Source organism: Phoxinus phoxinus (genome assembly GCF_949152265.1).
Source record: "Phoxinus phoxinus genome assembly, chromosome: 19".
NCBI classification, from domain to species: domain Eukaryota; kingdom Metazoa; phylum Chordata; class Actinopteri; order Cypriniformes; family Leuciscidae; genus Phoxinus; species Phoxinus phoxinus.
Window position 1 is genome coordinate 16,079,375 of NC_136894.1, and position 72,089 is coordinate 16,151,463.

Consider the following 72,089-nt stretch of genomic DNA (forward strand, 5'->3'; position numbering starts at 1 on the left):
TGATCTTAACATTTTTTGACGACCGCTTATAAATCATACAGGGCAATATCACACAAGTAATCTACTTTAAATTTTACATAATTAAGAGAAACAAAATAAACTGGTCAAAAATGGTAGCTACAATGCTAAGTACGGATTGCCAAAGTATTATGAATATAGAGTGTAATTGGAATGTTCTTGGTTGTCTTATAACCTTAGGAGATCATACTGACAATTTTGTGAGGTAATTTGATGGTAATACAATTACGAGCATGCAACATCATATTGTTGAAATTGTCAATTTATAAGTGATTAAATTATCAAAAATGTCCAAATCAATTACGTAACTGGAACATTGTGTGGGCCCTGTGCTGAATCAGCACTCATGGAAGGCCCCCAGCCAATCAGATTCAAAACTTACTGTTGTATACATTTGTATTTATTATTTATACTGTTGTATATTGTAATCTACATCCTCATAGGAAAGGGGATTATATTTAAAGTAAGTAAGTAGCCTAAATAAATAATGCCATATAGCTACGTTGTTATTGTTAATATTTCACATCAAATAAGTTGTAAAAGAATGGAGGCTCATTATGGCATCATTTTACTATGAGCAGTTTCACCCTCTAGTTCTCCGCTTATTCACCCATGCTGGGGTTATTATATAAGTAATCAAGTGTCAGGAATCCGAATAGGCTACAGCATAGCAGGTTGACGTAGCAAAGCTCTCCCTCCGACTCACTCACTCCCCTCACATAAAAAAGCACAAGTTTGAGCCTTCTAGCAGATCCCTTCAGAGAGAGCTCATCTCACACCTGTAGACGGAAGCTGAACAGAGGGAAAGCTTTCATTCTTAAGCCACTGTTACTCAGCCTTGATGGACTTTCGTTTTTATTAATCGCGTGGTGATTCTTGCAGAAACCGAGCTTATTTTATAGTTCTAGATTTCCCCCCCCCGCTCTGATATCGAGAAGTTCAAATCGTCTAGCGCAACTTTCCATCCCCTCAGTGAGCGTGCAGCGACACTGAAGCGATGGAGCCGTCCGTCATCCCCGGTGGCGACATGTCCGACCTTTACTCCATTAACCCGTTTAATGTTACTTTTCCGGACGACGTTATGGGTTTCGTTCCTGACGGAAGGAACTACACCGAGCCTAACCCGGTAAAGAGCCCCGCGGGAATCATCATCGCAATTTCCATCACTGCTCTATATTCCGTTATCTGCGTGGTGGGACTCCTGGGAAACATCCTAGTGATGTACGGGGTGGTAAGGTAAGCAAGGCTAAACATAAATACTTTTTTATCTATCTATCTATCTATCTATCTATCTATCTATCTATCTATCTATCTATCTATCTATCTATCTATCTATCTATCTATCTATCTATCTATCTATCTATCTATCTATCTATCTATCTATCTATCTATCTATCTATCTATCTATCTATCTATCTATCTATCTGTACGTTTAATCCTGATAGTTTGTTTAATATAATGGAAGATTGCATACACACACTGACTTTGCACATAAAAAAACACTGCTATGAAACCAAGCACTGTGCACATTTACAGAGATTAAGCCACTGTGAAAACTTGCCCCTAGTCTCTATTTTACATTGTGAGTTGGACTGAGCATATTACATTAATATGCAAATCAGATAGCCTAAAGCATATTGTCAAAATGAATAATTAGAGCAAATTCCTAACCATTTTCAAAATCACATATAGTGAAACCATGATGCAGTCATGCGATACTTATTTTGTTTCATGTCATAAAACGGTAGCAATTTTAGGTATTTTCCAGAGAGGATGAACTGGTGTTAACTGGTTGTATGCAGAATTCTGGTTATGGATAATTATACTATGGTCTTCTAATTTATGAGTTTTCATGTCTTCAGAGAGGATACACTCAGTGTGTGCTCAGGGTCCTGATGAACCCATCAGTAAAGGAGAGCTAAGATAGGAAATTAACTAATTTTGGGATCATCTGATGGAAATACCATTATGAGGCAACCGTGGATATCTCAAGAGACAGCTCATCTCATATTTTGTGCACCCTTTTCCATTTAATTCCAGAGTGTGGCATTTAGATGTGATGAATATCACTATGTGAGGTAATATGCTCCATGTGAGTGGGGTCGAAGAGGTGGTGCTCAAATGACATTTCTAACTGCACCCTTTTTAAAATAAAGATATATCAAACATCGCTGTGGGCCATGATTCACAATTTTTTTTATTGGTTCTCATTCTATTACAAAAAGCACAGTTTTTTTGTGTGCAAGGCATAATATCTTTTAATTTATCAGCTTTTAGTTGACAACCACAGCGAGAGTCTTCCAAGTCGCTGGGTTGTCTGGAAAATGACATTGTGTAAAAAGGAACTGCACCAGCTGTGCATTTTCAAAATGACAGTAATTGGTCTGTTCTCTTGGTACTGAGGTGCTTCTACACAGACAGCTTTAATCAACATACTAATTGAGTGCTAACTCTACCCTGAGTATAGAGCTTAGCTTTAACACAAGGTTCTTTCACTTTGGAAAATTAGAAAATTATAAGTTGCACACTGATAAAGATATATAAGGAGTGCAGGGAAAACAGAAGCAATGTTTTTTTGTGTGTGGTTTACATTAGATTAACCCCGTAACCTATGTATCGATCGATATTAAGATCAAAGCTATTAAAACAAATATATATGGAAAGCCATGTTTTGTACTATAGTCAAATCATTGTTTATCTTCATCAAGACAAATGAATGTGCAAAAATGAATAAATTTTAACAAAATTTGTAGCAAACAAAATACACACTTATAATTTGATTGTGAATTGAAATATTGAATTGATACCTTTATTTTATTTTATTCTAAGGTCAGATATGTAAGTTGAATTAGACCTAAATTATATGTACTTTAATATACAGTCAAACAAAAGACTTCTCAGTGGTCTGTTCTAGCTCAACGTCATAAATCAATGCCTCGGGAGGCAGAAATTGTTATAAAAATAGAATTGTTTATCTAGCAGTAAGTATTCTACAAATACTCTATATATAAGTTGAAGTACAAACATCAAAAATATTTTGAATCAAGGCAATTTCACTAATGTCACTGTTGTTATCACAGATATTTAATGATAGTGACCCCCAAATGAGGTCATCCAGACTAGGAATGCCCCCTTTTAAAAGGCCTGTTTTATGTGTTGTTCTCCGCATATAGCAAGCTCATCTCCTCTTGTCTGCATCACCTTTAGTCCACAGCAACATACTTTACACATTATCAAGCTGCTCTAATACATGTTTTTTTTCTACTTTGAGCACAAATAAGTCATCTGTAGAGTGATATGTAGAGCAGTCTCTTTGACCTCAGATGTAACTCTGAACAGCCGCTTCTGCACACACTATGCAACATTCGCCAACAACACTCACAGCACTACTTGGTGAATACTATAACACATCATACAATTTTTGTATTAATTGTATTATAAATAAAATACATGAAACAGTTAAATCATTGCCCATAATGGCTTTTTTAAAAGCATTAAACATAATATATTAATATGTTGAACAATGAGACATGGTAATTGTATTCTTATGTGTTAGGAGTACGCAGGAGAATAAACCACACATTAAATCATACACGAGAACCCAACAAGTGAACTGAACATACAGGGAGTATAAATACCAGGCAAATATAATGACAGACAGGTGAAAATAATACGTAACCATAGGAACAAACAAAGATATCAGTAATCAAGGAAACCAAAACTAAACCGACCGTTGAAACGGGAATTAAAGGAAACAAAACAGAAGATCAAAATAATAGACACACACACACACACACACACACACACACACACACACACACACACACACACACATACACACACACACAAGGGTGTTTTGCTACCCTTGTGAGGACATTCCATAGGCGTAATGGTTTTTATACTGTACAAACTGTATCTTTTATCCCCTTACACTGCCCCTATCCCTAAACCTACCCATCACAGGAGACATTCTGCATTTTTACATTTTCAAAAAAATATAATTTAGTATGTTTATTAACCCATTCCCCTCATGGGGACCGCTGGCTGGTCCCCACAATGGAGGTGATTTCAGGTTTTACTATCCTTGTGGGGACATTTGGTTCCCACAATGTAATATAAACAAAAGCACACACACACACACACACACACACACACACACATACCTTGTAACATTTCTTGTTTGTGGAACTAGATATGTGGACACACACACACACACACACACACACACACACACACACACACACACACACACACACACACACACACACACACACACACACACATACCTTGTAACATTTCTTGTTTGTGGAACTAGATATGTGGATTTTTTTTCCCCATTCCAATTCTGTAAATTTCTCTTCCTCTGATTCAATGTCAACACCTTCTGCGGTGTAGCAACTTCAGTTTACAAGAGCCTTAAATTATTCTCAACCCTGCTTCAAAATGTTTCAAGATTCGAAGCCTCTCCTCTCATACAAGCAGTGCCTCACTGTAAAAAAAAAGAATGAAAAAGAAGAAATAAATAAATCATTGAGCAGTAGTGGCCACTAGCAACTATGAGTGGACGAAATGTGCTGAAATTGCAGCTGTAAAAATTCAATCTTCTAGGAATTATTTTATGAGCAAAGCTGAACACAGGAAATGATAGATTGTGGGGGTACGAAGAGATAAACAAAATGTCCGTATTTTGTAATGAAGGGGAAAATATTGGAGTACAAGCAGGTTATACCCTAATATAGTCTGTCATCAGAAGATGGTGGGCGTCAGTGCTATAAGGCTGATAATGATGTTGGGTCACACAATTGAGTTGAAGCTCAAGGCACTTGTCAGTGGTCTGCCTGACTGTCTTTTCATCACCTGTCACTGAGAGCTCTGCAAATGAGGAGCGCTGCGTCTGATTATTGAGCTGAAGAAAGCCTGTATATCATTTTAAAACAACATCAACATCATTCTGTCCAGCATGTGAGTCTGTCTGGTAAAAGTACATCATCACTACACAGGTTATAGGTTGGAATATACGGTGGTATGGTGGGTGGCTTTGTGATGGAAAGAGTCTCGACTGTAATTGGTGTTCATTTTATATATGTCTGAAATTACCTTGTGTTGTTGTTCTCCCATAGTGGTGACCATTAACTACATATACATCCACAACATATTTATGCTGTCTGTTTTTTTGTTTGTTTGTTTTTTTTCAAATACCATTTTCTGAAACGAGGAGAAACACTTTTATTATTATTATTTTGCTAGAAACATAATGGGTAATTTTTTTTTTAAAGGAATAGGAATGAAAATTCTGTTATTATTTAGTCTCCCTGATGTTGTTCCAAACCCAACCCAGGCTCATTGAAAAACATGCCTGTGGTGAGATTTATGCAAAAACACATTGCAAGTGCTATTCTGTACCAGGTTTAATCAAGCAAGTTTAATACATCAGAAAAGTAAAATGGAGCTGGTTATGTGATTCAGACATCAAGATGTGTTAGTTTGCAAGTCATGCATTTTAGTAAAGGTGTTTTGAGGCCATAATAGTATTATGCAAGGAACAGCGTGAAAATAAGTCTTCATTAATTGATAATCTGCTCCTGTAATCATAATGTTAATTTCATCTGAAAACAGCAGTGAATTGAATGTATAGATATGTTTTTGGAGTTTTGCATGTAGTAGAGGCACATTTTTCCTATGTTGTCCAAACCTGTATGCCGCTTTTTTATTCAGTGAACGTTTTTGAAGAATGTACACAATTCTCTTCATAATCTTACCTTGCTCAAATTCACTTCATTATTCACATCATGTACATTCTTAAGAATGTGTTCCTCAAAAAATCAATCAATCAATCAATCAATCAATCAATCAATCAATAATTTACAACTAAAAAATGCTAATTTGGAACAACCTGGACTGAGGTGAGAAAATCACATATTCGTAAGAGCCAAAATATTGTACCTCTGTAAGAACAAAGTATATATTTAGAGATGTTATTTTTGTTGGTTAGATATTTTATAGAAATAATCCTATGAATTGAGGCAAATATAAAGACTGTAGATACATGCATGTTTACATACAGTTGAGAGATACATAATGTCTTCATTTCACATCTTTGTGCATGTGCGTGCTTTGGTCTGACTCACAGAAGCACTCTCGCAGCATGTTTCCCTCTTTAGTGCAGTTTGTGTGAGTTCCAGTCCAGCCAACCAGGCAGACGGTCCAAACATAACATCCTGCCCATGACGTCAAAATCATCCACACTAGCAGTGTATTTGAAATATTGTTCTCTGTTGCTCACCATACTATTTGTTAGTGGCATAATGTAGCACAATCATGCAACATATTTAAAGAGATAAGCATATGGTGATGTGTCATTAACCACAAAATGTTTTTTTGTGAGTCATAATGAGCGTAATGAAAGGGCTGCATGAGTTATACTTCGGATTTCAAAAAACAAAAGCACTAAACTCATACATGTCTCTTTGACAAATACCAGCAGATGCTGTCAGTGTGCCTTTTGTAGAGATACACCAGTGTACAGTGTTTTTTCAGCACTTCCAAAATGTACTCCCAATTACAAGTCAGTTTGCCTGTAATATACTGAGAATCTTATGAACAAATTTGCAAATAATTAAAAATATAAAAAAAAATATTGGGAATTTATTTTAGCAAATTAATGGTCCTGTTATTTGAGTAATTTTGAATAATTTCCAGGCAATTCAAACAGCTTGACTTATCAAGGCTTAATATAATGCTTCAATACTGTGTTGTACTGTACTGCACTGATGCTTATAACTGATTTATCTGCTTTTTAGTTGCACATTATTCAAAATCAAGCACAGCAGATGACCATGAGCCAGTGCCCTTGTATTTGAGAGCCAATAGACATGTTATATTTTACAGTGCGCATACCAGAATGAATTGGGTTCATTTTGTAAGCAGAAAATAAATTGTTTGGAACCGATGAACTCAAAATGAACAAATAACAGTGTACTGAATGATCATTAACTTAACATACAACTAACTGTAATGTTACTGTTTATATAAACTCAAATATTCAGTAAATGCTAATAACTGTCACAATAATTAATTCCCAAAAATTACATCAATGAAATCATCAAATGAATAAGGTGCTGGTTGTTCAAGGCAAAGGCATTGCTGTGGTTGAGGAAGAGTAACATTTATTTTGTTAATTATCCCCTCTAGTCCTTCCCTTGATTCCCTCCATGAAAGAAAATCTTGTCCTATTAAAAAAAGATAATCCGGTTTAATAATGCTGCTTGTGACAATTTCTGAATGTGCAAATGGTGAAATTTGAGTGTGATGGTGATGATTATCAGTGCATAATTATTGATTATGGCTTCTGAAGACCTGGGCCCGTATCCCTAAAGATTCTGAGAATCCTCTCAGAGAGCTCCTAACTTAACCTAAAAATTCCTTGCCAGGAGTTTTAGCTTAGAAGTGATTCCAGAACATTTTCAGTGAACTCTGAGCAAGGAATGGATGGAAAATCCTATCTTAGTGAGGAGGTGTGGTTGACCCCGTTGCTAGGTATGAGTCATCATTTCAAAAGCCGTGATTGGTTGATCCAACTCAGTGTGGTCTTAACGAGGGTAACACGGCTCAGCTTTTATCAATGTCTGTGATTGCTGGCTGGTCTATTTATGAAGGCTTGTTAACAAATATCCTACAAACACAGAAAATGGAGAAAAAAAGGAGGACATCTCTCCTGCCTCCTCGTTTGGCCATTTTGTGCAGCTGCTTAGGGGAACTCCTAAGCCACTAAAAGTCCTCTTCCCTGCTCTTAGCAGATCTCGCCTTAGGAGCCCTTTTAAGTGCTAGGAATCTTGAGGAATAGCTTTTATATTAACTGGGATTTTCATGTCACTTTTAGGGGAAATTCTAAGAAAACGTCATGACTCTGAGAATTTTCTTAGAATTTGGCCGCTAGGAGCCACTTTTTGCACAAAAATTCTTTAGGGATACGGGCCCTGGAATATAGTGGACAAAAGGATTGTGTGGTACTTTTCTCTTCTTCTCGCTGCTCTGATATTCAGTAAACTCCTTTATTGTCCCTGGGCAAACAAATTAAACATTAAATAATTACTGCAATTGATAATTAATTGATGGCAGAATTTCCATTATTTGTAAGATTTTGTGCTTTAACCTCTGGAAAAGTGATGGAATCATCTAAATCCAGACATTTGTTACAAAAGTGTTTTTTGTGGTGCAGAACAAAAGTCACTGGAATGATGTTTCCTGATGTTGAGTGTGTTGCACATTTACATCTTGTTATTTGTCCCTTCTGGTGATACACCTGGAGGAAAATCTCTTGGCATCTTTGATTCATCCCAGTCAGCCATGTTGTCACGTACTGCTCTGGGACATGAAGGTTGAGGATCCAAATGCAGTTTGTTTTGAAATGGTAATCCGAAGAGTTCTTACTGAATCCTCGTCCAACACACAATGGGTTGTGGGCAATATTAGCCGTTAGAGGTCGCATCGATCAGCACTTTGGATTCTGACCGGAAATAGTAGACCATCCGGGTATCTTTGGAACACTCATTTCAACATACTACGATTTGGGATGTACTAATTAGGACTACTATTTACTAATTAATAGGAATACTATTTAGGACGGATAGTATGCGAATTGGGACGAACCAAGCCTCTTTTGAGTAGAGGAAAGTCAAGTAGATTATTTTTATATTCAATATGGAACTTTGTTTTATTTATTTTTTACAAATAATCTACACATTGCTGTATTATTTAGATTAATGTACTGTTATTTTTTTAAACAATGTAAACATAAATAGGCCATGCATGGAAGAGTTTTGCAAAGTAATTGACATTCCTTATTTTCTTATTTGAAAGATGTGCTCATTGAATGCATTGCAAATCAAAGAAGTGATTTAATGATCCACAATTTAGTCCTTCAGACTCTCTGAACAGAACAATAGTATGATACATCTAAAAGGCATCCTGGTTCAGTCAGGACTTGAACTGGGGACCTACTTTCTATGATGCAGTTCTACCTTTAAACCCATGCAAAATGTTGTTATGAGCATTGAGCAATGTACAAATACAAATGAATACATACTTTTCTCTCTCCATCTGCTAAACACAAATAGGCTGTTTATATGCTCTCTGGATTTGTTCTGGTCCTCTTTGATAATAAGACATGAGCCTGTGTTTGTGCAGTAATTAACTCTATGCTGACGGATATGTTCACAGGAGAGTCAAGCCGACAAACTTCACGTTGAGCTAATTCTGAAAAAAAAAAATACTTTATATTATTCATCTTCAAAAATGTAGCATGAACACAGACATCAGGAGTCATTTTCATTTTTTGACACTGCCTGCTAAAATACAAGCTGAATTGTTCGCCAAAGGATGCTAATCTAAAAACGTGGAAGTCCATGATTATTAATGCACAATATTATTGATTCAGAAAATAAGCACTGATGTAAAATTGTAAGCCAATTTATTTGATATCTTGAGAATAGTCATAATAAGCAATCAATACAAGAAATCAAAATAAAAAGGATGGGAAATTCACAGAAAAATAATTTTGCAAGGAAAAACTCTTTTCGAGGTAACTTGCACTGCGTGGATGACAACAATTTGGGGAACGCCTTTGTCGTGCAAGTGCCTGAAGCACATGTGCAGCTAGTGTGAGAAGAGAGAAGAGCGTGCAGTATTAGGAGTTTTAGCTCCGCTCCAGTTGACTCTCTTCTTTCACCAAACTTCAAGTTTTTTGGTGGCAATCTCGTTTTGCCAAGGCAGCGTGTAGATTATGGTTGCGATATGCAGTATATCTATTATTTATGGGCAGTCCAGTGGCTTTACTCGTGGGGTTCACAAATTGAGCTAGGGATAGTTTAAGATGGCTTTAGTCCTCTCTCAGCTCTCAACCCCTAACTCCAGCACTTGTTTTCGGGATCTGGTGGACACCCCAAGCATCGATGCAGGCGACTTGATTGACTCGCCAGCCTTTTTCCCGCAATATGAGGAGCAGTAGCGTTTTTTGGCACTGGCGAACCGGGGTGGCATTTTTTCATGTCACATGGGGGGCGGCACGAGCAGTTAAAAAATAAAATAATAATCCTCTCCCTGAGAGTAAGGGAACGAGTATTGCATAGCTATACGCAGTGAGGAAACTCCTTTTCTCGAGAAATACTGAAGCAAAAAAATTAAAACGCACTGTAGCTGCACAGCAAACACTACAGATCTAGCCCTCCGCGCTACCAAGGCTACTGCGCAGGCTATCGGCAGAGGGATGGCTAACATTGTCATGCTCGAGTGCCACCTGTGTCTGAACCTCACAGACATCAAGGAAGCGAACAGAACGTCGTTCCTTGATTCCCCGATCTCTAGCACCGGTCTCTTCGGCCCGGCTGTGAAGGGGTTCTTCGAAAGGTTCACCGAAGTCTTCGCAAGCCATGAAGCACTTCCTGCCCAGACACTCCAGTTCTGCCTCAAGCCACCACAAGAGCGCGACCGTCTTCTCGACCAGCGAAACCGGCACCTCAGGTTCCTCAGCCCGCCCTGTGGCTGATACCCACCATCGCTCAAGGTCGGCTAAGCACTACCCATCGCCTCAGCGCCAAGCTCCCCTATCCCGCATCACGCTGGACTCCAAGCAACCGAAGCCCTCCTAGCCAGCGGAGGGAAAAGAGAGGATACTAGTCTCGCTCTAGCTGGACCGCCCTCGAAAAGAGCACATCTAGGTATCGCAGCTCCTTGTTTAGCTCAGGCGGCTGTAAACCTTCATACTGTAGTCAATGGGTCCGTTGCATTGCACACGCCCCTACAAACAAATGCTGTTCACAGTGAACCCAATAAAGCACAAAAAGAGTACGTTTCAAACACACAACACATGGTTAATCAATCTTCCTTTGCTAGGTGGTTCTCCCCCAGTTGTCACTTTATCTCTATGTCACACAAAAGAGAAAATGTGAACAAAACACAACACAAGGGTATTAGGTCCCCCTATGTTAGGTGGCCCAGCCCCAATGTATATTCAAGAGGACAGAGGTCGACCTCTTCGCCTCGGAAGTCAACACTCACTGCGTAACGTTCTTTTCGAAGAACAAGGACGCGCCGGCCCATGCCTGGCAAGAGACATTGTCTGTATGCTTTCCCGCCAGTCTCTATGATCCCTTGCAGAAGCGAACGGTATGATCTGGCACCCTTGCCCCGACTTATGGGCCCTCCATGTGTGGCCCCTCAACGGGTATCCTGGGACCTCCCAGAAAAGGTCTTGAATACAATTACGGAGGCTAGAGCACCGTCTACCAGACGCCTCTACGCTCTGAAGTGGTCAGTATTCACTGGCTGGTGTGCAGCCAGAGACCTCGAGCCCCTGTCATGCAAAGTGCCTTGGGTACTCTCATTCCTGCAAGAGCTGTTGGATGCGGGTCGCTCCCCTTCCACGCTCAAAGTGTACAGTGCTATGCATAAGTTTAGACACCCATGCTAAAGTTGACTAAAAAGAGGAATAAAAAATCATCTTTTGGAAATTTAACTTAATGCCTTAATTTAAAAAAATAGGAAAAATCCAACCTTTAAGGACACCAATTTTCTTTGTGAATGAATAATGTATCGTAAATAAATACATTTTCTTCCTTAAAATACAGGGTGCATAAGTTTGGACAACCCTATGTTAAATTCCCATAGAGGCAGGCAGATTTTTATTTTTAAAGGCCAGTTACTTCATGGATCCAGGATACTCTGCATCCTGATAAAGTTCCCTTGGCCTTTGGAATTAAAATAGCCCCACATCATCACATATCCTTCACCATACCTGGAGATTGGCATGGTTTTATTTCAGTTAGCCTAACAGCTGGTTTGATTTGCATTGAGAGATGATCTTATGGAAAGTACTCCATGCCAATCTCCAGGTATGGTGAAGGATATGTGATGATGTGGGGCTATTTTAATTCCAAAGGCCAAGGGAACTTTATCAGGATGCATAGTATCCTGGATTCATGAAGTAACTGGCCTTTAAAAATAAAAATCTGCCTGCCTCTATGGGAATTTAACATAGGGTTGTCCAAACTTATGCACCCTGTATTTTAAGGAAGAAAATTTATTTATTTACGATACATTATTCATTCACAAAGAAAATTGTTGTCCTTAAAGGTTGGATTTTTCCTATTTTTTTAAATTAAGGCATTAAGTTCAATTTCCAAAGGATGATTTTTTATTCCTCTTTTTAGTCAACTTTAGCATGGGTGTCTAAACTTATGCATAGCACTGTATGTGGCTGGCCAGTCTCTAGGAAAAAAACGACCTTATCGTTCGTTTCCTCAAAGGCAGAGGCGGACAAAGTACACAGCTTAATTACTTGAGTAAAAGTACAGATACCCCTTGCTAAATTTTACTCAAGTACAAGTAAAAGTACTACAGTCAGATGTCTACTTTCTAAATATTGCATTACGACTGCCACAGTGCTTACATTTATGTACAGAAACGTCCTACATGGAGTTATTAAAAATGTTAATGTTAATACCTTGGAGAATGTAAAAGGAATTGAAAGTAAAATCAAGTCATTTTCATCTTTTTACCATCTTGCTTTATTTAACATTTCTCACTTGCCCACAAGGCAATAGCACAATGGCAACACTCTGACAAACCTCTGTTAGAGTTGTAATGGATTTTTTGCACCCACATTTGAACCTAACTGTGTTAAACACACCGCATACTCAAGAACATCAAAGCAAATGCTCAGCTTACAATAATGTGTAATATCAGAAAAGAAAATTCAGCTAACAATTGTGTGTACATGTGAGTTTCTCTGTTTTTTCATCTATCAAATCAACAAACCTAAACCAGCAAAGAAGGCAATATAGCAATGTTCCGACAGACCTCTGAACCACAACCTGAAAGGTGATTGCTGATAGGCTGTCCCAATCAGTGGTGCCTGCACAATCCAGTCACGTTTGAGGAAACAACAAATTGAGGGTTTCCGAGATTTTTTTTATTATTATTTTTTTTTTATAGAAGAAGTAACGGGGTCTTCATGGTTATATCATGAGTAAAGTCATGAGTACTCCCCAAAAATGATACACGAGTAAAGTACAGATCCCTCAAAATTGTACTTAAGTACTGTACTCAAGTAAATGTACTCCGTTACTGTCCGGCTCTGATCAAAGGTGCCAGGAGAATAAAGGTGCCCATATGTGTCTGCTGTGCAGCTACACTGCATTTTAAATGATTTGCTTCAGTATTTCTCAAGGAAAGGAGTTTCCCCACTGCGTATAGCTACGCAATACGAAGTGACCGTTCTCGAAAGGGAACCATGGTTACATGCGTAACCTGATATGTTAGCGTTTAGTTAGCGTTTATTTAACACTTGATTCACAAAATGAAATATGCAAATGAGTTATCTGCTCAGTCATGCCCAATAAATAAGTGCTGAACACAAATTGCATGTGCAATTCACCATCTGGCAGGTTGTACAGAATGCCAAGTAAAAGATGCACAGTAGCAGACTACCTGACATACTTAACTGTCCAATGTTGTTGTACTGTACAACAAAAGCAGATTATATGCCCAGTTATAACACTTCACCATTATTTCATGAAAATGAATTGCTGCCATTATCATTTACATTTACATTTAGTCATTTAGCAGACGCTTTTATCCAAAGCGACTTACAACTGAGGACTACGGCAAGCAAGTCATCGTGAAGAGGCAAAAATAACGCAAGAAGTGCTCAGAATACAAAGTTCTGACATTGCTCAGAGTAGCATAAGCCAAAAACAAGGGAAGGAGGGTTTTTATTTTTATTTTTTTTATGTCAAGTGCTCACGGAAGAGATGAGTTTTCAGTTGTCTTTTGAATGTGGTCAGGGATTCTGCATTCCGGACGAGGGTAGGGAGGTCATTCCACCAGCAAGGAACCGTGAATGAGAATGTTCTGAAGAGTGATTTTGTAGCTCTCTGTGATGGTACCACGAGTCGTCGCTCATTGACCGATCACAGGCTTCTGGTAGGGATATAGACTCGTAGGAGCGAGTGAAAGTAGGAGGGAGCTGAGCCTGTGGTCGATCTGTAAGCAAGCGTCAATGCCTTGAACTTGATGCGAGCAGCGAGTGGTAGCCAATGCAGAGAGATGAACAGAGGAGTGACGTGGGCCCTTTTGGGCTCGTTGAAGACAAGACGGGCTGCAGCATTCTGGATCATTTGTAGAGGTTTTGTTGCACATGATGGAAGACCGGCCAGAAGAGCATTGCAGTAATCCAGCCTAGAGATAACCAAGGCCTGGGCGAGAAGTTGTGTTGCCTGCTCAGTTAGGAAGGGCCTGATCTTCCTGATGTTGTGCAGTGCAAACCTGCATGATCGAGCTGTCTTTGTGATGTGGTCTGTGAGGGTCAGATGCTCATCAAATGTTACTCCAAGGTTTCTGACCGACCTTGATGGGGTGATTAAAGTTGAATCTAGCTGGATAGTGAAGCCGTGCTGTAGAGACGATTTGGCAGGGAGGACGAGAAGCTCATTCTTTGCCAGGTTGAGCTGCAGGTGATGTTCCTTCATCCATGCCGAGATGTCCGCCAGGCAGCTTGAGATACGTGCAGCTACTGTGGGATCATCAGGTTGAAATGAGAGGTAGAGCTGGGTGTCATCAGCATAGCAGTTGTAAGAGAAGCCATGTGCCTGTATGATGGGTCCCAGTGATGTGGTGTAAATGGAGAAGAGGAGAGGTCCAAGAACTGAACCCTGAGGAACCCCTTTAGTCAGTTGATATGCTTTGGATAACTTGCCACTCCATGCGACCCTGAAGGACCTACCTGTGAGATAGGACTCAAACCAGTGGAGAGGAGTTCCTGTGATGCCCAGTGATGAGAGGGTGGACAGGAGGATCTGATGATTCACAGTGTCGAAGGCAGCAGACAGATCCAGGAGAATGAGAACTGATGATTTGGAGGCAGCTTTTGCGATCCGCAGGGCTTCTGTGACTGACAGCAATGCAGTCTCGGTTGAATGCCCTTTCTTGAAGCCAGATTGGTTTACATCTAGTTGGTTGGTCAGAGAGAGGAAAGATGATACTTGGTTGAAGGCAGCTCGTTCAAGTGTTTTCGCAATGAATGGTAGGAGAGAGACAGGTCTGTAATTCTCTGAGAGTGATGTGTTTAATGTGGGTTTCTTAAGCAGTGGAGTTACCCGAGCCTGCTTGAATGCTGTAGGAAAAGTGCCAGTGTGGAGCGATGAGTTGATGATGTGTGTGAGTGCTGGTAGAATTGTGAGAGAGATGGCTTGTAGAAGGTGTGAGGGGATGGGATCTAGAGGGCAGGTGGTAGGGTGACTGGAGAGGAGAAGTTTAGATATTTCTTCCTCGGTTAGTGGAGAGAAGGAGGAGAGAAGGTGTTTGGGAGTGGGAGGGGTTGGACTGGGTTCCTGTGTGTGTGGAGCTGAGAACTGATTGCTGATAGTTGTTGTTTTGTTGGTGAAGAAGTTAGCAAAATCATCAGCAGTTAAAGAGGAGGTGGGTGGTGGTGGAGGTGGACAGAGGAGAGAGTTGAATGTCTTGAAAAGAGTTCGTGTGTTAGCGGAGCTGTTGATCTTGTTGTGAAAATAAGACGATTTTGCAGCATGAACATCAGCAGAAAAGGAAGAGAGCAGAGATTGATACATACTAAGGTCAGTTGTGTCTTTTGATTTGCGCCATTTCCTCTCAGTTGCCCTGAGTTTAGTCCGGTGTTCACAAAGAACCTCGGATAACCAGGGGTTAGAGGGAGTAGTGCGTGCTGGCCTGGAGGAGATAGGGCAGATATTGTCTAAAGAAGAAGTTAAAGTGGAGCATAAAGTATCTGTTGCGGTATGAACATCCAGAGATGAGAATTGTGAGTGTGAGGGAAGAGAAGATGACACAGCAGAGGAGAGATGGGAGGGAGAGAGTGAGCGCAGGTTCCATCTGAAAGTAACTGGTAGGGGGGTTGGTGGAGCATGGGTAGTGAGTTGTAGATTGAAAGTGATGAGGAAATGATCAGAAACGTGGAGAGGTTTCACCAAAGTGTTGTCTGTGATGCAGTTGCGTGTGTAAACCAGGTCTAGTTGGTTGCCTGATTTGTGAGTACCTGAGGTGATGAGCCGTTTGAGATCGAATGAGGCTAGGAGAGAGATGAAGTCTGTTGCATTCGGCTTCTCTAGATGAATGTTGAAATCACCAAAGACGACAAGTGGGGTGCAATCCTCAGGGAAAGAAGACACCAGCACATCCAGCTCCTCTACAAAGCTTCCTAGTTGACCTGGGGGGCGATATATGACTACAATATGGATCTTAATGGGAGTTGTAAGTGTAATAGCATGATATTCAAACGAGTAGTTATTGCAGAGAGAGGAGAGGGTTGAGTATTTCCATTTGTTAGAAATGAGAAGACCTGTGCCCCCACCCCTCCCAGACTGGCGAGGAGTGTGAGAGAAAGAGAAGTTGTTAGAGAGAGCAGCAGGGGTTGCTGAGTCTTCTGGACGAATCCAGGTCTCAGTTAAGCCTAAAATATTAAGAGTAGAATGAGATGCAAAGGCTGGAATGAAGTCAGCTTTGTTGACTGCTGACTGACAGTTCCATAGACCCATAGAAATAGAGAGGTGTGTGAGAGGATGAGAGAATGGGACGCAGATTAGCAGTATTGCGCTGCCTTCTGTGCGTGATGAGAGAGCGTCGTCGAGAGACAACAGGAATGTATTGAAAACACATAATTAGTAGGGAAATACTATACCAGTGTGAAAGGAAGAGGGAGAATAGGATACTTAAGTGCCTTGTCTGTGTCCTTGCTCGGTGGAGTCGCGCAGGTAGAGTCGATGGTCTTTACCCGAGTCGGTCTTCACACGAGGAGAGCTGCACGCTTCCGCGACAGCGCGCACACTACAGAAATATAGTGCTTTCAAACGCCTGAGTGAGGACAGCTGCTAGTCCAAGCAATTAACACAGCCAAAGCAAATAATCCGAAAATGGGAGAAAATCGAAACTGCCTCTATGGACAGCTACACTTAAGTGCTATAAAATTTAAACTGCAATAGCCTACTTCTCAGACGCGGCTGTTATATAAAGTAGTCACGCATCTAATTAAAATACAGATTTGTTTGAAGGAAAAAATGTACAAGTAACCACAGAATCGAAAATAGCCCTACTTTCTGGAAAATAATACACTAAACAACAAGAGAACTGAATATTAAGAAAAAACCATTTGCGCGCTCTCGTTCTTCACGCAGACTGATGCTTGTCCTGCCTTGTTCTGATTCTCCTCGCCTTTATATCTGTTCTACAGTTGCTGCTAGTCCAAGCAATTAACACAGCCAAAGCAAATAATCCGAAAATGGGAGAAAATCGAAACTGCCTCTATGGACAGCTACACTTAAGTGCTATAAAATTTAAACTGCAATAGCCTACTTCTCAGACGCGGCTGTTATATAAAGTAGTCACGCATCTAATTAAAATACAGATTTGTTTGAAGGAAAAAATGTACAAGTAACCACAGAATCGAAAATAGCCCTACTTTCTGGAAAATAATACACTAAACAACAAGAGAACTGAATATTAAGAAAAAAACACTTGCGCGCTCTCGTTCTTCACGCAGACTGACGCTTGTCCTACAAAATATTATCACTACAAAATATACAAAAACCTTTATTTAAAATAACATGCCAATTACAACATGCGGTAATACTTTACTTTAAGTAATTTATGTATAAGGCATTATAAAGGTGTCCAATGTACTTTATAATTCATTATCCCCCGGTTATAATTCATTATCCCCCCTGCATTATAATATTTGCAGATTCCTTGTTGCATCTGAAATAATGTATTATAACTGTGGATACAACAATTCATTCATAACAAGTATGCTGACAAAAGCATAATAGCAACATCAACTATAGTATTGACATTAATATAATGTCCACTCATAACAGAAAACATGATTTTTGTAATGTCACACGCATGCATGAATTATCGCACAGTAAACAGTACAACATTTTTATATCCTAGAAACCTAATGTTTAGCACATTAAACCTATCCTGAGCAGAAACTAACACTTAATGTCACTTCATAAACTATCCAAAACAGAACAATGAAATATTGTCCAAACATTCATATTACTTTAAAATATATTATTGTTACGGATGTGTGCAGGCAGGCAGACAAAGACAGAGAAGATTAAGGCTCCTACACAAAGTTTACTTCATATAATTCCAATTGGTAGCGATCCGAACAGGCAAGAGGGTTATATACACACTGATTACAACGTTGACTGGACAAGGAACTCAGGATACAACTAAAATAATATACTAAAGATAACAAGCTGATAAACTGACACAGTTTAGCATGTTTTCTGTCAGAAATTATATCCTCGGCTAGATCAAGTTAGCCTGGTCCTACCAGCAAAATTCACAACCTGTTTGTTTACTTTATTTTACAAAAGCACATTGTTTTGTTTTGATTGTGTTAACATAAATAAAAGTAAACCCTTTAAAGTTTCAAGTGATGTATTGATTTTATCTGTACGATACTAAATGGTGGAGTAGATTTTGCTGTTATGTAAAAAAAAAAAGGCTACATTATATACAGTACAGTATAAAACACAACTCACACAGAAGTCATTTTCAAACCAAGCAGCTTTCTGTTGGTCAACGCTGCAAATCCGTGAACAACTTCAACACCTTGCAAAATCCGTGTGGGGAAATTTTTCATCTTCACTCAAAATTCCAAATTGCATGGATTCCTATTGAAAAGACAACAGTATGTGACCACACCTTGTTTTTTTTTATTTTTCTTTGCACTGTCACATCACACGATAAAGTTCTGCAGCTTTTCAGTGAATCCTCCTCAGACTGTGTCCTCAGAACACTAGGTCATCCAAATCTCCTCATCCCATGTTTCATCCTTCGTGTTTAGACGAACTGCTCACCTCAGCTGAATGTCGTAGATGTCAAGAGATCGAATGCTTTCTCGACCGTGGATTAACATCCTTGGCTGCTGGGTTGGCACAAAGTGAGGACAATTTCAGCTGTTGCTGGGGATTTAAAGTGATGGTTAACAAGAGAAAACCGAACAGAGCACATGCAGTTCAGCTTTATTGACTTTGAAAGAATAAAGGTGTACGTAATAAAAACAATTATTAAAGGGGTCGAGAACTGGATTTTTTTATTACAGTTTTTCTCAGTCGCTTTGGTGCATTTCTCACATCACTATTTACATTTGTACAACAGTTAGTTCAACCTCCACAACATTTAGTCATTTGTGCACATCATAGTAGCAGTTTCTCATTCCTTCGAACAAATTGCAAATGCTTTTGGACATGCATCAATTGCTTTCCTACAACTCTCTGCTGTTTTATAACATTATCATTTGCTTATGTCATGTCAGTCAAAATTAACTATACTTGTGAATGCTGAATAGTCATTCCATATAAAACTAATAGTCCTCCTTTCATTGCTTGAGTCATTACATACAAAAATGTTGAACTAGTTGTCAAAATCTGTCAAGCAAATTGTACACATTTTTTTAAATCATTTTTGAAAATGTCTCCTAAATTGAACAATTTATCTTAGGTGAATCTCAACTTTCACTGATGCGAAGGGGTGTGTGAAGCATTTGCAACCAATGATAAGCCACTTCTCTACAATCACTGTCAGAGCTGAATCCCATAAACCCCCACTTTACAAGCATATATGAACCAAGCAGGACATAGTGTGTACCATTTCTACAATACTGTGACACAGAAATGGAAGGCCAGCCTCGTGGAAGAGGGGTGAGGGTGAGGGTGCGGGTGAGAGTGCAGCACGGGGACGGGGAAGGGGAAGGGGAAGGGGAAGAAGAGGCCAAGTACATAGGCGGATCCCTGATGAAATCAGGGGTACAATTGTGGATCAATTGTGGTACAAATGTTGTCAATCACGGCCTCACAACGGCTGAGGCTGGTCGAAGGGTGCAGCCAAATGTTGGGAGAACCACTGTAAATTCAATTATTCAAACATTTCGTGGGGAGAACAGGTGTGTATAAATGGCATATCCCCAGTCTTGCTCCATACAACACACAACATCTGCTGACTTTGTTAGACACTCTTTACAGGGACATAATCCCTGAGAATGAGAGGGGTCTAACTGGAGACCATCTGAGCAAAGCATGTTGTTGTTTTGGATTGCATTGCAAGAGATGATATTCGCTGTGATGTAGATGAAATTATGTGGCCAGACAGAGAGGAACGTCTGGATGTGCATGAATGATTACAGTACTATGTATGTTGTATGTTCAGTTCCAATATGTACTGCAATATTGTTTCCAGTTGTGCACAGCTCTACCCAAAGGGAGTTTATGTTTGTTGTAAATAAGGGTGTATATTTTGCACAATTATATGAACAAATTAGAATTGCAAAGAGCATATGCAGTAAAAATGTGAAACTTTCAGTATCTTGTAGTTACCTCACTAAATACAGTCATGTGTAACTTTACTGTATTTTTCAAATGGCTGTGCAAATAGTATATAGTGCTGTCTTGAGCATTTTCAGGTAGTGTCACCAATATCTGACTTTTTTGCATTGGAAAACATTTACAAAGTAAACTGTCATAATGAAAACATGACAAAGCCATTTGACTATCTTGTTCATAAGCAGTGGTGTCAAGACTTTTCATCTTGATGACACTGACACTTTCATTGAAATGAATACTTGCTTTTGAGGAATGAGCGATCCATTTTGAGCAAGTGACACGCTTTTGCAGGTTATCAACTAGGTTTTGCAGTTTGTACTAATTGTTTTGAGAACTGCATTAACTGTTGTGCAAATGTAAATAGTGATGTGAGAAATGCACCAAAGCGACTGAGAAAAACTGTATTTTATAATGTTGCCTGGGGTTCCCTTATAATGTTAGTATGATTTTTACATCGAAAATCGTCATAATTTAGAAATAAAAGGCATTTTTTCCAAGCCTGATTTTAGCCTCTGATTTGAACACTCTGGGCCCTATTTTAACGATCTGAAACGCAAGTGTCAAAGCGCAAAGCGCAAGTAACTTTGTGGGCGGATCCCGGCGCTGTTGATATTTTCCCGGCGGGATAAACGACTATTGCGCCTGGCGCAAATCTAAAAGGGGTTGGTCTGAAGTAGCTTCATTATTCATAGGTGTGGTTTGGGCATAACGTGAAATAAACCAATCAGAGCATCCTCTCACATTCCCTTTAAGAGCCGGCGAGCTTGTTCCATGGCGGATCGCTATTATTAGGCAGATTTGCCAGCGCACGCCAGGAGCAGTTCACATCCGAGGAGACCGACGTTCTCGTCAGGGCCGTAAAACACAGAGAAGTGACATTGGGGATGATGGGAGAAACCCACCCAAATCAGCTACGGTTAAACAGGCGTATAATTTGGGTAAATGTGTAGCCTAATCTAGATTTAAAAAAAAAAAAATCTAGATAGATCTTTTTCACATCTTCACGGACACAACAATGATTTCCCTCATGTGTTAATATTTTCCTTGTAATAATGTATGATTTGCACAAATGAAAACTGCTGCGTCTGTTTATAATTATTAGAGAATCAAAGTGGATGCGCGTTAACACACTACTGTCACAGAGCAGAAGGAGACGAACAGGTAACGTAAACAGTGTTTATTGAACAGTAATGTTATGGTAAAAGGTAGCAGGTGAGTAACCGGATGTAAACAGTTTCTGATGAGTTTAGATGATGAAAGTGAACCAGTCTCTTATCTGTGGCAGGTTTGGAGTTTGATGAAGGATCCAGATGACAGAAGGCGGACAGAGGGAACCGGGTGACTGACTGAAGAAGACGGAAGATAGTCCTGGTGGAACTATGATGAAGGTAAGTAATTCGTTGGTAATCAGGTAGGTGGATAGCGATCTCAGAGAAGGAGTCAGGTAGTCGGTAGTGCAACGACGAGACCAGACAACTGGCAGAGTGAAGGAGTGTGGTATATGAAGGGAGCGGGTGATGCGTGATGATGATGTGCAGGTGGTGAGGACAGGTGATGGTGATTAGTACTCAGGGGAATGGGAACGAGTGGGCGGAGTGATGATGTCTGGTGTTGATGACGGTGTCTCTGTTACAGTACCCCCCCCTCCACGGCCAGCTCCTGATGGCGGAAAAGACCGACGACGGGGACGACCACGACCTCGAGGTGCTGGACGGTTGGGATGAGCAGCATGGAAGTCCTGAAGAAGAGATGGGTCTAGGATGTCATCACGAGGTACCCAACACCTTTCCTCAGGACCACAGCCCTCCCAATCCACGAGGTACTCCAGGTGGCCGCCCCGACGTCGGGAGTCGAGTATGCCTTGAACTTGATAGATGTTGTCGTCTGCAGGGTCCACAGGAGGAGGAGGAGGTACGTCATCAACACCAGATTCTGCAGAGATAGGGATCAGAGGGTTAGTGTAAGGCTTTAACAGAGACACGTGGAATGAAGGTGAGATTCGGTAGTGTGAGGGTAGTGACAAACGGTAGGTGACATCATTGATCTGCCTCTGTATGGCGAACGGACCTATGTAGCGGGGACTCAGCTTACGGCAGGGCAGTCGTAGACGGATGTCCCGGGTGGAGAGCCAGACCTTCTGTCCAGGTTGGTACACCGGAGTAGTGCGTCTTCTGGTATCGGCCTGGCTCTTGTGTCTACGAACTGCCCTTTGGAGATGAATATGAGCTGAGTCCCAGACCCTCTCGCTCTCCTGGAACCAATGATGGACTGCTGGAACGTCCGATGGTTCGCCTGACCAGGGAAACAGAGGAGGTTGGTAGCCGAGTATGCACTGGAATGGGGTCAAACCCGTGGTGGACTGTTGGAGGGAGTTCTGTGCATACTCGGCCCAGGGCAGGTAACGACTCCAGCAGTCCTGATGATCGTGGCAATATGACCGCAGGTATCTCCCGATCTCCTGTATCTTCCTCTCAGATTGACCGTTCGATTGAGGATGATATCCAGATGTTAGGCTTACAGAAACTCCCAGCAGGTTGAAGAAGGCCTTCCAAACACGGGAGATGAACTGAGGTCCTCGGTCAGACACGATGTCTTCGGGGAGGCCGAAGTGTCTGAACACCTGGCTGAAGAGGGTTTCGGCTGTTTCAAGTGCGGTGGGCAGACCAGGTAGAGGGAATAACTTGCAGCTTTTGGAGAAGTGGTCTACTACCACCAAAACGCAGGTGTGAGAGTCAGACGATGGAAGATCGGTTATGAAGTCCACTCCGAGATGAGACCAGGGCCTGGTGGGTAATGGTAGAGGAACGAGTTTTCCCTCAGGGAGGCGACGAGGAACCTTAGCCATAGCGCAGACTGCACATCCCTTGACGTATCGGGAGACATCCTGGGTCATATTGGGCCACCAGTAGCGTTGTTGAAGGAGCGAGAGGGTCAGCTGGCTGCCTGGGTGTCCAGAGCCCGGAGAGGTGTGCACTGAGTCCATGAGGGACGGACGTAAACGGGACGGAACATAAGTCCGCCCCTCAGGACCTCCCGGCGGAGCAGGTTCGGTGAGAGTGGCTTCGGCGATGAGGTCATCCAGTTTCCACTGAATGGGACTGACTAGCATGGCTGGAGGGAGAATAGGTTCAGGATTGGAGTTTACAGAATCCGGTTGGAACTGACGAGAGAGTGAGTCAGCTTTCACGTTCTTGTCCCCTGGTCGATAGGTTACCTTGAAGTTAAACCGGGTGAAGAATAAGGACCAGCGGGCTTGACGGGAGTTGAGTCTTTTAGCGTCTCGAAGATACTCTAAGTTACGGTGATCCGTGATGACCTCAAATGGATGTTTCGCTCCCTCCAGCCAGTGTCTCCATTCTTCCAACGCCAGCTTGATGGCCAGCAGTTCTCTGTTTCCGACGTCATAGTTCTGCTCCGCCGGGGACAGTTTCTTGGAATAGAAGGCACATGGATGGAGTTTTAGAGGCTTCCCCTGCCGCTGGGAGAGAACCGCTCCTACCCCGGTGGTTGAGGCGTCTACCTCGACGAGGAACGGAAGATCTGGGTTCGGATGAAGGAGGGTAGGAGCGGAACTGAAGGACGCTTTAAGCTTCTTGAAGGCATTGGTGGCTTCCGCGGTCCAGGACAGAGACTTGGCCCCTTTCTTGAGCATGGATGTGATGGGAGCACTGATCTTACTGAAGTTCTGGATGAATCTGCGGTAAAAGTTGGCGAATCCGAGAAAGCGTTGAAGTTCCTTGATGTTGGTAGGTAACGGCCAGTTGGATACGGCCTCCACCTTCCTCTGGTCCATAGTAATTCCCTGTTGACTGATGACATATCCCAGGAAATGGACTGTGTCCAGATGGAACTCACACTTCTCAAGTTTGAGGAAAAGCTGGTTATCACGGAGGCGTTGTAAGACTTGTTTCACATGAAGAACGTGTTCGGACAGGTTGGCAGAATATATGAGTATGTCATCAATGTACACGATAACAAACCGCTGCAGGAAGTCTCTGAGGATCTCGTTCATGAAGCCCTGGAATACTGCGGGAGCGTTGGACAATCCGAAAGGCATGACCCGGTACTCATAGTGGCCAGCAGGGGTAATGAAGGCTGTCTTCCACTCGTCACCTTTTCGAATACGGATCAGATTGTAAGCACTTCGGAGGTCCAGTTTCGAGAAAACGTGGGCTCCACGCAGTTGTTCCAGGGCGGCGGGGACCAGAGGAAGAGGATATCTGAACTTGACTGTAGAGTTGTTGAGGGTACGATAATCAATACAGGGGCGCAAGCCTCCGTCCTTTTTTCCCACAAAGAAGAAGCTGGAAGCGGCAGGGGAGGTAGATGTCTGAATGTATCCCTGTTGCAGAGCCTCTTTGATGTACTCCTCCATGGCCTTCTGCTCCGGGATGGACAACGGATAGATCTTTCCTCGGGGTGCCGTGGCCCCAGGCAGCAGGTCGATCGCACAGTCCCATGGCCGATGAGGAGGAAGTTTGGTGGCCAGCTGCTTGCTGAAGACATCCTGGAACGCCCGGTAGACGCTGGGAATCTCGAGATGTTCACCAGTGGGAGGACTTTCTACTGAAGTGGAGTTAATGGGGATCTTGGAAGACTCTACAGAAGAAGGAGTAATCTTATTGATGGAGGGTAGGCAGTGAGAGAAGCAGTTCTCCCCCCACTGGCAGATCTCACCGGAGGACCAGCAGATGGTGGGTTCGTGATATTCGAGCCACGGGCGTCCCAGGATGATGTCAGCGGTCGAGCCCTCCAGTACCAGAAAGGAAAGTTTCTCTTCGTGCAGGCATCCAATGCGAACAGTGATTTCCGGACTGCAGTGACGAATCTGTCCGCGGCCTAGCGGTTTTCCCAGGATGGTTTGAACTTGAAGAATCTGAGGGTTATTCTGGCGTCGAGCATGCAATTTCTGTAGAGTGGTTAAGGAAATGAAGTTGCCAGCGGCACCGGAATTGATCAACGCTTTCGCTGAAACAGATTGTTTGGCATGAGTGAGTATTACAGGGGTGTACTTCATAGATGAAATGGGTGATGGAAGGCGAACTGAACTCACCGCCGGCCGTGGAGGGCGAACAGGACAGGAGAGGAGAAGATGACCAGCCGCTCCACAGTACAGACATAAGTTATTAAGGATGCGGCGCTGGCGTTCAGTTGAAGACAGATGAGTGGAATCCACTTCCATGGGTTCTGGTACTGGAGGACTGACTGAACTAACCACGGTTGCTGAGCGAGGAGGAGGAGGAGGCAGAACAGGGTTATTCAGGAAGCAGGCCGAGCGACGTTGAGCCACTCGAATGGAGCGCTGAATGAGACCTTCAACTCCGATATGATCATCGTAGATCGCCAGCTGTAAACAGATATCCGGGTTCAAACCCTGTCGATAGGCGGTGATAGTTGATCGTGGATTGACAGTTCATTTGACGCTTGAGAGAAAACCTCCCGGAAGTGAGTGATGAAATGGGAGAATGACTGAATGACTGTTCCTTTCGCATCCCAAAGAGCCCGGGCCCAGAGAAGTGCACGTCCAGCGAGAAGTGAGATAACGAACGCGATTTTCGCTCTATCCGAGGTGAACAGTGGAGCTTGCAACTCCATAAACAACTCACATTGAAGCAAAAACCCGCTGCACTCCCCCTCCTCGCCAGAGTAGGTCGCTGGTCGGGCCATGGGACATACAGAGGCAGATGAAGAAGCCGAAGAAGAAGAACTGATGGCTGGGGAAATGACAGGTGGAATGATGTTCGCGGCTCCAGCCAACGCTGAAGCTTCCACTCCGCCGTCACCTGTTGGATCTTGCATTGTGGTCTGGTCTTCTGTCACAGAGCAGAAGGAGACGAACAGGTAACGTAAACAGTGTTTATTGAACAGTAATGTTATGGTAAAAGGTAGCAGGTGAGTAACCGGATGTAAACAGTTTCTGATGAGTTTAGATGATGAAAGTGAACCAGTCTCTTATCTGTGGCAGGTTTGGAGTTTGATGAAGGATCCAGATGACAGAAGGCGGACAGAGGGAACCGGGTGACTGACTGAAGAAGACGGAAGATAGTCCTGGTGGAAGTATGATGAAGGTAAGTAATTCGTTGGTAATCAGGTAGGTGGATAGCGATCTCAGAGAAGGAGTCAGGTAGTCGGTAGTGCAACGACGAGACCAGACAACTGGCAGAGTGAAGGAGTGTGGTATATGAAGGGAGCGGGTGATGCGTGATGATGATGTGCAGGTGGTGAGGACAGGTGATGGTGATTAGTACTCAGGGGAATGGGAACGAGTGGGCGGAGTGATGATGTCTGGTGTTGATGACGGTGTCTCTGTTACAACTACATTATGGCACAGCACGCGCCCTTAAAATACCATATCACTAACGTGCAACGCGCCACTGTCTTTAGACTGTTTTTTTCCTGGTCAGTGGCGCAATTGCTTTCTAAAACTGGAAAATAGCACCAGGGAAGTTTTGCGCCAGAACACGCCTCCTCTTTGCGCTGAACCGCCCCCGCGAGCGCAAGTTCATTCCCTAATTTACCGACGTGCGTCTGTGGAGGGAAAAGTCCGTTGTGCGCGGATGCAAAATAGGAATGATACATGTGTCGGTGTTCAAAGTCAATTGCGCTGGGTGCAAGATTGGGCCCTCTGTTTTTAAGGGGCGTGTCTGCTGTGAGACTTCAGTTTAAACGCCCACTGCTGTGATTGGCTTACATATGAAATAGCTAGTTTTACATGTGGAACTCTCTCGAAAACTTTTACTAAATTTTTATTATTACAGCTATCGAGATTAACCAATCGTGAAAAGTATTGTTTAAAGCATTATATTTCAATCTATGATTTCAGTGATGAGCATTGAGCAGATGGCAGACAGTCTGTTGATCGAGTGAATGAAAATATCTTATCATTGCAACGCAATTTCTGCACACTCACAAATGCTTTCACCAAATAACAATGCAAACACGATGTAAATACAGTAAGAGCTTCGTTGTGCAGTGTAACAGCGTCATTGATTTCATAATGTGTTTTGGCAAGTGTCCAGATAAACTTTGCTGTTTGATTGACAGCTTGGGCGTTTGGAAAGGGAGCGTTCTTTGATCGCTTTCTGTATATAACTGAATCGCAATTTAAATAAGATTATTTCATCCTACTAAGAGAAACGATGTGAAGTTGATTGTTTAGTCACTGATGCATAAAGAGTATTGAACGATTTTGAGAGAAAGATAATCTATCGGAACTTGAATAATTACACATCAGAATTCACTGATAGCAGATCAGGCATTAGAATAAACACATGGTTACTTACATGTTTATGGCGTTGCTGGCAGATCCGTGTCGTAAAGTCTGTTTGCAAAGCCTGTGTCGAAATTGTGAACGATTTACTGTTGACTTAATAAAGTTTAACCACGCATTCCTAATATTGAAATCCGAAGGAAGCTAATGCAGCGACTGTCTTCTTCCACAACCAGGCACAGCACAATATTTCATAAACGGCATGTTTATTGCTTGGTAGCTTGATTCGGTTTAGCAATGCGCACCATGTAGGCCTATCTTATTTAGCTTTTGTAATGCGCAAATTGGTGGGCGGGGCTAAACAGGCAGTGTTGAAGTAGGTGTTGATCTTCTTCTGCGGAGGCGGTGTTTGATACCCTTTGACATCATAGATCCCCACTTTGAAAAACCTGTCGTTCGCTGTGCCTGGTGTCTTATTGAAAAAAAGCTTATTGGACTAACAAGGAAGTTTTCAGTTCTGAAACTTTCAGGATATTCTTATAGTATGATGACCTCTTATATGTCAAAAGCTCAAGGAAAACTTGATTTCTCAGTTCATCACCCTTTAAGGCAACGTAATCGGATTTTTTTTTTTTCAAGCAAAGTCATCTCATGTCTTTTTCTCAAATATACTCTTATCCTTCCAGACACCCTCACTACTGTAAATGCTTTAGATCTCACTGAGCAGTGAGTAGGCTTGTGTTGATAGCTACAGATGAATATTGAAAAAAAAAGTGGAGAATGCAAGAGCCTATATTGCACTGCCAATTGTTCTGGACAATTGCTCTGGGAATAGGCATGAGAATTGATGGTGTTTCTCTACAGCTCTCCTCGGACTAAATGTGATTCATAGACATTTACATAGCTGCCAATTACTTGGGAAAATGAAGAATCAATCGCATGCCTTGAGGATGACATAAATGTATTTAAATGAGTGTTTTCCCCTTTCTTTCTGAAGCACATTTCAAAGTAATCTTTTGTACTTGGGCTAAATAAATAACTTAATTCAATCTTGATACTGCACTTGTGTGACCATTAACTTGAACATGTCAATGAACACATACACATATAATACATAAATAAAAAGTAACATTCTCAAATATTATGTATGAGTAAAATACTTTACTGAGGGTTTTAATCTCCAGTGATTTGAGGTTAAGATTCATGTCAACCTGACGTACGACTGGGAGAAATAAACGAAGCTGTAATATGTCCATGAAAATGCTCCTCTCCTTTGGGAAATCACATCATTCCTGCATTCCACAAAAACACCCCCACTCACAACCTGTGGTCTGTACTGCAATTTACTGATCGGCAAGATATGAGATCCACACATGCATAACTATTATATAAAACCAGCTGTGTTCATATTAACAACTAAGCTGTTATGTTATGCCTCATTGACCTGTACCAGGCAAGATTAAGTTTTAACACAAGATGAAAAATCTCTTTAGGTTTTTTTTAGTCACATATATATTGCATTTTTTTTTTTTTTTTTTAAGAGGAACATAAATTGCTACAAAAATAATAAACTACATCTACACAGGTGGTGCTTTCTTTTCCATTTTAGTGTTTTGTTTATTTTGTTCCATCGTCTGATAAATGCAACATGCATAGTATGCAAATGGTGACAGTGTGCTGTGAGAGCTTTGACAATGGTCCAAAAATAATTAACAATTTACAGTTACACTTTTAGCAGAGCATGCTAATAAATCTAATTAATCAAGACCAAATTATTCTGTGAATACATATTTGGAACAAAAAAAAAAACTGTTTATTCCATGTTGTCACCTTGGGATAAACTCATTTTTCACTTTGCAAGCACATGATGCATATACAATGACAGCAAAATGGTTAATAATGATGAAGGGATGTCTTAGAATGTCTCTAACCATGTGAGAGTGGTGCAATCTATTAGCATGTCTCCATAACCATGAGCGATTGTTAATAAGATGCATTTTAGAAGACATTTACATAAGTTTGCTCAGTTAGCAGATGCTTTTACTTATTTAAAAGTTAATGTTAAGATAAGAGTAATACAACTAAATTATTCACCACAAGGACATACGAAGTGCTTGGATGGATGGATGGATGGATGGATGGATGGATGGACAACAGACAATTTGCAATACAACTAAATGTACAATACAATACTGACATATCTATAATATATGCGCAATATGACTCGAGCAGTAGTGAATGCGGGTATGATATTGCGTTTTATAACAATTTGATGGAACACGTATCTAAATAAATAAGGAAAATTACTAAAGAGAGTCTAAAAAAAACATCTTGTGTGTAAATACTTTCCATTTCAATTCTAAAATGTCTCTTTGGAACTAGCAACGACGTTTTTGGCTGTTTCAGTGAAGTTATTAGTTTATTCTAGTATTATTGAGTAGTAGAGTATAATGAGAGAAAGAGAGACTGTCTCCGGTGAATCTAGCTTAAAGGCCCGTTCACACCAAGAACGCTAAATATAAAGATAACTATCATGATAACTACATTAGTGCCCACACCAGCGAATTATATTGTTGTTTATTCTAAATGTGCGCTGCAGTTATGTCGTCTCCTGCTTTAAATGCCTGAGTTTTTTTTAACCAAGAGGGGCGTTTCTAGGATTTTCATTTTAGGGGGGCTCAGCCCCCAATGAGTTATTTTTTGAATTTTTTTTAACACTTTAGTTTATGGTCTAATGCTGTTTTAAAGGCCAAAAAATACAACATTTGCAAAATTTACAAACAAAATTTGTAAAACCATGTCAGTGGGCAGCTGATTATTTTTCTCTCCTCATCAGCATCACACTCTTTTTCTCTTTGTTTGTATCTTGCCCTGGCTCTTCCCCTCCTAAAGCTGAGCTTTGGCTGATATAGGCTTTTAATTTTTTGTCTGTCAGTAAAGAAAGTAAACATAGGGTCAACTGATAGGTTGATTTATGAATAATTTTCTTAGACACGATAATTTACTGAAAGCGACTAGGAAAGCTAGGTAACTAACTTTATTAAATTCATTCACAATATGTAGGCTACACATTCATTGTTGATCTTATGCCTAATACAGGGCCGTAGACAGGGTTTTATGATCAAAGAGGTCCTAAATTTGAGGTTGTTAGGGGGTTTCATTTTGTATTTATCTTATATGATACGGTTATGGTTTTTGTTATGGTTTGAGCGTATGGTAAACGGCTTACTGAAAAAGTTTCAGAGCTGCGCGCTCCCTATTGAACTGTGTGCAATCTGTATTGTATTGTAGGCTTATGCGCCTCGAACACCCCATGTATGCGGATTATTTCTATTTGATGCTCATTTTTATCTTATTTTGTTTATTAAGTAACGCTTAAGTATCGCAAGTTCGATTGGGGAATAAAGTGCGAGTTGTAAGATGCCAATCACCTCCGTGAGTCTGTCTGGCCTCTGCAATAACTTTAGCTTTGAGCTACCGGTATCCCTATTTTTTCTTCCTGACACAACGCGCTACACTACGTAAACACCTTCCCGTAATCAACGGCGCCGTGACGTAGACCATCGTAGTGCGCATATTGCAAGCCTATAGGGTTCGGTTCAGTGGAAAAAAAATTCTAAGGTTGGGCAGAAACCGAACCCCGTTAAAAAAACCTATTTTCGTCCGAATCCTGGATTCGGTGCATCCCTAGTGCTGTTATCGTTATAGTTGTGGTGTGGACTCTGTTAATCTTTTATATTTAGAATGATTTTTAGAACTATATCTTTATCGTTATCATTACAGTTATCGTCCTTGGTGTGAAAGGGCCTTAAGTCTTGTACTGTAGCTGGCCTTCCTAATCAGTTTGGTCAGGTTTTCAGCAGATGACCGTATAAACATTTTTTTCACTTGTAGTTATGTACTGGTAATAACCTGAGTCTTTTTGTACAGTGCTGTTATCTAGTTAAGCCTGGTGTTTGGATGTACTATCAGGCACTTTACGTCTCCACACTGATTGGACTCCCTTTCCACTAAAAAATCCCCACCAGCTCCTTTGTTCATGCTGCACCACAAAATAAAGACATTTACTAGCTGTTTGTACTCTGACTCATATCCATTTCCAAAGAAACCTAATGGAACACATGAGTGATCTGTAGTCTTCTGCAGGTGCCGGTGTTATGGTTTAAGTGGTGACCGTGTCAAGTTGTGACCAGGTCAACACAACATGAGCATCCTATCGAGTTGAGCTACTTATCTATTTGACAGATGGATCTTGATTTTTAAATAAGATTTTCTGTAGCCTAATATTTGCCATGCCCATGTTACAGTTTTCCACTATTGCTAAGACACTAAACCCAATTCTTTGAACCAAATTATCAAAGGCCTAAAACCATTTTGTTGAAATAAATCTTTCTGCAAAACATTACACAAGTTCATGCAGTTAGACACCATTTGAAAATGGTATCTAAACACATTCTCACTTTGCACTGTGATGCACTTGTGTTGCAAAATGGTGAGCACAAGTGGCAAAAGTTAAACACAGGTGGCACCGGTGCACTGAATGTTAATACCAACAATGGATGGAGACAATATAAGAGGGAGAGAAGGAAGATGATGTGTAAGAGGTAGTGGGCGAGCAGGAGGATGAGGACGAGAAAGAACAAGGTTTGGAGTTCCCAAACCATTCATTAAGGTCTAGAAACAAATACACATTTTTCAAAACGTTTACAGTTCCCTCTGCGTCGAGAATCGACCCTCACCGTGACGCGTCTGGACTAGTTCCATACAGGCTTCAATCTTGATTGGTGTTGCGTCATGACGTCACCCATGACGTCGCATGTGACGGTGATCCGGAAGCTATAAAAGGACGCCGGAACATAACCATGTCAGCTTTCTGTTCTTCAGCAAGCGTTCTGTGTGACTGTGTGTCTTATTTGGTGTTGTATTGTACGTTTACCCTCTCTCTCTATATATATATATATTATGGCATCTAAGGAGAAACGATACAGGCAGTGTGCGTCCCCTTGCCCACGCTATTTGAGCGAGGGTTATAGGGTCTGTGCTAATTGTGATCTAATGCCCCTGATAATGCTCCACTCCCGCCTGAGCCTGTTCGATGGAGCCCCAATATCCATATTTATTCACCTATTTTGGGTTCGAAAGAGAAGGGCTATGGGACATTTGCATCCCATCTCTCACCCGATGCTGCATCGTCCCTGAGAGCTCCGGTGCTTCCCTCCAAGCCCTGCAGTACAATGTCAATGTCAAATTTATTTATATAGCACCATTTATCCCAACCGAGGTTGTCCAATATGCTGCACATATTGTAGTAGACAATTGCACAAAACAAATAAACACTAAAAACATCATAATAAAACAAACATTTCAATACCACTTCCTCACTAAGTATATGCTAATTCAAAAAGATGCGTTTTTAGCATAGTTTTAAAAACAGATAAGGATGATACAGAGCGAATACACAGAGGTAAAGCATTCCATAATCTGGGGGCAGCTACTGAAAAAAAGGCCCGGTCGCCTCTGCACCTCAGCTTTGACTTTGGGATACATAGCAGTTTCTGGTTAGATGACCGGAGAGAAAGAACAGGACGATACTCAGTAAATAATTCCGAAAGATACGGAGGGGCCAGACCATTTAATGATTGAAACACCAAAATAATAATTTTGAAATTTATTCGATAACGCACGGGCAGCCAGTGCAAAGAACGTAACACCGGTGTAATATGCTCCCGTTTTTTAGTCCTGGCTTAACAGTCTAGCAGCTGCATTTTGAATTATTTGTAACCGGGATAAAGCTGACTGGCTAATCACAAAATATAGTGAGTTACAGTAATCCAGTCTCGTCGTAATGGAAGCATGGATCAATTGTTCAAAATTTGTACTCGTCAAAATGGGTTTAACTTTAGCTAGTAGTCTAAGCTGAAAAAAAACCATGATCTGACCACAGTATTGATGAGTTTGTCAAATTTCAGCTTATCATCAAAAATAACCCCTACATTTTTAACCCAAGGTTTTACAGAGGAAGATAACTCACCAAAATGTATTGTTGGTGTACTAACAGAGTCTGAAGGACCGAATACTATTATCTCAGTTTTACTATCATTAAAATTAAGATAATTCAAGGACAGCCAGGCTTTCACATCAGCCAAACAAGTCATGAGTGATTCTAAGCCATTGGAACTCTTTTTTAAGGGCAAATATATTTGAGTGTCATCTGCATTGCAGTGAAATGACAGACGATGCTTCCTAAAAATAGAACCCAATGGTAGCATATACAAAGAAAAAAGAATCTGAGCTAAGATGGAACCCTGAGGTACACCACATGCTAAAGGAGCTGACTCAGATGAGTGTTCACCCATATTAACAATAAAACATCTATTTAAAATATATGAATTGAACCATTCAAGAGCGCTTCCTGTTATGCCTGCGCAGTGCTCCAAGCGAGTGAGAAGGACTGCATGGTCAACAGTGTCAAACGCAGCACTCAAATCTAGGAGCACAAGCACAGAATGGTTTTCAGAGTCGCCAGTACGTAGAGTATCATTTAAAACCTTCAGGAGTGCAGTCTCTGTAGAGTGGAATTTTCGAAAACCTGATTGAAAGACCTCAAATATCTTATTTTCATCTAAAAAAAACTCTGCAATTGGTTTATAGTTTTCTAAAACAATAGGATCTAGATTATGTCTCTTGAGCAAAGGATACACTGTTGCATGTTTTAACACATCAGGTACAGAACTAGTTTCAAAGCATCGATTAATCAAAGTCACAAGATATGGACCCACTGCAATTCAGCAATTCAGAAAAACTGTATTCAAGGTCAGGTATTTAAAAGACTGTTTCTAAATCTCATGCATTCTTTTTGCAAAACTCTAAATACATACTCACTCACATTTCGCACTGTGATGCACTTATGTTTCAAACCGCTAAACACAGGCAGGCAAAACACAAATACAACACAGTTGTCATCGTTTACACACAGCAACTCAAAATTGTTCACACTTTTTTCTAATGTGTCCAAATCAACTGTACATAATACAAATCAGTTCAAAATTGTGCCAAAATTTACTCAAAATGTTGCACTGAATGTTGATACCAACAATGGTTGAAAACAATATAAGAGGGAGAGGAAGAGTAAGAGGATGAGGATAAGAAAGAGCAAGGTGTGGATAATTGTGTCAAGGCTGGATCTGGCTTTAGGGGTTTTCTCTTTGCCTGCAGTGCAGAGATGACATTGTCTGTGATGTGGAGAAACTCCCCCGGCTGGACAAAACATGAAGACATGATGCTGAAGCAGAGTGTACTGTAACATGCTTTTCATTTAGAGTTCTTTACTGTAATCTTTTTGGCTTTGGCAGTTGGGTCACTGTATTTTCACAGAATTGAAGTGCTGACTATACAGACATTCAATACTATACAATATTCAGTACAATACTATACTTTCAGTGTATTCACAATTCATTCACCTCACTACTGTAAGTTGTCATTACTATACTTTTTTTACGTATTTGAAAAATTAGTTTACTTTGTTACAATATACTTTTTTTCTGTAACTGCATGCTTTGGATTCTGTGTTCTCAATTATTTTATGTACAGTAGTGTCTAATGATTGATCTGTAGTGTTTACAATATTGAGTCGCTGTGTGTATGATCTGAAAGCATTGTTTGATTCTGAGCATAAATAAAATGGTTGAGGCAATTATTTGATTTAGCCAGAAGAATCAGAGGTTCTCTGAATATGGTTTGAAAATTTGGTTTTGTTTAAGGTTTTGAGAAAGTGAGTGATGGTTTTAAGAAATGTGTTTTAGCCGTTCAGAAAAACTGTAAGTAGTAAAACTGATGACACACCAATAAGAATCTCAGGATAATATAAATAGGGCCAAGGTTGATTATGTGCTTTGGACTATGATCCTGAGAGACAATATCTGAGAGAGGAAACGTTATGAGAGGCTTGTGAAAAATGCACCGCTACTGGGTTTTTGATGTCATGGTTACGAATATTTGATCAGTGTTCTGAGATTCTTGTTTTTAGTGGCCTGGTCGTTTTTCCAACATGGCATTTAAGTAAATAGATAACATTCTTTGTGTTACAGGTGATCACACCTTTAATGTCATAGAGTTTTCCAGTGCGTGGGTGATTGAAGGTGGTAGTTTTATGTGTGAAGTTGCATTGAACTTCATTGTGGTGCATTGTGGTATTGAACTTGTGAAACAGCCCTCCCGTGGAGGAGATGTAAATTGTCTGTTACTCAAAAGAGAAGTATTCTGGATCTATACCCTGGACACTTTAGCTCCAAAAGTGTTAAATAAAGATTTTGACCTGAGGCTATTTCTTTAAATAATTTATGTAAATAACTCCTGTAATTGTGTAAATATTGTAATTGTTGTGTTATTGTTTTGCTGACTTGATATATGATATATGTAACACACCTTTGTGGTTTCCCTTATGTATTTAAATTCTTGCTCATCTATCACTACTGCCTACAGTGGTAGAGACATTTTTTTATTGTTTTATTCTAGGCGATGTTTTAAGCACTGCAGGCCTTCTCTTAGCCATTTAATGTATTTCTAGGGTATTTCTAATCTATTTCTAATATATATATATTTTTTTTTCCCCTAATATATTTTTGTATTACAAATGTTGGTATATAATTTTTTTCTGTTTTCCAGATTTTTACTTGATTGGTCATATGATTAATCATGGATGTATGTGATCATGTGATCATGCATGGCTGTATATATGGAGGTGTGTCTCCCCACTTGTTTCATGTCTGATGAAGGGCTTGGGCCATTAAATTTGCTAAGGAGCATTTTCTGGTGTGTGGACTTATTGTTTACCTTTGCTCAAATATGGACAAACCCAGCCGTTGGGTTAAATTTTGTAATTACATTTTTAACCCAACGTTTGGGTTTGTCCTTATTTGACCCATTTTTTTAGAGTGTATTTATGTTGTATACTGTAATAGATATTGAGGTGTAAAATGATACCTGATTGCCAAAAGGAGGTTTTTGTTTTGAATTGATCTCACTAGTGTGTAAGACTATGTTGTAGAGTGTGTGTTTTTGAGGGCTTGTTTGTCATGTCTGAGGTCAAAGTTTGTTTTTTCAGCAAGATTGAATGGTTTTGAGTGGAGAGCTTCATTTTTACCTGAAAAAAGTACTAAACATTGCCTGTGATTTGGACGAAGTGCTTATGCTGGACCCAACATGTAGACCTGATTCTGAGACAGAATTAATCTCTCATTGACTTTGATTTTGCAGCTGCACAACTTTTTGTGTGTGTAGTGTAACATGCTTTTCATTTAGAGTTTTCTTTGAACATTTGGGCTTTTACAGTTGGACTACTGTTAGTGTACAATATGCAAGTGATTATACTTAATTTCAATACTATACAATATAATTTACAATACTATATCTTCTGATTACGTAACTGCCTTTTTTCTTTCTTCTTTTTTTTTTACATAACTTTACAATTTGTTTACTCATGCTCTGGAGCCTGTGTTCTCCATTATGTATGTAGTGTCTAATGAATGATCTGTATTGTTTATATATTGACGGATATGTGTATGATCTGAAAGCTTAGTTGGATTTTGAGAACAGGTGAAATGGTTTTGAAGCAATTGTTTGATATTGCCAGAGTCAGGGGTTTTGTGCATGTAGTTTGAAGATTTGGTTTTGTGATTAATGTTGTGAGAAAATAGTTGAAGGTTTCAATAAATGTGTGCGTCTTAGCAATTGTGAAAACTATAACATGGGCACATTAGCATCATAAAAATTAGGCTACAGAAAAGCTTATTTGAAGACTAAGATCCATTTCTGAACTCGATAGGATGCTCTTTGGATGGACGTTTTCGAATTCCGTGACAAGGATGACTTTAGAAGTATGTTGTTGTTGTTGTTGTTAACATACAATTACAGGTAATGTCATCACTTATGGTTTATCTTTACATTGATACCAACATCATGCTATAAGAAACATCTGGTGTAAAGTCACAACTTAACACGGTCACCAGTTAAACTATAACACCGTAGTTTACTATAACTACGGTGTTATAAACTATAACACCGTACCATAGGCTGCTGTTATAGTACAAGTCTGATGTGTAAAGGGAAAACAAAACAGGAGACCGGATCGGTGCCACAGTCTTGCATATTACTGAAATGATCTATAGATGATCTGGGAATCTGTTTGGGGTTTCAATTCAGTGGGGTTAGTGCTAAAAGCACTAAAAAGGTCAAAAAAAAAAAAAGAAAATATTATACGATCATCCAGATAGTGTGCAACCAATGGTCGGAGTTATTTGACAAGCAGTCTCTCAAACATGATGTGCGAAGTTAGGGCAACTGGTTTCTGGGACACCTCAGCTTTGGCATTGGAACCAAAAGTGTTAATAGCTGGAGCACTTTACATGGTATAAAAAAGTAAACAGATGATGCAGAGAGCTAGATAGCACATCCTCCACACAACATAGCCCACTATTTCCCAACCCTGATCCTGGAAGTACACTGACAGTACATATTTTTGAATCCTAATCAGACACACCTGACTTAATTCATTAGCTAATTAGTAGAGACTCCAAGACCTGAAATGAATGGATCAGATAAGGGAGAAATCCAAAATGTGTACTATTGGTGTCAGAGTCCTGCACGGGTTCGGGTAGGGGGAGAGTGGGGGTGGTTGCAACACTTTTTACATTTCCTTCAGTTACTCAGCATCTGTTTGTATTAGAAAGACAAATATATATATATATATTAAACCCATAAATGTCACCTACCTGCCCATACTGTTGCAACATGTGTACATATGATAATATGAAAGTAATTTGTACTTAAATGGACCCTGAAAAATGTTGCAACTGTCCCCATATATGGGGACAATTGCAACAGTACCGAGGGGCAGTTGCAACAGTCATTTAGATGTAATAAAAATCATACTTCGGCATCATTTTTCAAATACTTTTTTAGTTTATTGTTCATTGAGTTCATTGAGTTAACTTATTAAAGTAAAAAAACAAGTACACAACCATGTAACATCTTTGTCAAAATCCCACAAACTGATTTATGTAGGGGCAACTGTAGTAACAATTTCATAACACCAGCACAGAAGCTGTATTTCATAGCATCAAGTAGCCTATTCACAATTCCCCATCTGACTCACAGTTGTGGCAAATGTAAATGGAACCACCATCAGTGCAGGCTTCATGAGCCCATGCCTTGCACTGGAAACATTGAAGCCACACCTCTCCCGGTCTGGAGTAGCTCTCCAAACAGACAATGCAAAAATCGTCTTCTTTCTCAGAGTCACTGTCCTTCTCTGTATGCTTATGCTTTTTCTTCTCAGTTTTGGTTTGTTGGCTTGTTTCCAGTATGTTTTTTGTCAGTTTTCTCTTAACTTTTGTTGGCTTTCTCTTAACTTTAGCTTTCTCCCTCTCCAAAGCCTCCTTTTCGGGGGTGTCTGTCAAGATGGCCGATTTGCATTTTTTTCTACCATTTGCTTTCGTTATCTTCCGTGGTCCTGCTCTGGGGTGAGGTCTAACAGTCTCAGGTGAAAACTCAGCATGCACTGGAGCAACTGCACCAGAAGCAGAACTCCCAGCATGCACTGGAGGAACTGCACAAGAAGCAGAACTCCCAGCATGCACTGGAGGAACTGCACAAGAAGCAGAACTCCCAGCATGCACTGGAGGAACTGCACAAGAAGCAGAACTCCCAGCATGCACTGGAGGAACTGCACAAGAAGCAGAACTCCCAGCATGCACTGGAGGAACTGCACAAGAAGCAGAACTCCCAGCGTGCACTGGAGAAACTGAAGGAGCAGATGTCCCAGCTTGCTCTGGAAGAACTGGTGGTGGCGGCCGGTCTGTCACCAAAGATGGTGCAAAGTCACTGTCTTTGAATTTATCCCGATTATAAGGCCAAATTCCAGTGCTGCTAAAGCCATTCTGCACATTGCCTGGTGTTCCAGCCAATGGGAGGGCCAACCTAACAATTCCAGGAATGTCGTAGATGGACATCGTCAGGCCTGGGTGACTTCTCATCCAGGTATCGCAAAATGTGTTGACATGACGTTTTAGGGGGCCATAAACGGTACGATTCAGTGGCTGTAATTTGTGGGAGCAATGGGGTGGAAACGATAGCATGACAATGCCATTTTCTCTGCAGAAATCTATTCCTCTTACAGAAAGATGGGAGGAATGATTATCAAGGATCAAGAGGACTTTGGCATCCAATGAGGCCCTCGTGTGGTGGTGTAAATGTTGAAGGAACTGAAGGAAATGGTCCTCCATCATCCACCCTGATTTATTGGCGGCTCCAATGCATCCAGGTGGGCCATCGCGGATGAAATGGTCCTTGAAGTTAACCCGCGGGAATATGAACATGGGTGGAATCATGTTCCCTAATGCATTGCCTGCACATGCAACTGTTACCAGTGTTCCTCTCTCTCCGGAGGTTACTGCCCCCACCTGTCTGACGCCGCGCCCGGCAACAACATTTTCTGGTTCTTGGACAGTTGTGACCCCGGTCTCATCCATATTCCAGATGTCCTTCCCTTCAAATTTGTTTTTTTCAAGCACATTGGCAAGATTGTCGTAAAACAAGGATACATTGTGACGGTTGAAGCTTGTGTTCCGTGTGAGACTGGTAGCTTGAGGGCACCGTATAGACAGACTGGGCTGTCTTTTCATGAACCCAATAAACCAATCCCGGCCAGCCAGGGAGCACTCATTCCAGGTTTCAGGGTAGGGGCACTTGTAGTAGACAGCCAGTTGAAAGGCCAATCGACGAACCTGCGGCATGGATGGTAAATGAAAATGGAGGTAGAATGGTAATTTCTCTTATCTTATTATTTCGCAGTCTCAATATTCTTATATAATTCTCCCTACCAGCCCTCCCTTTAAGCCTACACTCTGCTTCAATACCTTCCTCATGCCTACCTCTTTAGTGCTGAGACCATAGAACAGATCAGCTGCTCTTTTTAGGTATTCTGCCAGGCTATCTTCCTGTTGGACTGAGAAGACCCTCCTCGGGGTCCAGTAACCTGTCCTCATCTCCTCTCCTGGACCTAGCCTCTCTCTCTTTTTAATAAAGCGGTAGAGGGTTGTGTGGCAAATTGAATACTGTTTTGCCCCAGACCTCACTGTCCTGCCGTCATTGCTCACTAAACCAGCTGCTAAGGACAGAATTGTTAGAGGGACACCCCTATCTGTTGTCCTTTTCCTGTCTCGTGGCATACTGAAAAAACAGAACAGAAAATGTTGGATACACTGCAGTCTAGTTTGAGTTTTAAAAAAGCAATACAAAGAGGAGACACCTGGCTATTAAAATATGTTATTTATCAAACCACTGAATTGCCTTTTATATAAATTTTATCTAATTGTCATTATTATTGTCATGAGGGACAGTTGCAACACCATGTGGGGACAGTTGCAACAATGCGTTGCAACTGTCCCACCCCTGGCAGCCATCTTAAAACTAGTGATGCTAGCCTAACACATTAGCTTGAACACATTGTACCTAATTCTGTTAAGAGCTAAGAAACTGCACATTCAAACTATAAAACTATAAAGATCAATACTTAAACAGTTTAGACAGTATGACAAAAAATCTAGTTGTAAAAAAAGTTACTTTTTTACCTTGAATTTCAGTTCTCCTATAAGGAAGTTTAACATGTGGCTGTTAACTTCTAGAAAGAAGGAGGGGCATACTGAGCATGTGCAGTAGGAGTGTCATGACTCCAGCTCATTCCTGATTGGAGAAATCAGCAATGTTGCAACTGCCACACGTTGCAACTGTCCCCACTCTCCCCAACCCGCGGGTACCCGACGGGTGACCCGCAAATTTTGCTCAAACGGGTGAAAAATATCCAACTGTGTCGGATACGGGTGCGGGTCGGGTCGGACACGGGGAAACGCGGGTCTAAACACGGGTTCAGTGAGATGCGGCGCCTTGTAAAAGGTCCAAGTGATCTGAGGGCGCGCGCGCTTCCTGGTGTGTGACGTGTGTGCAGACTGGTGCATAGATGTATACACTAGATGTCGCCTTGGCTACGGCAGTTCATTGGAACGAATGTCTTTAATGCGAAATCTAGTGTATACATTTCTATGCACCATTCTGCGCACACGTCACACAGAAGGAAGCGCGCGCGCTCTCAGATCACTTGGACATGGCTTTGTTACAAGAGGAAAAAACAATATAAATACTGTTCGTTTTCTCACACAAACCGCTCGTTTCGTGTCTTAGGCCATCAATGTGTACTTACATTTACGAGTCATTAAATCATGTTTCATTTGGACTTCTCTGTGCATGCTCTTTGAGGTGGACCCCATAGACCTGCATGATATGACTTTCAGACAAGAATGGTTTGACCTAAAAATATCAAAATTGAAAATACCGTGGAAAGAAAGACACCTACATCTTGGATGTCCTTGAGGTAAGCTAAAACATATCAAAAATTAATTTCAAAGTGAACTATCCCTTTAATGCAAACACAGCCACAGGAGAAAAAAATAATATTTTTATTAGGCTAAATAACATTTGAAAACCTGTATAAACTGAACACCAAATAACAATATTAACTATTGAGAGGTGATGACTCGTTCATGAAAACGTCACAAAGAAACGGGAAAAGTAGCCTAATGATCATTGAATAGGCTATATAGGCCTATGTCAAATATAGCCAGGACAGGAGACAGAGCTGTTTTCTTTCGTTTTGAATTGTTTTGTTTAAAAGTAGGCTACACATTTCAAGCTTTCTATATGTTTCTCAGGTCTGTGAGGCATGTAGCTTATACGCTGAGTTTCGTTAATTTCCAGTTCATGCGCCGTTGATCCGCTCCGTGTCCTGATGCCTGCTATTAGGCTACTTCTTATTTATTAAATTCAGACAATTGGTTATAAAACATCATTTAAAATTAAGATAAAATTAATACAAAACGAAATTCAATTTAAAGAAAGGCTTTATACAGTAAGAAACTTATAATGAAGTGGTCAATAGCCTAATGTCTGCCTCTGTCTCCCGACATATTGCACAACGTAGGCTATGATCTTAGGCTACTATGCTTTTAACTTCTCATATAATTAATATTGATGAAACAATATATAAATATATATAAAATTGTGAAGCTGATGTGCTAGACGAAATTGAATTGTTTTGTGGTAACGCGTTAGCCATGTAGGCCTAGGCTATCGGCTTTTTGACAGCTTCGGCTGTTGTCCATGTGTTAAGGCAAGCCGCCAAAGGCAATACAAATTTGAAAAAAGTGTGTCTATAATGTGATTGACTAAACTGATTTTATTTCGGGTGCGGGTCGGATCTCGGTTCTATTTTAAGCGGGTCGGGTTGCGGATTTTAATTAGTGCTGCTGTCGGAAAACGGGTCGGATGCGGTTTTAAGCCCTGCGGGTACGGGCGGGTGCGGATTTACAAAATCGGACCCGTGCAGCTCTCTGATTGGTGTTCCTTCAGGGGCGGTGTTGAAAAATACTGTTCTAGCATGGAACTTAGGCCATGTCCAACTAATATGTTTTCGTTTGAAAACGTATATTTTTCTCTCCGTTTTGGTCTTCCGTCCACACTGAGACGGCGTTTTAAGTCAACGAAAACGTAGCTTTTGGAATACGCTCTCCAAAGCGGATAAATGTGAAAACGGCGTTTTCGCGTTGTAGTGTGGACTGTGAAGCCGGAGGTATTTGAAAACGATGACATAAGTTTAGTCATGTGACCCATGTCGTACCAATAGATATTCATGTTTACCGGTATTGTGCCTGTTATGTGATATTCACTTTTACACTGTTGCTAAAATGTTACTTTGCACACTATTCATATCACAGTACTGCAAAGATGACAGAAAATGTACTCACATTTGCTGTCCTGCGGCATACAGGAGAGCAGTTGCGTTTTAGACCAATATGGTGACTGAGTGCGACCTGGACGCATCAGTGAATGGTGAGAAATTTTGCTAAATAAAATTGTCCTGTTAGAAGAATTGTGCAATCATTTTATTATTTATTTTTTCTCATCCACACTGAAACGTCCGAAAACGCTATTGTGGACAGAGAGCGTTTATAAATGAAAACGCCGTTTTCAAATGTCTCCGGATTAATGTAGACGTAGCCTCACTCAGCTCTCTTTTCTTCTAGCTGGCAATTACAGACATTACGAATAGTGGAATGGGAGTGGATGTTGCATGGTTGATGTTTCCAGGTATCTATCACAGGAAGAAGAAGAGGTAGTGCATGGAAAACTGATCAGATATCAGAGAAACAAATCTGCTGAAGGAAAAAAAAAAATATATATATATATATCAGCTGAGCTCATTAGCACCCTCTCCAAGTCTACCAGTACTTAAAGTCAGGCCAGTGATGATTCTCTCCACACTTCCTTAACATTATTTGTAGAAGCTTTTCCCTGTAGTGTGCACTCACCTCAGTCCTGTAGGTTCACCTGATGTGTCTTTTAATCTTGTTCATTTTAGTAATAGTTAAGATGGTCATCAAGGCCAAATGGGATCTAGTCTTGCAGAATAAGAATGAATGTTTTAGAGACAGGACACTTAAATATATTTTCCAAATTTCTAACCAAATTCTTCTAAAGTTCTACAAAAGTTATCTAAAGTAAAAATACTACCACCTTTAGCCATTTTACATAAACCACATATACCAAAAGTATATGACCACATTAGTCAACCCATACATGTGTTCTAACAAACTGCTCTGTCTTTTCTGTCTCTGCAGATACACCAAGCTAAAAACTGCCACCAACATCTACATCTTCAATTTGGCCCTGGCAGATGCACTGGCCACTAGTACACTTCCATTCCAGAGCGCCAAGTATCTAATGAACACCTGGCCATTTGGTGAGCTTCTATGTAAAGTGGTAATAGCCATTGACTACTATAACATGTTTACCAGTATCTTCACCCTCACTATGATGAGTGTGGACCGTTATATTGCCGTGTGCCACCCTGTGAGAGCACTGGAGTTTCGTACCCCGGTCAAGGCCAAAATCATCAACGTGTGCATCTGGATTCTCTCCTCTGCTGTAGGAGTGCCAATCATGATCATGGCAGTTACCAAAGTGACAAACCAAGGTGAGCATGTATTCATATAAAAAAAACAATTGCTGGATGATTTGTCTTGATATAACCAAGAAAATCAAAGTTCACCTTCTTTCTAGATCTAATTAAAACTTTCCATTTATTCCATAACAGGTGCAACTGTCTGCATGCTGAAGTTCCCTGATCCAGACTGGTACTGGGACACAGTGACAAAGATTTGTGTGTTTATCTTCGCATTTGTGGTACCAGTGCTAGTCATCACAATTTGCTATGGTCTGATGATCCTACGATTGAAAAGTGTCAGAATTCTCTCAGGCTCAAAGGAGAAGGACAGAAACATGCGTCGAATCACTCGAATGGTTTTGGTAGTGGTGGCTGCCTTCATTATCTGCTGGACACCCATCCACATCTTCATCATTGTCAAAACACTTGTAGACATCAACCAAAAGAGCCCCTTTGTGATTGCCAGCTGGCACCTGTGTATCGCACTTGGCTATACCAACAGCAGCCTCAATCCTGTCCTCTATGCTTTCTTGGATGAGAATTTCAAGAGATGCTTCCGAGACTTCTGCCCACCCTTCCGAACCAGAGCTTCCCAGAATAGTCTTAACCGAGCAAGAAATGCTACAAGGGAGCCAGTGTCAGTTTGCGCACCTTCGGAAGCAGGAAAGAAGCCAGTATGACTAGGCTTGGAGAGGATCCCACGGGGGTCCGAGTCCAGAAGAGTTCAGCAGGACCTTCAATCTGAGGTCACCCAAATCTCCACTACTGAATTCTAGGAAAAGAATTTACTACACCTTGGGAAGCATTCAGCTCCACAGCACTCAATGATATCTCAAGTTTTGTATATTCAGAACGTAACCAGAGAGACTGAGTTGAGCAGCTCTTCTCCTGCACCATTTATTACTTTGTATTGTGGATTGGCTCCAGTATTATTTGGAATAAATAACTAGCATACACAATGCAGAGCCTCTTCTGAAACAGGGTAAATGAAATCAGTATTATCAGACTTTCAGGGTCTGGTGGAACTTCAGGGTCTGAAATCCCCCTGGTACTGAGAACATAACCCAAATTTGAATGAACGACCAAGCATTGAAATGGAGTCTGTAAAAAAAGATGCATAAACTCTCTGTGACTGAAAATAAATTGCTGACACATCAAGAAATGAAACCTGAAACCTACAAAAGCAAACAGTGGAGATAAGGTCCAATTGGAGGACACTGGGTGAAAAGGAAAATTATTTTCAGCAGTTGATTTATATATTTCATTTTCTCTACCTTTCAGAGATATTGGACTGTAGACCCTTGGGGGAAAGTAAAAAAAATAAAACAAACATTGGACATCGATGTAAAACTCTCCTCAAATGTCTGTTGACCCCCAGTTAAACTCTGGAGGAATTATGGGAAAATATGTCGTGCACCAGAATAGACAGCTGTCAGATTGGAGCAGAATGGAGAAAGGTTGTATAATATTACATGCAGACCAGAGAGTATGGTCTTAACCTGTCCATAGCGATATGGACAAATAAATTATGGACATAATATTGAAGGATTATTAGCCATTATTGCTGAAGACCACAATTTGATACTCTGCATCAACTCTCCAACTTACTCCATTTGTCCATGAACACATCTTCATACAAACTTATTTTCAAAACTTGTCATTCCTCTTTCATATACAGTGAAGGGGTGTACATGGCGAATTTATTTAGTTTCCTGGACATTTCCAATAAAGTTTACTTAAACGAAGAGTAAACCAAACTAAAGAAACACTCTAATATTACCATTTAGACTGTTGAAATAAATCATCCATTACACGTAACGTCAAAAATTGCATTAGATTGGCTTGGCTTCACTTTGAAATATGTATTGTGTCCACAAAGCAAGATCACAATTTACAAGTATTGTTTTTCACTGGAGTTCCTGATATACATTAAGTATATTACTGACTTTGAGTATTAGTGGAACATGATATAGCCCTTGGACCCTACAATCGTTGTTTCAATGTCTTGATTTTGATGTGTAATGAATGCAATGAGCAATTTTATCAGTGTTATGGCTTATATTCCTTTAGGAGCTGAACGTGCTTTTTTATAATTACTGTGCTTGTACAGTCAAGTCAAAAGTGTAGTAAAAGAGAATGTGCATAGATAAGCACATTCTGCTATTTTGGATATTTTATTGTTGTTAGCAGTTCATTTTAGTTCATTTCCATTCAAAATTTCAATAAATGGTTCTGCCATTTTAATTGAACATACCTCATAAATGCTTGGTGAATTTGAATCGCAATACATCCTAGTAATTTAGTCGACTAAATTGATTGATTTTGATCTTAACCAAAAATACCATAGGCCTACTAGATGACTCACAACTCAAGACATGGGGCCCTATTTTAACGATCTGAAACGCAAGTGTCAAAGTGCAAAGCGCAAGTAACTTTGTGGGCGGATCCCGGCGCTGTTGCTATTTTCCCAGCGCGATAAATGACTCTTGCGCCCGACGCAAATCTAAAAGGGGTTGGTCTGAAGTAGCTTCATTATTCATAGGTGTGGTTTGGGCGTAACGTGAAATAAACCAATCAGAGCGTCCTCTCACATTCCCTTTAAGAGCCGGCGCGCTTGTTCCATGGCGGATCGCTATTAACGGCGGATTTGCCGGCGCACGCCAGGAGCGGTTCACAGCCGAGGAAACCGACGTTCTCGTCAGGGCTGTAAAACACAGAGAAGTGGCATTGGGGATGATGGGAGAAACCCACCCAAATTAGCTTCGGTTAAACAGGCGTATAATTTGGGTAGTAAATGTGTAGTCTAATCTAGATTTTATTTTTTATTTTTTATCTAGATAGATCTTTTTCACATCTTCACGGACACAACAATGATTTCCCTCGTGTGTTATTATTTTTCCTTGTAATAATGTATGATTTGCAAAAATGAACACTGCTGCATCTTTTTATATTAGAGAATCAAAGTGGATGCGTGTTAACATTATGGCCAAGCACGCGCCCTTAAAATACCATATCACTAACGCGCAACGCGCCACTGTCTTTAGACTGTTTTTTCCCTGGTCAATGGCGCAATTGCTTTCTAAAACTGGAAAATAGCACCATGGAAGTTTTGCGCCGGAACACGCCTTCTCTTTGCGCTGAACCGCCCCCGCGAGCGCAAGTTCATTTCCTAATTTACCGACGTGCGTCTGTGGAGGGAAAAGTCCGCTGTGCGCGGGTGCAAAATAGGAATGATACATGCGTCGGTGTTCAAAGTCAATTGCGCTGGGTGCAAGATAGGGCCCTAAGTGTTTTTGAAGCCTTGCCTCTGGATATTTTCTACAGTAGTTGTACTAGCTCACTGAGACTTGAGTTTTGTTTTACTCTTATGATACTGATAATTGTACTGAGCTGTATTTTTGTTGATGATAAGTGATGTTAGTGAAATTGTTGAATTTTTTAATGTTTGTGTTGCATTTTAAAGAATAAGGAGGTTTTTCTTTTTAAAAAGATTGTAAACGTGCATGGTTTGTTCTACAACATTTTTTTTCTCAGTCATATCTCTTAAAGCATTGTGTTTTAAGTTGATATGTATGTATCAAAATTAAATTCTAAGTGTCTTCTTATGGACTATTAACTGAACAGCTCTACACTCTCACCATAAAGACAGAATAATCTGTATTGGAAGAGTAATGAAATGGTGATGTATTTGAAATGATACTGAACTTCATAGGACTTCTCACTCTTGAAATAGTTAACCCTGGGTCATTCTAAACAAACTGAAGTCTGGGTTACCTTGCTTCACATTTCACATTGTTCATAATTTACCTGGGGTTAACAATTCATCCTGGGTATTCAGAAACTGAAGTTTCACACTGTACATTCCTAAACCCTGGTTTAACATCCTTATATGCAGTGTCAGATCTGACTGGACAAATGCAGCATGCAATCTGTTTATATCAAAGCTATAACATTGTGCATCCTCATATTATGCTTTGCCAACTGTACTGTGAGGATTTTTTTTGTAATTTTTTTTTTCCCGGACTATAGGCCTACAGATAAGAATAAAAAGGTATCTTCGTCGCTCCAATTGATGCATTTAGCATCACTACTTGGCTTTTCCCCCATACAACACACGATTCATGACCCAAGATTGGTTGTTGTTTGCTAAGCATCATATGACATTCTTACACTGCATCGGTTCACACAGTAGGTGTTTGGCATGTCAATACTGGTTAACAATGCAAAAGCGGCACTAAAACTTCTCAGGAGTAGGCTTTCACAACCCAGGGTGCTAACCCCACTTCTAAATTACAAGTGTGGAACATTACTCTACCCAGGGTTTGGAACAACAATAACGTCTCGGTTACGTATGTAACCCTCGTTCCCTGAAGGAGGGAACGGAGACGTAGGTCGTGACCGACCAATAGGAATCTCGCTAGAGAGCCGATCTACTTCGAGTGAAACTAAACGAGCCAATACACATTGGCGTGCAATCATTTGCATCAGCTGCGCAGCCTCGCAGCGCGGGTATATAACGAGCAGCTGGTGATTGCACTGTAGTTTTTTGCTGAGGAGCCAAGCCGATAAGCTGGCTGCCCCGGCGGGCGGCAGCAGATGTGGCGACGGGACCTACGTCTCCGTTCCCTCCTTCAGGGAACGAGGGTTACATACGTAACCGAGACGTTCCCTATCAGTCGGTCACTACTACGTAGGTCGTGACCGACCAATAGGAATCCCTACCAAAGCGCCACAGCTGCTGCACCCCATCCAGCGCCCTGTGCAAGCCTCTACACCTTCTTGCCTGGAAGGACGATAGGAGGCGGCTTACACAGAGTGAACCTGTCACTGTTGTTCCGTGATAACCCATACAGTGATATTATTGGATAACACTGGGAAAGCGTGCCCGTGAAGGAAGGGAACGCTGCGGAAGCCACATTCTCAAGGAGTTAAGTGGAGATAACATATGGACTAACCCGAGGGTTGTACAGCATATGAGTAATGGGTGACTTAGCCCAAGGGAAAGACACAGGCTTCCGTTTAGGAGCAGCCGTGGAGAATATACACATATGGGATCCCCGTAGGGTCACACATATGGGACCCAGCCTATATCCGGTTCTCAAGGATTCAGCGGATACAGGCCTGGCACCGGACGCTCCGCCATGTCCGGCCCGAGGGTGTTTGGAGGACTCACAGGTTTTTCACACTGGAGAATAAGGGTGCACAGTAGGGTGCAGCAAGCCGACAGAGCCGGGCCTCTCAGTGCTTCTACCCGTCTAGGGTGAGAACACGGGAGGAGACCGGCTCTACACGTAGGCTATAGTATCTAGCGAACGTGTTAGGTGTCGCCCAGCCCGCAGCTCTACAGATATCTGTTAGCGAGGAGCCACGTGCCAGCGCCCAGGAGGATGCAACGCCTCTCGTAGAGTGTGCATGCAACCCGAGCGGGCAGGGCACGCCTTGAACTTGGTAAGCCAAGGCGATGGCATCCACTATCCAGTGGGCCATCCTCTGCTTGGAGACAGCCTTTCCCTTCTGCTGGCCTCCGTAACAGACAAAGAGCTGGTCTGAGGTCCTGACGCTTTGAGTTCTGTCCACGTACATACGCAGAGCGCGAACGGGACAGAGCAAAGCCAGGGCTGGGTCTGCCTCCTCCAGGGGCAGCGCTTGCAGGTTCACTACCTGGTCCCTGAAGGGAGTGGTAGGAACCTTGGGCACATAGCCAGGCCGGGGTCTCAGTACAACATGGTTGTCACCCGGCCCGAACTCTAGGCACGATTCGTCGACCGAAAATGCCTGCAGGTCCCCTACCCTCTTGACCGAAGCCAGTGCAACCAGCAGCAAAGTCTTCATGGAGAGAAGCTTCAAGTCTGCTGATTGCAACGGCTCAAAGGGAGCATCCTGAAGTGCTCGAAGCACCAGGGAAAGGTCCCAAGAGGGTATGGAGGGGGGTCGAGGAGGATTTAATCGTCTCGCCCCCCTAAGGAACCTGACGACCAGGTCGTGCCTTCCAACTGTTTTGCCATCTATGTGGTCGTGATAAGCTGAAATAGCAGCAGCATGTACTTTGAGGGTGGAGGGAGACAGCCTTCGCTCCAACCCTTGCTGCAAGAAGGAAAGCACGGACCCTATCGAACATCTTCGGGGGTCTTCTCGGCGAGAAGAGCACCACTCGACGAACAGGTTCCACTTCAGGGCGTACACACGTCTCGTGGACGGCGCCCTTGCAGAAGTGATGGTGTTAAGTACCTCTGGGGGTAAGTCACCTAGAACCTCCGCATCCCGTCCAGGGACCAGACATGGAGTTTCCAGAGGTCTGGACGCGGGTGCCACAGGGTGCCCCGTCTCTGAGTCAGAAGATCCTTCCTCAGAGGAATGGGCCAGGGAGGGACTGTCACGAGGAGCATGAGTTCCGGGAACCAAGTCCGGGTGGGCCAATAGGGAGCCACCAGAAGGACCTGCTCCTCGTCCTCCCTGACTTTGCACAAAGTCTGTGCAAGTAGGCTCACTGGGGGAAACGCATATTTGCGGGGGCCCCGGGGCCAGCTGTGTGCCAGTGCGTCCGTGCCGAGTGTTCCCTCGGTCAGGGAGTAAAACAGCCGGCAGTGGGTGGTTTCTGAGGAGGCAAACAGGTCTACCTGAGCCTCCCCGAACTCTCTCCAAATCAGCTGAACCGCCTGGGGGTGGAGTCGCCATTCTCCCGGGAGCACAGCTCGTGATAGCTCGTCGGCCACACGGTTGAGCACTCCGGGGACATACATGGCTCGAAGCGACCTCAGATGCTTCTGACTCCAGAGGAGGAGATGGCGGGCGAGTTGCGACATGCGACGGGAGCGTAGACCACCTTGTCGGTTGATGTACGCAACGGTCGCTGTGTTGTCCGTACGGACCAGCACGTCTCTGTCCTGTAGCGGCCTCTTTAGGCGGCTCAGAGCGAGATGTACTGCTAGCAACTCGAGGCAGTTAATATGCCAATGCAGTTGGGGAGCCGTCCACACCCCTGACACTGCATGCCCGTTGTACGTGGCGCCCCAGCCGGTGGCAGAGGCATCTGTGAATACCACAGCATGCCTGGACACCTGTTCCAAGGGCACTCCTGCGCGTAGGAACGAGGGATCTGACCACGGGCTGAAGGTCTGGCGGCACGCCGGTGTGATTGCCACCCGGTGAGTGCCGTGATGCCACGCCCATCTCGGGACTCGGCCGTGAAGCCAGTGCTGAAGCGGTCTCATATGAAGCAGCCCGAGCGGGGTTACCGCTGCTGCCGCTGCCATATGCCCCAGGAGCCTCTGAAAAAGTTTCAGTGGGACCGCCGTCCTGCCTTTGAAGGTGTTCAAGCAGTTCAGCACCGACTGAGCGCGCTGCTCTGTGAGGCGCGCTGTCTGTGCGACCGAATCCAACTCCATACCGAGAAAAGAGATCCTCTGCACGGGGGCGAGTTTGCTCTTTTCCCAGTTGACCTGAAGGCCCAACTGGCTGAGGTGCCTGAGCACGAGGTCCCTGTGTTCGCATAACTGATCTCGAGAGTGTGCTAGTATGAGCCAGTCGTCGAGATAGTTGAGGAGGCGAACGCCCTGTTCTCTCATGGGAACAAGGGCCCCCTCCGTGACTTTCGTGAAGACACGGGGAGACAGGGACAGCCCGAAGGGCAGGACCTTGTACTGATATGCTCGACCCTCGAACGCAAAGCGCAGAAACGGCCTGTGTCGAGGAAGAATCGAGACATGAAAGTACGCGTCCTTCAGGTCGATCGCTGCAAACCAATCTTGGGGACGGATGCATCCGAAAATGCGTCTCTGCGTGAGCATTTTGAACGGTAGCTTGTGGAGGCTCCAATTCAAAACTCGCAGATCCAAGATCGGTCGTAACCCACCACCTTTCTTGGGTACAATGAAGTAGGGACTGTAGTGTCCTGACCTCATATCGGCTGGAGGGACCGGCTCTATCGCGTCCTTCGCCAGTAGGACTGCGATCTCCGCACGCAAGACATGGGCATCGGCTGCTCTCACTGTAGTGGAGTGGATGGCCCGAAACTTGGGGGGATGCCGGGCGAACTGAATCGCATAGCCGAGCCTGATGGTCCGAATGAGCCAGCGAGACGGACTGGGGAGCGCTAACCAGGCTCGCAGAGACCGTACAAGCGGGACCAAAGGGACCGTAGGCGTACCCGGAGTGGGGCAGCGAGGTGGAACACAGGGACGCGGCCCGGGAGGCTCTCTTGGGGAGGCGGTCCGTAGCGTGGTCTAAGTGTGCTGTGCAGCACTTACCTGGTTCCACGAGGCAGGAGGTGCAGGAGGAGGCTTGGTTGCGTTCTCGAACCACACACTGCGCTGCCCGCTGGCGACAGAAGAGGCGGATGAGGGTGGTGAGGATTTTCTCCTCCCACTACTCTCCAGACCCTCTTCCGACCCAGAGATAGAGGATCTGCTCTTTTTTTTTTTTTTTTTTTGAGAATTTGGGAACCACTGTGACTCCAGTGGTGGAACAGAATTTTAACTCAAAAGATTAGTTTCCCAGCCCTCTACTGGGAGAGAGCAGCTCCATCCATCTCCGGGTCACCCGTCTCCAGTGATTGTTTCACCGACCACTTAAACAGTGGTTGAGACGGGTGGTGTCATCCTCCTGCAGCGGACACAGTAGAGCAGGCTGTGCCGGAGTTTTCTCTTTTTTGCAGGGGATGACACCCTTGGCGACGAGTAGACTGAGGGGCAGCCCACGAGGTACTCTGGTGGTACGTCAGGGGAACCGCTTCAGTCTGCTGCTGACTGTGGAGAACTGCTGGGCCAGTTCTCAACAGTGTCGCTGAAAAGGCCACCTTATGAGATGGAGCATCGAGAAAGCGTACTTTGACGAGCTCTCACACCTCTACAAGGACAGCCAGGGGGGTTTCTGGACCACCAAGGTGGACATCGTCTGATCGAGGGCCAGCACTGTGACTTGAACACGGTCAGTCGACAAGCGCAGCTCAACCCCGGCTCAGAACTACCCTCGTGCAATAAGAGTGCCTTGGCCTCGCATGCAGGGTAGAGGTGGCCTGCCAGAGGCACAACCACCCCACCATCGAGGGTAGTGAGAGAGGTGAAAACTTTATGCAGAATTTGGCACTTTTGGCGTTCCATATTTTTGGCACCAATATAGCTCCATACTGCTAAGTTTTCAATGCACGTCCGAGAAAGACCCGGGAAAGCATGGCTGTCCGCTCTGAATCTGATTCAGCATAAGCACACACACTATTACAGTGGGAACTTAACATCATCCTCATTTCCAGAACGAAACAGCCCCTCTCTCCGATGTAGCAATCGACATCTGCCCTCAGCTGGAGCCTTGAATGAAACGCTAGGTTCCTCCATCTTTTTTTTTTTTTTTTTTTGAAGGACCAGCAATCTCATCCAGAAGCTGCACAGCTTGTGATGCGCTAGAGAGGGAGGGGCCCTAGGGGGTTGGTTCCCCGAAGGAGAAGCCCTCAGCTCGCAGGATCACCCAAGCTATTCTACTGAAGTAGACCTCTCCTGGTGGCCACCAGGGAGGGCGCTACAACGGAGAATAGACATGGGGACCGCGCACCTAGAGCGCCGAGCGAGCGCTGGGTTGCCGTGACAACCCGCGCTGCAGCCCGGCAGCTCGACGGCACACGACACGCTGGTGTCCCAGAGTGTCGAGCAGACCTGCAGCTGTGCTTTCACACACAAGCAGCGGCTGGCCAACAACAGTGGGGACTCAAGCTTTCCGGAGAAAGCAGAGTCAACCGGCGTGCCGACGTGGTCATGTTCCCGTGAAAACATGAACCACCCACGAACACAGTCTCACATGTTTCCCAGGCATGCGAGAGAGTGATCGTGGCCGTCAGTGAGGACAGGAAACGACCGCAACCAGAAACACACGGGTGGAATGTCATCTTTAGAAAGACGCAACTCACACCCATGTAAGCTCTTTCAGGTGAATGCTCTTCTTGGTACTGAAGCACGCAGGGGAACGGTCGCAGCGGACACAGACAGGAATGTGCAACCTGTCGTGCGCTGTCTCTCTTCACGGCGGTCTTACCAGCCGTAAGAACGGCTATTTAACGCTCTTGGCACACCGTTACCAGCTGTGAAAACAGCTTTTTTTTTTTTTTTGCTTAGTAACACAAAAATAAAAGAGAAAATAAAGTCGACCCCGCTGCCGCGCTGTACCGCCCGCACCAGACACGAGAGATCTTCCTGAAGAGCTTGCTCGTTGTTTGATCACTCAATATTAGATAGATTAAACAGCATCGGTTGGCTCCGAAGCAAAAAGCTACAGTGCAATCACCAGCTGCTCGTTATATACCCGCGCTGCGAGGCTGCGCAGCTGATGCAAATGATTGCACGCCAATGTGTATTGGCTCGTTTAGTTTCACTCGAAGTAGATCGGCTCTCTAGCGAGATTCCTATTGGTCGGTCACGACCTACGTAGTAGTGACCGACTGATAGGGAACCAGTGGTGTGCCGTCAGAGCCAGCAACCCACGCCGTCTGCTGGCCCTGTCAAAATGAAAAGTATATATTTTTTTTCATAAGAAAATTAAATTAATGTGTGTCTGAATATTACATTACAGTACGTTACGATTATATTCCCAGAAAGAAAGAATATGGTTATTTTTTGTGACCAGCACTAGCCTTCCGTTGAAGCTGCCATTTTCCATTTGATCATAACTTTGACTGACGTGTGTTATCAGCCAATCAAATTGTGATAGTGAAAGAACTCCCCAGAGGCCCAGCGGCTAGCCCGCGCTGATGTCATCAACATGGGTGGGGGGAGGTGGCTATATAATATTAAATCAGATAGAATAGATGTGTACAATAACAATTTTCAGGAAAAATAACATTACGATGTCCACTCCAGAAATCAATTTCAATAGTACATTGGGTCATTTTGGGTACATTTGAAAATTTCTACGTGACTAAATACATTGATACTTAATCCAAAAGTTGTGGATTGTAATGGTCTAGTGGTATAACTTTTGCCTAGCGTGTCAGAGATTCTGGGTTCTAATCCGCACTCGTATATATATATATCTATATATATATAGATATATATATTTTTTTTTTTTTAAATCAAAACCGAATATGTTCATCAGTGGTTGTATATCAAGCAGGGCGTTTGTGTGCATTTTGTTTTGTAAGATTTCAACGAATATAAAGTCTCCGTAACGACGATAGATTGAAGCGCACAGTGTTGATCGTTACTGAAGGCCCTGACTGAAACCCCACGATACGCTACTGACAATAACCCAGGGTTAAGCACAGAGTGAAAAGCCCTAATTTGTCTTTACACAATGCCAGTTAACAGAATATTCAGTCTTATTTCTGAGTTTGTTCAATTTTCGATAAGGTACTTTTTAGCTTTTGTGGAACGATGTGCACAGTTTTTTTTTTTTTTTCATTATTATTTATTATTAATCAAAAGATAGCAAAGAGTCTGCTTCCTGTTATCTTTGCTGGTTGTTTATATGTGGCAGAACAGAAGGTATATTTATGTTGTTTGCATATCTCTAGGCTGGTCGTGATGCAGTTCTCAGTGTATAATTGCGTCAGTCTGTGGGGCATAATTGTAGAATTTCTCATTAGCTTGCACAACTGCTTATACTGTAAATCTTTGAAAAGATAATATTCAATCAAATAAAAGCATATGCTAATCATTGATAATTGGTAACTCTTTCAACAAGGCTTTCTGTGTAAATCATTGACTACAGAAATAAATGAACTTGGGTGATTAACCCAAACATTGCTTACTTGGTCCTGCTTCAGAGTGTAAGTTGTTATGAATAATTATATCCCAGCTAACAAATGTTACAAATGTTCTCTGAACGTTCAAAACGTCCAGTTTTTTATGTTTTAAAATGTTTTTTTCTTTGTAATGTGAACATAAGGGAACAGTCAATTTCATAATTTTGCAAACATTATGGGATCACTAATTTTGATTGTTCTCTGAACATTCCGAAACAAATATTAACATTTAAAAAATGTTAGATGAATGTCGAACTAAAATGCTGTCATTTCCTTTTTGTTGTAGTTGTTGTAGATATGCTATGATCAAATCAAAACACATAACAAGTGGCTCTTTTCAAAATGACACTGATGACAGACATGACTGTTTCTTTGCAATAGTTGAAGTGCTTCTTTTCTTAATTGAGAGGGCTACTTTCTTGTATCACTTCAAAGTAGCTGCAAGCTTATTAATTAGGCCTTACCTCTATTTGGTAGAGGACACCCTAATGGAAATTAGGGTAATTTACACAAAGGACTTTGCTGAATGAATTCAAGAAACACAGAACATTCTCTTTAAACAAGTCACTTGACAAAACAACCACATATCATCCAAATGAACAGAGCACATGTTGGAAATAAGCAAAATGTGTACTCTACATCAAAGTGTAAGAGGTCATTAATTCTGGGAAAAGCCATATAACCTCATTCTATTGAATGACAAGGTCATTCTAACTGCAGAATCACAGTGAAGATCAATGAGCTCAACATACCACCTAATGAATAGCATCATTAGCAACATGCAGCTATGTTCATAATCCAGAAACACTTCACAAATGTCTCAAAAAGAGAGTGTAAACAAGACATCCTTATGATGAAATATAGATAATAAAATTATCATATTTATTTAAAGTCCATGAACAAATGAAAGAACAACTTGAGATTCAGCTGTAAATAAGCAGGGAAGGCTAGACAAAGACAAAAGTAAAAAAGGAATATCATTAACACTGAGTTGCAAATGCAACACATTAAATAAGCAGTCCTTTGTTAAATAGTAAATGCTGCATTATACCTGCAAATACTGATCAATGTCCTTTACAGAGTTGAGGAAGCTCTTTTGAAAATGTATCCTGTATAGTGCTACAAGCTCCTCAGAATTCAAAGAGATGTAGTCAGCTATCATGAAATAATCCAAGGCAAAGACCCTGCCTTTGCTTCACAATAAGGATCTCAATCACAGTCAGATTTACCATATGATACTGACTGTCTGAATGTGTATTATACCACTTATATACATTCACAGCGGCGGGGTTGTGGCCAGGGCTATCCTCCAAGACCACTTATACCACAGCTACTTAGCAAATAAACACACTGAATAAAATAAGTGTTACGTGATGGTTGTGTATATAAATCGCACGACGAAGGAGAATCAAAATAAACAGTCTTTAATAACAAACACAGGAGAACGTGGAGAAATACAACACCTCTAACACAAACGGGAATGGACAAAGAAATAAGGAGAGCACAGGGCTTACATACATGGAACAAACAAACAAAGAACACAGTCCAACAAAGGAGGGTGCTCTGGTGGGGGGCATGGAGCTGAAGAGGGGCGTAACATAACTATGGCTGTCCAAACTGTACATGGGGGAATGAAAGGTGGGAGGAACTATGGGGGGAGACAGGAAAAGGAGGGGCCAGATGGTCACCCAGATACCAGTCAGGATGAAGCCCCAAGGTGGAGTCGAGGGAGTGAGGGGGCTTGGTGGAGACTTGGCTGACGACACCCTGGGGACGATCGATGGAGATGGAGCCACTGGAGATGGAGACCCAGGTGGAGCTGATGAGCCAAAAAGCACACCCGATATCGCTGGCACCGGAGACAGAGGTGGATCAGGAAGCCTGAGGACTGAGGTGAAGCTGGTATGACTAAAGATGAAGGCGGTGCCGGGTGGAAGGCAGAGCCAGACGGAGCCGACGGTGCAGGCAGGACGACGTCTGACTAAGTCAGTGCAGTGGGACGAGGGTGCCCAGTGGAGCCATCAGGATGATGGTTTCTGGTGGAGCAGAAGAAAGAGGAGGCATGGTGGAGCTGACAGTTCAACAAGCTGCGGTGGATTGACGGGCTTGTAGGCTGGAAGCGGAGCCAGGGGAACCTCTCTCCTGGGAGGAGCTGGAGGACTGAAGCTCCCAGGCAGTTCCTCACAAAAAAAGGCATTGGAGACACAGAGGGCTGAAGGGAACCAGCAGGGCTGAGAAACTGGCTGATCTGGGAAGAGGATCGAGGTGGGAGAGGGAGGCTAGGAGGCATCACTGGGAGCAAAAGTGACATGGGGTTGGGTGGAAAGGTGACATGGGGTTGGGTGGAACCAGTTGAGAAACAGGAGATACAGACTGGGTGGAACTAGTGGTGAAACATCAGATTCAAGGCTTGGCAGGACCAGCATGGAGTGTGAGAAACAGGGAATTATCTTCCTTAAACACTAATACACAATAATTCTTCCAAATAATTTTCAGATGCCATATAATTCACATTCACAGCGGTGGGGTTGTGGCCAGGGCTTCCCTCCAAGACCTCGAACTCCAGAAACACTCCCTCAGTGACGTACAGTGCTCACGCACCTGGTCAGACTCTCCCATTGGCTCAGGCTCCAGTGCGATGTCTTTTCCCATCCTCCTTGCAGGCGGGGGCTTGGCCATTTCGGAAGGCTGATCTCCACAGTCTGCGGGCACAGAACTCAGGGCTTAAAGTGTTAGTTCACCCAAAAATTTAAATTATGTCAGTAATTACTTACCCTCATGTTGTCCCAACCCCGTAATACTTTCGTTCATCTTTGGAACACAAATCAAGATACTTTTGATGAAATCTGAGAGATAGGCTTCATAGGTAATTGCATCTGCCAGCCCAGAAAAGTTAGTAAAAACATTGTTAAAATATTCCAAGTGACTACAGTGGCTCAACCTTAAGTTTATCAAGCGACGAGAATACTTTTTGTGCGCAAAAAAACTAAAATAACGACTTAATCAACTATTCATTTTCTTCAGTTTGGGCCTCTGACATGAGTTCACGAGAGCGCCACGATGCATGCACAAGAACTGAGAAGAACTGTAAAACTACAGTATGTAGTTTGATGCTAATTGTAGCTCTAATGCACCTGTCATGTCAGGAGCATTCACAGAATTCACATAAGGTCGCAAGAGTATGCCTTTTCTTTTCTTTCTTTTTTTAATTTTTAGAAAGACTTAAGAGGTAATAGATGGATTAACAAATCTTGAATGAAAGTGGTGTTGATGGGCAAGCCATGTAATGCCAGAAAAAGGCTAATAATGGCTGAATGAAAACAAAAAAATAATAGGCAGTTCTCCGAGCCAGACATTAGAGTGCAGGGTGTTATTAGGGGCCATAAATAATTTCATTAGCATGTTTATTAGCCTTCTCTTTTTAGTGTATATATCTCCATATTAATAACAGTCTGAGTAATTCTGAGACTTAAACTCCCAAGTGTCATCTTTCTAAATATATGTTGATTGTGTGTCTATCCAGAATGACTTATGAGCAGCAACCTTTTTATTTTATGAATGTAATTTATGCCCCACATGCCAAAATGGGGGGTATGTAGTAAGGGGGTAAATGAAAAGTTGCCATTTTGTACACATTGTCAAATTATTTATAATTCAAATGCTATAATTTTTATTGTATTGACCACAAAGTTATTGTTGATACTTGTTGAGAGGGGCATTTTTGATTCATTTAGAAAAAAGGGCAAGGGCTTGAGCCCCCAAATCCACTGAGGCTTTAGAACTGAACAGGAAAATGACTTAGTTCATTCCCTTGACCCCCAAGCCCTCTTAGTGATGAGGCTTGCTCCGTTAAGTGCTTTTGCTTCCAAGGTCAACACAGTCTCTAACAGTCCACATTAGAGCTGCTATATTAAGAGTTTCAGTACACAAACACTGAATGGCTGATTTGACATCATGTGCTGAAAATCGTATTTGTAGTAAAGCACAAATATTGCATGTAAGGAATTTATGTATACTACACCTATGTTGTTGGATGCAATAGAGCTAAAGTGAAAAATGCATAGCTGTTTTTATTGATGTTGATATACACAAACATGTTTTGGTGCTACAATGTTAGATGTATATTTTACTAGGGCCTAAATGCTCTAACAAGTGAGCTTTTTACCTATATAATGTCATTTCACATATTCAGCAGTTATTGAAAAGAATACCCACTTAACAGAGTTAACTAAACTATAGAAGTTTTTTTGTTAAAAATGTATTTAAATTATTAAATTAAATGACTGAGCTGTATGTAACCATATTGTTGATTTTTTTTTTTTTTTCTTGTACAAAGGATTAATTTTGGGGATGAAAAAAAAAGACCTTATTGTGTTTAGTAAAACTATGTGTTTAGTAAATTAAAGTACATTAACTCCACTCAACTTAATGACTAGGTCAGAAAACAACAGAAATAGAAAAAAAAACATAGGCGGAATTACCGATCTAGTGTTACAAAGCAAACATGCAAATACTAAGTTAAATGCCTTTTACAAAAAAAATTAAAAAAATTAAAATAAAAGGTCCAATGATGTTAGACGATTTAGAAGTTGGAGAAGAAAATAAGATGTTTTTCACCTATGTCACGCGTGAGCTTTCCAACATACGTAACGTGTGGCGCATCGCAGATCTAGTGCAAGATGAGCATTTGTGGTTTAAAAGTATATATTATGTCTCAGCTACAGCAGGGCCTGAGCCGCAATGCGCAGACTCTTGTCCCTTTCTTTCTTTCTTTCTTTCTTTCTTTCTTTCTTTCTTTCTTTCTTTCTTTCTTTCTTTCTTTCTTTCTTTCTTTCTTTCTTTGACATCTCAAAATCCTCTATACCCTTTTATAGAAATATTTCCTTAAATAATAATCACAAACATTAAATTACTGTTTCAGAGGTAATCTGCGCTGTTGGCATTGTGGTCCTAGCTTCCGGACCTTTCCCGATCAAGTCCCACTTTCGCTCTCCCACCTCGCTTCCTCTGTCCACTCTATACTGTCATGATAGGGGATTAAAAATCTTTAAAAGGTAATATATAACAGTAACAAACCTAATATGATTACAGATATCAAACATTAACTTCCCAAATACACTGCCATTTAATTTTTATAGAGCACAGCGTCAGTTCAGACAGGCCATGTAGACATAGGCTGTGATCAGCTGACGCGGTCAGCTGTCAAATTGCTCCAACCACTACCGCTCTCCTACTAGACAGGAAGGATATATATGCGGCACTTCTCCCGCCCTCACCACTAAGTATCAAGCATATTTCCGTGCACCTTCTGGCTGTTGTCTTCTTTGTTTCAGATTATCAAGGTTTCCAAGGTTTCCGAGTCATGGACATCATTGTGAGAGACACACCTTTCCTCATAGCAAGCTACAGCATAGACGTCCCGGACTTCACTGCTACGTCTACATGTTAAACCATGGCATAAAGACATTACTAAACTGTCTAAAATCTGTATATTTTTGTATATAACCCCCATAAGGAACCATATGATTATAAGTCTAATTAATAACCATGTACATTCATATTTTAACCCCAAAGCGAACAAGGAAAAATCCAAAATATTAAAATGGAAACAAGAAACATGAAAGATTCTTCTTCTAATGAACATAGAGGTGTTTTTACTTTGCCATGTTCACACTCCTGGATCCACAACAGGTCCCTTATCAGAAGAATGCAGTATGCATAATTAATGAAGGTTACGCAGCTGCTACGACACTAGGGAGAAAGGGAGAATGAAAGGTTGAAAGGAAGAAATGTTGAGCTTCTGTCTAACAGGGATAAGGAGATGCTGTGAGTGAGACCAAAACAAAATATGCCACACTCCCAAACTGGCACATACACATGCATATCACACAACATCTGAAAGCGAGCAAGAGTGGGGAACGCAACCTCAAAGAGAGTCAGCGGGTAGTTTGGCTCAAAGAGAACTTATCTCTCAGGAGGAAGACAGGCCCATATTCATGAAAAATGAGTTCTCATCAGTGAGCACTTGCTGTGATCGATGGATAGTCATGTTTTTGTGCTCGTGCAGACACATTTTCTGAAGAACACCCTCCCATTTACACTAATTTGTAGAATAAGACATGTTATAAATATTTTGATAAATTTATAAAAATAAAAAGACTATTATTCATGTATTACTCTGAGTTAACACAGCTCCATACCACACTTACTGAGAGCAGCAGCGGAGAACAAATGAGTAATCAGATGTTCACAGGATATGTTGTTGCATTCGAAAGCAGCTGGATATAGAACAACTGTCGCACAGAATGCAATAATCTCTTTTTAAAGAACAAAGTAAATCATAGTGATTCTATATTATTGACATGCCACCATATTTGATTTGACCATGAGTAAACATGAATTTATAAATTGATTTGAGTTGAAAGTGAATAATCACTTAAATTTAGCTATGTCTATCATGCAAATTGATTGTATTGCTTCAGAAGGCTTGGAAGCTGCAGACTACTGTGTTACTAATGTGATGTGACTAATGGGAAATAGTAGTTATTTACAGTAATTGTATTGAGACCACAGTAAAATCGAAAATCTGCTAAAGGTTTTATCGTACAAATAAATGCCAGAATAAAACCTAAAGCAATTGGCTCATTCATATAATTATCTATGGCTTGACAGGGAATAGACTGGGATGAACTTTACTCTTGGGATGTGAACTGCCTGACAGGATCTTAATGAAACAGTCCTGTGATCTGTGAGGATGAAGCTTAGTAACCTTTACATCTCTGAAAACATCTGCAGGTCTCTCAACCCATTGTTGTTGTTTTTTTATTATTATTTACCATCAGTAATATCACACGACATTGGGGACACGACATTGATTTTTTAAATTATTTTAATATGTTCTTTGGGATTCACTTATACTGTTAATAACGTTTATTGGTCCCACACAAAAAAATATATAATTTCTTTTTAACCCTCATTCTGAACTTCTCAAATTATCCGGTGGCTCCTTGCTTGTCACTAAACAGCCACTTATATAATTGGCTAATGTCATTGCATGAGAAAAGGTATCAATTCCCCCTCCCCAATCCCTCCTTTTGCATGTAAGTGCTTTGAAAACATAATCCATATAAAACGTAATTTACAGACAAAGCATTATTCAATTCTTGGTTTCACTTTATTTGGATGGTCCCTTTAAAACATTCTGTTAGTTCTATAAGTTCTATAACATTCTATAAGTAACATTGCCCCTTCATGTCTACTAACTATCATTAGAGTGTTAGTAGAGCATTAGTAGACTGGTAGGGTTAGGGTTAGAATAAGTTGGATTGTAGTTGCAAAGTTACTTATAGTCAGTAGTGTGTCTGTTGGAGGAGCATTTGAGCAAAGAGTTTGCAGATATTAAGCAGACAGTCTACTACTACTCTAATGAGCGTTAGTTGACCTGTATTTGCACATTTGCAGAATGTTCAAAAGGGACCATCAAAATAAAGTGTTACCAAATTATATACTTTGCGATGTAGCAGCTATCAGATCTAATATAGTTTTATGCTTCATTGTTTTACAAAAGTTTATTTGCAAACTCTCAATTACACACTGTGTCTCTTGTGCCCTGGGAGAACATTACAAATAAACCATCTATGTGTTCCTGATGTGGGTGTCCTTCAGACGTCTATACAGAGACACAAAGATGTTTAAACATGATGTATCGAATCAAAGTCCTTTTACTCTTCCAATTTGACCTGTTGTCAGCAAATCAAGCTTCAAAATGTCAGAAACTCGAGGTGGAGTCAGGAGAGGTGTAAACTCAGACAGAGGCAAGGAGACTAAGACCCAAGAAACCGCTGGACTGGAGGGCCAAGGAGGAACCACAGGCTCACAGGACCCGATATAGCAACGTGGGCTCGGCAGACCAAGGAGGAGTCAGTGGGAGGGAGGACAACGGTGGAGCTTTGGGGAAGGAGGAACCCGATGGAGCCAAAGGGGTAGAGGGACAAGGCACAGCCAGAGACCTGGAAGTCTGCGGTCCAAGTAGGGTGACGCCTGACCAAGGTTGAGCCGGAGGGATAAGGGAGCCGGTAGAGCCTGAGCAGTGCTTGAAGTGGAAAAAATAAAGTGCATGTACTCAACAAAGGTGGGTGGTTTATGGGGGGATTTGGTTGTCTCCCTCAGTTGCAAGGTTGTAGTTTTGGCCTGAACATTGGAGTTGCACAACACGTGGTCCCAGGGCATGTTCCCTCGTGAGCTTCATTTATTTGTTTGTTTGTTTGTTTTTACAAAATGGTTCACACATGTAAAGTTGGTTGATAAAAAAACAGCAATACATTATCCTGTAGTTAACAATCACATGTTTATAAAGTGCCATGGAAAGTCGAACTATCTTTACTCAAAATGTTCTTATACTAAACATGTTAATTTCCTGTCATCCTCAGATACAGAAAACTAAACTTTGCATGGTAGATTCAAAACAAATGAACAAACAACAACTCTGGAAGTCTGGATCTCCATGTCTGCATGGGAGTCAACTGATCCTTCTTCTCATCACCACACTGGATCTCTTCTCATCAATTTCCCTAATAGCAGATTCAATTATCAGACCTATCAGCATTAATATTTTATTGGTTCTTACTTGGATCAAACTAAAAGTATTAACTGGCATGTACTCACCATTCAATGAGAGAAGTGACAGCGAGAGGCTGAAGCAATAGCTCTGATGTTAGGGCTATATTCTGTTGTAGCAATTCTGAGACACTGATCAAGATGCACACTGGACAGTCTGTTTCTATCCTGGTTCTTGATGTTGTTCATTATAGAAAACGAGGACTCACAGATGTAAGTGGATGGGAACATTGAAAGAAGGAACATTGCAATAATTCTGCTGTTCTTGAATTTAGCTGGAAATCACTTTTGTCCAAAAGTCACTCACACTAGCCTCCTTGTGTTGCTCTCTGATCAAATCAGACTTTGACATTTCCAAAATCTCCAGCTGCAAAGATGCTTCATCTAAGGATGAAACCAGGCGTTTGGCCTCAGCAGTCCATTGTCCATCTGCTGGGACTGAAAATGGCTGTCTTAGGAAGAGAAGGAGTTCACTTGACAGGTTAAAGCTCTGAAATCGCTCTTTGAAATTCTCTGCCAGTCTCATCACGAAGTCGTGCATTAACGACCCGTTGCACCTGGTGTTTCTCGCAATGCTGTTGTAAATATGGAAAGTGCAGCTTTCTTCCTTGAAAATCCCGCTCAAAAAGGGTCAGCTTTAAACGAAAAGCTTCAACTGCTTCGTACATGTCAGCAATAGTGTGGTTTTTGCCTTGCAATTGCAAATTAAGCTGATTTAGGTGAGACATGATATCGCACAAAAAATGCACAAATGTCATCTCCGTGTTGTCGGTCAAAAACCTCAGAAATGTCTCTGCCTTTTGGCTTTGAAGGCTGCTTAAAAATGAACAAAGTTCATTTTGAAGTTCACACACTCTTTCCAGGACACGGCCCTTGCTCAGCCATCGGACATCATTGTGCAGAAATAGATCGTGCCGTTCTGCAGACATTTCCTCCAGCAAGGCTCGGAAAAGGCGATGTTGCAGACCAGAACTCGCGCGAATAAAGTTTACCAGCCTCATCACAGTATCCATTGTCTCTTTCATTTTTCCAGACAATTTGGCGCATAACACCGATTTATGAATTATACAGTGAAATGCTACGAGTTTTGGATTGACCGCAGCTAGCCTGCTTATCAGACCTCTGTGATGTCCAACCATTGACGGAGCCCCGTCAGTGACAACTGACACAACTTTGCTTAAATCTAATCCATTCTTTTCAAAGAATTGCATCAGTTCATTAAAAATAATTTCTCCGGTTGTGCGTCCCTGTATTGGCTGCAAACAAAGCAACTCTTCACGGAAAACCTTCCCATCAAAAACTCTGACGAACACTGACAGCTGTTCAATGTCGGTTCGGTCGCAAGACGAGTCTATTGCAAGTGACATGACTGCGGCTTTCTTTATGTCGGATAAAAGATTGGACAGACACTCACCAGCCAGTGCTTCTACTCTTCTTGTTGCCGTGCAATCGGATAATGGCACCTTCTGTAATAGCTCCACAACCATTTTCTTTGTTTTCTCGTTGTGATTTAAAACTTCATCCACCATGTCAATCGCACAGGTTTTAATTAATTCGGCATCCGTGAACGGCTTTTTGGCCTTTGCCAGGTTCCAAGCCACACGTAAGGATGCTGCAGTGGCATTCTCCTGTATGGATGTGGTTTTATGAATAACAGCAACTGATTGCTTGTAAGCTGCTGCCAATTGTGTTACCTTCTGTTTGCGACTCTCAGAATGTTCAGGAAAATTGCTGTTAAAATTGTAGTGCAGTGAGTTGAAATGCCGTTTGACATTATCAGCCTTACAGACAGCCACGGTCTGCGTGCATAACAAACACGTTGGCTTTGCATTGTGGTGGTCAGGCAAAATAAAACAAAATTGTTCAGTCCATTCAGGTTTGAATCGTCTATTTTCCGTATCCACTTTTCTTTTCTTAACACTTGCCATAATGTGTTGTGCGCGAATGCTGTCAGAAACTGTGTTTGAATTTTAACGGCAGTGACGTGTTTACACTGATGTTACCATGACAACATTGAAATAAGCGCGGGCCAAACATTTTCTTCTCACGGGCCGGATGTGGCCCGCGGGCCGCCTATTGAGGAACCCTGGTCTATAGTTTAAAGCTGATTGACCGATGATACTCAGCTCTATACACAGCAAAATCAAAAGTGTTAATTTTTCAGTGTTAGAGTTGAGAGTAAAAATGTAGAGTCATTTCAACTCTTTTTAAATCTAATTTAACTACAAGAGAGGTATTCCTCAAAAAGAGTTGGTGTTGTCACTGGGAGTTAAATGTCATATTGATGGTTTAACTCTACAGTGTTGATTTCAACTCAAAAGCTAGTGTTACCTCCTGAAGTCTATCATTTCCGTTACTTGCCTGCAGTGAGGCGGGAAACCAGACAGCTTTTTTTTCCACTCGACTGGATCTGACTGGACATTCGACTGGACACACTCAAAGTGTGAGTGGGAGCATTCACATGTAAGTAAATTTAAACCAGCAACTTAGGTCTATTTAATTACATTTGTAGTGGTGGGTCTATATTTTTCGACAGGTAACATTAAGTTAGCTAATGCTTAATATTATAGTTGGTTTAATAGTGCAGTGCTAGCTAACCAGTTCACTATGCAACAGTTATTACCACGCTCAAAAGGATACGGGTACAATTTTACATAACGCTCAATGTATGGAACAAATACAGTGATAATTTTCTTATTGGGAAATCAGAACGACCAGTAACGTTAAAGTGGTCCATTAACGTTACAGAAAGTCAAATTAGACCGAAGTAACGTTCGCATTTTCTTTTCAGGGTAAGGATATGTTATGGTGACATTAGCTGTATGTTTGTAACTTCGTGTTGTAGGCCTATTTCAAATATAAATTAACATGCTTAACGTACTTGGTATTTGTATTTGCACCTTAATCATTTCTACAGCTGAACGAAGGTAGCTTAACGTTCGATATAATTCGATGTTCGATGTTGATTGTTGCAACACATTTTATGTGAGGGTTTCAGCTAGCTAGCTAACTTAAACTAACGTTAGCTTAACCAACTAAATCAGGTGCACATGTTCGGAAGTGTGTAACTTTACTGGCTTTGGGTGGGTAAATGTACTTTTGTCATTATATGAACATTTTGTACATACATTGTTTGGCAACTTGTGTTATGTTTAGCTTAAAATTGGAGGTTGGATGCAGTGGTAAGATAACGTCAGCTTATTTGATGGATGTTTATCGATTTAACAGTAATGGTGAGTTAACACCAGACGCGAATAGAGCGCAAAGACGCGTTACTACGCACTTAAATTCCTGCGGCGCGAATGAGGCATAACGTTAGAGCGTGGCGCGGTAGACGTGAATATGCCTCATTCTCACGTCGAGAAAGAAACAAAAAGGACCTCGCTTGGATTAACGTTAGTGGATTAGTGAGGAGATTGTACAACCGGGTAAGTTTTAAGATGTACAAATGTAACTTTTGAGTCACATTATTGACCTACTAACCAGCTAGAAAGCTGCTGTGGTGCCATTTTACAACTATTTTCCCGCTAATATACATAAATATATTGTAAAAAGATGGCCGCCAACGGATTTCGCCTCCGACGCGCGTAAATTCCGCTTCAAAGTTTTTTACGAATGTATTCAAAGTGTTCAAGCGTATAACTAGACGCGGCAGGCGCGAATTTGACGCGCTATTCGCGTCTGGTGTGAACGCACAGTCACGGATGTTCGCTTGGTTGGTTCTTTTCCATGGACAGTTTATCTGTGCTTGCTGCACAAGTTTAAAAAGTACAGGGCATTGTGCAATTTGGAAGAATATTGTGTGGATAAAAGCATCCACCTTCATTATTTAAGGATACTGTTTAGGCTTCCTTTATCATGTTTCATGTGAACCTTTATGATTGTTGATATTGGTCACTATTTTCTAATGAAATCGTGTAAATAAGTGCCTTTGTTATGACAACATGACATAAACCAATACATCAAAAACCTGTCAGTGTCTTGGTCATGACAACTTGACATTACCAAGACAACATAAATTGTCTTGTCCTCAACTACAGTGGTATAAAATTAATTTGTCATTACAATGTCACTTTAATGACAAATTCAATTTGAGGTCAAGAAAAGTATACATGACACTGTTATAAAATAATTTGTCAGAGTATTAACACTGAATGATATTTTAATGACAAATTCAATTTGTACCACTTTAGTTGAGGTCAAGAAAAACATTCATGACAGTTATAATGGCCTCATGACAGCCAATGTCAAAACCAATCTCATGACATTTAATGTAATGTTAACCCATAAAGCTAAGAGGTTTCTTAGGTTTGATAATTAATCTGCTATGTCATGTTTATGACATATTTATGATAATTTATGTTGTCTTGGTAATGTCAAGTTGTCATTACTAAGACACTGACAGGTTATGATGTATTGGTTTATGTCAAGTTGTCATTACCAAGACACTGACAGGTTATGCTGTATTAGTTTATGTCAAGTTGTCATTACCAAGACACTGACAGGTTATGATGTATTGGTTTATGTCAAGTTGTCATTACCAAGACACTGACAGGTTATGCTGTATTGGTTTATGTCAAGTTGTCATTTACCAAGACACTGACAGGTTATGATGTATTGGTTTATGTCAAGTTGGCATAACAAAGACATCTCAAACAATGTCATATTTGCATTAAAAATTTCATAATTGAGCAAATGACACTTAATGACGGTTGTCATAAAGATGCATAAAACCTCCTTCAAATTCATGACATGTCATGTCATGATTATAAAGGTGTCATGTCAGTCTTATATGCACACCCCGTCAAGTAAAGTGTTACCTTTACTTTTTAGATGACAGTTTTTCCCTCACAATTTTATTCTTATTCCAAGTCTTATTCTAGTATATTTATAAAGTTTTGTTTGATAGGCATTAAGTCCATATTTTTATCCCTCTTGAAGCGGGAAAAAGCTTGAACAATAATATATTGTCTACTTTTAAAGGAGAATACCACTAACCCATGTGCGAACAAAATATGCTGTTGGCATCACCACTCTATTTCCCAACCTTAGCGACGTTTTTATTTTTTATTAATGGCTAATATTGCAATATATGAAGAGAATATGTATCTTCTTAATTTCTTCTAATGTTGCCATGTGGTGATGTGACCCCTGTGTTGCATACTTTTGTTCTTTTTGGGTTTTACAGGAACACTACTATGATGCAGAGAGTGGGTCTGGCTACTTGGCTTGGAGGATAAAGACCGTCCAGCGCAACACTGCAGTTCAATCCCGGAGACGCTCCACCAGCACTACGTATGGTCCAAAGAGCAAGAGGGATTATCTCCTGGCAGACAAGCAACTGTTCGGCGAGGAATGCCGTGAGGCAATATCCTTAATAAAACATTCAACTGATGTGTCAGTTGTCAAAGATAAGATGAAGGCAACATGTCAATACCGCCAGACGCTAGTTCAGGACCAGCAAAACCCTGCAACAGTCTTGGATGTGTTCCCGCGGTTTCTCGACATCCCCGGCTTGGTAAGAAAGACATACCTTTGTTTGATCAGCTTATTTTTGAAGTGAACAATTATGACTCAATATACTTTCAGTATCAATTACTTAAGGTGTTTCTTCTTTAGATTGACCAAGATTTCACCATGATGTTTGGAGAAGAGGTTTCCGGCAAATTTTTTGGCAAAATGGCCGACGTTCTTCAAACCCAGGCTCCTGGCAGACTGCAAGAGCCGGACTTCTAATGACCATGTTGAAGAACTCTTGTCTGCGCAGCAAAACTCAAATGAGTCTGGTAAGTCTGCCTCATTCTGCCTTTAAAACATTTACACAACAGATTCTAATCTTTTTACCTTAAGTATTGTCTTTGGCATAATCTGTAATTTTTTTAATAATATTTTAAGATAGAAATGTTTCTGAACATCTTACACTTAATTCTAATTTGCTCCTAGGCTGGGACAGTGACCTGTCAAGTGTTCTACTGCTGGTTCACCTGCTCCCCCCTACGTCAAAAGGCCACAAGAAGAGTGCTAAAATTAGCTCATATCAAGCTGTCAACCATGTGGCGAAATATCTCAAGGTATTCCGTGTTTAATGTTTTTCATCCCACTTGTTCTCATACTGCTGTTACTTGTGTTGCATAACTTAAATTAATATTTTCTGTCTCTGTGTTTGTCACAGATTGGAGCCAGTGTTGAGGCCTTCCTAGGAAGCTTGGAACCAGGACAGCCCTTCCTCCTCTGTGTTGGTGAAAAGAAGAACAACATTCAGAGGTTCTATGTCATCGTTGACCAGAAGGCCATCCCTTGCAAGGCGCAAACATCCCTGGCAGCTTTCGATGAGCTTTTCAAGGCACACTTCATCTTCAGTGTTAACTACCATGAATCCCTCAACAGCTTCTACACATTCATCCAAACCACAGTGTTTAACATCGACGTGGGAAGTTGTAACGGTGGTGGCACAACTCAAATAAATTATTTTAAAGAAAAACCTTCGGGCGCCAGACTGGATTAAACCTGTCAAAAAATTTACTTAACCCAGGATAGCAGAAAAGGTAACCACCTGTTACACAACAAATTATAATAATAATCCCAGAAAAAAGGTCTGTTCACAAGGGATATTTATTTTTCCACATATGTTACAAATTATAATCACAAAAAAACGAAATGGACCCAAATAAGAAGCGAAGTTCACACTAGCGGTCTCTGGTCTTCGAGATCCGTGCCGGGAACCAATCGCGTCACGCTATCCACGTTTGCAGATTCGTGTCCACATTCATTAAAAAAAATGTCCATAAAGAAAAGAGAGAGAAAAAAAGAAAACATTGGATAAACATCTCATTAAGTTTGTAGTAAATCACCAACATTAAATCAACAGCAACAATAATTTTAACGGGCAACAACAATTATAAACAAAACACTAAGCACACATAATGTGCGAATATGAAAGCTATGCGAGTGGGTGCGTGCGTGTGTAGAAGTGCGTGTAATGCCGGCGCAAAGGTACTGACCAAGTTTGCAGGTATTTAAGGCACCAATGAGTATCGCGGGTCACCAGAC

At 41.6% G+C, this 72,089-nt stretch overlaps 1 protein-coding gene across 1 annotated transcript; it reads left to right on the top strand.

Moving 5' to 3' along the window:
* Positions 1-796: 796 nt before the first annotated feature.
* Positions 797-47,039, top strand: oprd1a (opioid receptor, delta 1a). Its single transcript, XM_079590520.1, has 3 exons — positions 797-1,254; positions 44,373-44,728; positions 44,849-47,039. The coding sequence occupies exons 1-3, from the start codon at positions 1,016-1,018 to the stop codon at positions 45,376-45,378; spliced, it is 1,125 nt and encodes a 374-aa protein (XP_079446646.1). The 5' UTR covers positions 797-1,015; the 3' UTR covers positions 45,379-47,039.
* Positions 47,040-72,089: the final 25,050 nt, after the last annotated feature.

Coding starts and splice junctions, on each gene's coding strand:
- oprd1a (XM_079590520.1), top strand. CDS start 1,016: ATGGAGCCGTCCGTCATCCCCGGTGGCGACATGTCCGACCTTTACTCC. Junction 1,255..44,372: donor GTGATGTACGGGGTGGTAAG/GTAAGCAAGGCT, acceptor CTGTCTCTGCAG/ATACACCAAGCTAAAAACTG. Junction 44,729..44,848: donor TACCAAAGTGACAAACCAAG/GTGAGCATGTAT, acceptor ATTCCATAACAG/GTGCAACTGTCTGCATGCTG.